Source organism: Lissotriton helveticus, chromosome 9, assembly GCF_964261635.1.
Source record: "Lissotriton helveticus chromosome 9, aLisHel1.1, whole genome shotgun sequence".
Lineage (NCBI taxonomy): Eukaryota > Metazoa > Chordata > Amphibia > Caudata > Salamandridae > Lissotriton > Lissotriton helveticus.
In genome coordinates this window covers 457,805,652-457,877,740 of record NC_136070.1, presented here as the reverse complement: position 1 = coordinate 457,877,740, position 72,089 = coordinate 457,805,652, and positions in this window count along the sequence as shown.

The following is a 72,089-nucleotide window of genomic DNA, read 5'->3' as shown; positions in this document are numbered from 1 at the left end:
GCCTGCTCAGCCATTTCCTCTTATTACGTTTTAAATGGAATGAGGACGTTTGTGTTGAAAGATGTGCGCCTGTGGGTTTTTAGTGTGTTGGTCATTTTAAAGCACTCATGATCCCAATAGGTAAAGAAAATGTCTCCTAGCGCGGTTCGATAATATTTTGTGCTCGTTGGGGCGGAGACTGTCAATAAGAGTGTTTTCAGTGCAGGTCTTTAAAAACGGTTTAAATAATGGCGCTGTAGTGTGCCTCTGAGAATTGGAAGAACAACTAAAGTCCCAGATTTTCGATAATTCTACTTATGACTCAATTGTCTCTAGTGCACATTTTCTAGTATCACGTTTGGCGACTCTCTCATACTAGAGTGAATAAGTTAATGTACAGGGAGCATTCTAAAAGAGGTAAGTGACTTCTTTGGGCCTTATTGACGAACGTATTATTATCCATGAAAGATACTTCTATATTACGTCCACCAGCCATCATCATAAAAGGTATATGTGCTGATCATAAATGTATTTACCACTGCAGATATCTCTCCCTTGAGTGCAGAAAAATAGACCGTCATAAATGCCACTTTAGTGGTGGGAAGAGTGCATTTCAAGGTGTAGTTTTCCTGGTAAGTTTAGGAACCACCAAGGGGAAGGGAATGCATCACACCTAGATTTGATGAGGGTGTAGGGGAAGGATTTCACTAATGGGGAAAAATATGTTTGCTGAGGGTAAAAACAATGTTCAATGTGCAGGAGGTTCCATTCCTAGTTTGCTGAATATTAGGTTCTGTACATTTCTGCATTGGAGGAATAGGTGCTGTATGGCATGACACATAACTTTCCAGGAAGGACATCTGGAAACCTGCCCTAGTGCATCTTTCAAGGCATACTACTGAGAAATCTGGTGAATAACAAAAAATTAGTATATCTGCATCTATACTTAGGCCTACTTCCATTGGTGTAGATTTATTATTTTTTGGTGTGCACTGCCCTATGACTCAGAAAGTCTTGAGGCAGGCTACTATAGTCTTTCTGTGACCGTGGTAGGCTCATCTGGTGAACATGATCCATTGCTAGACCAGTGCTAAAGTGTTTGTGCTGTCTCCTTAAATGTATTAGATTGGCTTAAACTAAAATTGCATATATAAGTTACTTGGAAGTCCCTACTAAAGTGCCTCTACCTGTGCCCAGGGCCTGTAAATTTAATGCTACTGGTGGGCCCGCGGTACTGATTGTTCCACCCACTTAAGTAGCCCATTGCAGCCAGTGTGTGTGCAGTTTTAAACTGCCATTTCGACTGCAGGGCAAACCGTTTGCCAGGCCTAAGCCTTCCTGTTTAATACTTATAAGTCACCCTTAGGGTAGGTGCTTGACAGCCCAGAGGGTAGGGTTCAGTGTATTCAAAAATAAGGAAATGTACCTTTAAGTTTTACATGTTCTGGTAGTGAAAAACTCTTACGTATGTTTTTCACTACAGCAAGGCTTACGTCTACCATAAAATAACATTGGAATGACCTTATTCATTTAATAAGCTATAATTTCCAACTGGGAACTGGTAACAAGCTCATGTTTGGTGTCTCTGGAATTAGAATTTAAAATCCTAAATTATGGTGAAGACAGATTTTAAATTGCAATTTTGAAAATGCCACTTTTAGAAAATTGGCATTTTCCTGCCTTAGCCTTTTAGGATATAGAGAAGAAATGCTTTGCATGCTATTACACATATGAGAACAAAGCATCTGGGTCTGAGTCAGATTATCGCTTACTCAAATTTGGAATCATCACTAGGGGTAAGGCATACACATACACTTTACATCACTAGGTGAACCTTTGGACTTCTGTATGTTATACTATGTGAGTCGCCATACTGGGGTCAATCATAATAATACACTAAGCTGGATTCTCCCCCCTTTTCAAAACATCTAAATGAGGACATATCAGGGAGAGGACATGAGCACAAATATTGACCATAGATATCATTTAACTTCTTGTCAGTATTATATCTCGCAATAATAGGCATGTCATACCTTCTTTAAAAAATAATAATGAGGGTTTCCTTTTTTCCCCGACTAAGCAATAAGAGGACGTGGTTTCCCATTTCATACTAGTAGGAGTGGGGCAATTAGATGGCCACAGATTTATTATAATTTAGACAAGCACACATTTCGCTTCACAGTGAACAGTGTCTCTGGTTTGACACATGCGCGGTTGTTTACAGTCGCGCTATGAGTCTAGCGATGCTATTCCCGATCTGCATACAAATGCCTTACTTAAATGCTAGAAGGCCAACAGTTACACAAAAAGAAGGAGGCATCAACAAGGTGACATGATGGTTACAATCACGTTGTCCAGGGAGTAATTCAACTTTTATTGTCATACCGTATCGGACACAGTGGCTTTCAACATTGCACATGCGCAATAGAGGAGAGACTATTGTTTGAGACCAGGGCATGCGCGATGGGTTTCTACATGAGGTCTTTCAGGCAGCTTTAAGGGGCATCTAATGCTCGCACCTGATACTACTCCATAATTAACCACACTATAAAGAGCGGGCCTGTCTGTACGTTCGGTACCTCCGGGGGCAGCTCGGTACCGACGGACAGGTAAGGCGATCCTGGCTATCTTGTATCCAGTTTGCTAAAGTCGCTCAGGGCTATGCCGCTCCTACTCAACGGGCTAATTTGTAAGGGTTTACATGGACAGGGTTGTGTCATGTTGACAAAAAAGTAAGGGCAATCTCTTGAATCTCTCCTTCCTTAGCCTACATATTGCAAGTATAGGGTATAGTCATTGTTTGACATAAGTGATAGAGTCCCTTTAGAAGAATCTTATTCTACAATACAAAGGCTCCTTTTAGATGGGAGACTAGACTAGTTTTAGAAGTACTATATGGCACATTGACTCCTGTGTCATGTGGGATTCTTTAGACCCCATAGTCTGAAATTTAACCAATGTATACGCGCTACTTCTTAGAAATCACCAGCCTTAGAGGCGACGCTACACCACCTTGTTGCCTTGAACACATCTTGAGCAATTGCTTTTAATACATAGTAATCACACCATGGAAATTTGAGTAGGTGTGATTAAGCATTTTTTTTCCCCCAGAGAGCGGGGCCTCCTCCCCTGAGCTGTTGCCAGGTAGAGGTGAGGTGACTTATCCTACATTAGAGGGTAAGTGTATCTGTGTGTATCTCCAGGCAATATTGATTGCGGCCTCATTGATGATATAATATATCACAATATGTCATTAGTCAAGCACAAATAATTGACGGTGTGCGACTTTGTTTTGTTCTCTCTCTCTCTTCACAGATTGTCCCAGTAAATCCAGACACAGCCTCGCAGGATTACTGGTGTTGTATTTATTTGTTATTATTATATTTTGAGCACTAGATTGTCATTAGCAGCAGCGAAATTTAATATCTTTGTGGTCCTGAAGAAAGCCACCGATACATAACATTGATCATCTGGCTGAAACATGTTGACCGTACTTAGTGAGCAGTTTTAAATCTATACTGTTCCATGCACTGCATTTTAATCCTGCCAGTGAGAGCAACCTAATAAAGAAAGAATTTCGGCATCTTCCTAGGCAGTTTTAGATCACTATTAGCTGCCTTTTCCTTTTGCGCTGCGCCCTCACTACATTATAATTTCACATATGGGATTTTAGCATCCTAGTTACACTAGGGAACATCATTTGAAAAACATCCCTGAGCTCCTCCCTCACAGTGAGGGAGTTGTAGCCCTCAGCAGGACTAGGATTTCCTGCTGGGAGGAGGAACCCATATAATGAAGCATGTCACCTACGGGTGAGTGAGGGTTCTAGTCCTTAAGGGATAATCGCCCTTAGTGATTACATCCACTACATCTCTTACACATCTTTTTGAGGGAACGCACATTTAAACCACACACAACTCACGTGCTAAATATATAGACCCGAGGTAGTATAGTGTCTTTGATTACTTATAGGGGAAGTTCTCCTCGCCGATCTCTAAACTTGATTCCCTAGGACCCTACCCCACCATTTTGTTTTTATAATGTTTTAGATATGCATGACACACATGAAGAACAGTAATCACAAGCACTTCAACACACGCATTCATGCGCCATATTCAATGGATATCAAAATCGTGGAAATGTGGCGGGTACTGCCAGCCCGGAATTCGTGTACCACCAGTGATTGGAACGCTAACAACCTTGATTAAATACTTGCATAGGCTAAGGTCATGAAAGAGACTAGAATAAACAGTATGTACCACCATTTGATGATGCATATTGACATTGGGAGATCATGTCACAGGCAATGTTTTAAATATGCTTGGCACACATGAAGAATTGTGATCACAAGCACTCCAACACAAGCATTCATGCGGCATAAGCAGTGGATATCAAAATCACGAAAATGCAGCAGGTGTTGCCAGCCGGGAATTTGCACACCAGAAATAGCGTCTATTCAAAGACAATAGCGATGGTCCCACTATGGATGTGCTGGTAATTAAAAAGTGGTGGTACACGTGGGGATGAGACCGGACGTGCCATTGGGCACCATGCGCACAATTGGGAACTCACCCCTTAGGTTTGGGTGTAGTGCTGACGGGGATGCAGAGCACGTTGTTGCTCTGATGCTGGGGAAGAGAGTACAAATCCCAATTACAATCAGAAGAGTTAAGTTCTTACCAGGGTCTTGACATGGCATTTCCACTGGCAGATAAATGTATTCATACTCATGCAGGGAGGCAGTGCAACTAGCATCCGTCCTACCCTGGCTCCGGGCCCCGTAATGCTTGCTTCCGGGTCTGCGGCTTATGAGGAGTCACATGCTGAGTTACTGAGTGGTAGACTAGACTCACAACTGAAGCGGCCATGTTGGATGCGCACTTTATTAGTTAAGAAGTGCACCTGAACACGGCAATATGCTATTCAGTGACCCATAACAGTGGTCCGCCTAAGTTTGGACAACATCAAGAATGCTTGAATTGGTGTTATGTCGTAAAGGACTGACCAATATTTTACAGTAGCCTGCTGGGGTCTACACAATTAAGAGATAGCTGAAATGAATGGCTGTGGCAATGGGAGATTATGAACAGCTGGTAAATTGGGGTTGGACACACACAAAAACAATCTCCCCATGACACACCATGGTGCAAGGGTGCCTGCACCGGCACATGGCAGTTGTTTGTGCGCCAGTGCAGGGGAGAGCACAGGAATGCGAAATAATATTCTAAATATGTTGCATTTCTGTGCAGTGAAAGTGCTGCAGCATGGTGCAGCCAAATGACTTGCGTTGCAGCGCTGCAGCACTTTTATGTAAATCTGGCCCCAAGTATTCAGGGCCAAAATCGGAAAGGAGAAAGCTTGAATTGACCCTAAAGAAAACGGAACAGAAATACTAGAATTTTAAAATTTAATTAAGTGCTACTCTAAGCTGGATTGACACAATTTTAACATTTTGATTGCCAACTCCGGGGCATTGCATGCACAAGAGTAGCTCTTTATGGCAAGGAACACTAATTAAATATTCACACGGAGCAGAAACTAAGAATTCTGTCAAGCTAGGACTGAAGAGAAAACAAAAGAAATAATAACAACCACTATAAAAGTTTTGGATTCTGTGTCTTTGAGAAATGACGAATGAACACACATGGACCTCAGTGACTATATTCAATCATAAAATCAGATCCAACCATATATATAAAAATATAATCTAGGCTAGGAGGCGTGCCCAAGGAAGGAGAAACTTTGCAGGACAAAACAGTGAAAGAATAGCAAGAACTGCATATCAGAACTTCAAAGAACAACCTTCTACACTTGTGATGGGAGTCCCTTATTCTCCACTCTCATAAACTAGCAATGAGAAACGTCTTTTATTTAACAAATGTGTTGGCTATTTGGCCCTGATTTCAAATTTTATTTTACTGACTTCAGCGCAAAACTCAGTGCTTAACTTTAAAAAGAATGAATGCTGGTGCCCTTGGCTTTGCTCAGGAACCTGCAGCCAGTGCAATTGAACGTCGGCGTGCCGAATACCAAGGCTGGTTAATCCTACATCGGCTGCATGCCTCTAGACCAGAGTTCTTCAATCTGTGGGTTGCGCCCCCCCTGGGGGGCATGACACCATCTCAGGGGGTGCGCGCACTCCACTCTAATCTGACCTTCGTTCCCTTGGAGTACTCGGGTATGGTTGGAGGGGGGAGCCCATGCTTTTGTCTTGCTAACTCTCCTAGGAGGGGGTTAATTCATAGAGCTGTAATGCTTCAGCTGCAGTGGGAGGCAGAATGTCTCCTCTGCTAAAACCGAAAGCAAACCAACAGACAGTCCTGTTCCTTCGCTTGATATAATAGCAGAGGAGACCCCTTGCATCATATTGCAGCTGATGCATTTCAGCTGTATGAATTAACCCCCTCCTGGGAGAGTTAGCTCTTCCCAGAGAGGAGACAAAGTTTCCAGGGACGTTTTAAGGCATGGGCGAGGTGGTCTCTGGTTCAGGGCCCCAGCCTTTCAAAGGGGGTGGGGGGACTGTCCGCAGGGGCAGCGGCGGTCCCTCCGTGCAAATTAGGATGTGACCGCCACCCTTGAAGCAGCACCCGCCGCAATGTTAAAACTGCATGTGTTACATTTACATGCACAAAGCGGCAGGCACTGCGCGGTGCCTGCCGCTTTGAGCATGTAAATATTGGGGGGTACCCCATGTGCACCCCCACCCCCCGACACCCTGGGGGCCCGCAACGGGCCCCCAAAAGCCAAAGTCCACATGCTTTTCCACGGCGGAAAAGCCGCCGCGGAAAAGCATGTGATTGTGCAATTCCTAATTTGCCCCCAAAATACTTTTGGCCCAGGGCACCCAAAATCCCTAACATGTCCATGCCATCACAAAGTCTCTCAGACAACATTGCTCTGAAGTAAAATAGACAACATCATTAATTTATTAGTAGTTCTATTTTTTTTTAAACATAAGCCTGTCCTAAACCCACTGCTTCAGGCAAGCAACTTATAGTACCACTAAGGAATTCTTAATTAGGTGTTCGTTCAGCGCCCTCTCTGCGGACTTTCAACTGTCTTCGGATCCATAACTTGTTGGTGGGCAATTATCCCATTATAATACTGCCTTTCTGTTTGGGCTCTAAAACTCTGAAAAGTGAGGCACCATACAAAATCTGCCAGATTTTACCAGACAAAATCGTCCTGGGAAAAAGTTTCATATTTCAGGACAATACCTTACACTCTAGCATGTAACCATGTATTTGTTTACAAGGCCCTCAAATCAACTGTTGGGCCTCATACGACTCCGCTCCTGCATTAAACAGGAATCCCTCATTAAATACTCTTGCTCTATAAGTAGCATTTGGATTTTCCAAATTCCTGTGTCTCACTGGTTAGCACCCCCCCTCTCAAACCTATTTCAGAGCCATTGGCTCTGAAGCAGCCTTAAGCACCTGAAAAGAATGAACTCTGGCTGGAGTCTATGAAAGATGAGGCGAGTAGTAACCATGCAAATGGGGAAATAGAAAGTCCTTTACTGCCGTAATGTCTTAATTTAATGGTAGCAGTCTCAGTAGTTTTTTAATGTAAATTCAAGTGTTTATTTCCCATCCATTCCCAGATGAAGCACATTATATTTTGAAAATCTTCTTGTGATGAAGCTTTACCATCCCAACATAGTAGGAACTGTGAGTCATCTTGATAGTCATATAGTGTGCAGCCTCACAATGTGAGTTTGTATACTAAAGTCCTGACATATATATTAAATACGTGAGGAGCATTAAGGTACTTTGCATATCATAGGCATGCTTCCTGCCAGCAAAGAAGAAACTTGTATAGCTTGTTCATGGGCCTCTAAAATGTAATTCGCCCAATTAAAAAAGGGAACCACTAAATCCTGCCCCCTCAACCCAGTCCATCAGAATATATTGGTCGACTGTGTTGAAGACAGCCGACAAGTCCAATGGTTCAAGTGCTGACACTAATCCCATGTCAATACAATTTCTTAGAACATACATAACTGACAGTAAGACAGACTCTGAATTATTTGATAGATGAAAACCAGTTTGAAAGAGATGAAGACAGTTGGAGGTCTGAAGATAAATACACAAATCATGTGGCGCATGGGCTTTAAATATTTTAGCAGTTTAAGGTAGAAAAGTGATGGGTCAATATTTTTTAGGAACTAAATGATTCCTCACTCTGTTTCTTTAACAATGGGATTACAATGTTTAAAAAAAAGATTTTGGTACTATGACCTATGTGAATAAGGTTTTGACGATGGTCATCAAGGGTTCCATGATTGCGGGTTCAGTCATTTTCATTACTACAGGGGACCATTGGTCGAGACGGAAGCCAGACTTAAATTATGACATAAATCTCTGCAGCATTGTCACACCTATCAGTTGAAATTTGGATAGTGATGTATTATTAATTTCATTTGGTTATTTGGTAAGGCATTCTATCTTGACAATAAAAATGGCTGTTTAACTACTAGCAAAGTTCTTGAGGGGTGTAAAGATAATTAGAACATTAGAATGTGGAGCACTCCGTCGAAGACAATGGAGTGCTCTGTGCTTCTACGGGCCGGTAAAGGCCCACAAAGCAACATTCCAATGTTGTTTTCACAAAGGTCTATAGGAGCCCGAGGGGATTTAAACCCCTCTGACTCTGGGAGGCGTTTGTTTTATTTGTTAGAACATTCTGCCCTCTAGTGGCAGAATGTTCCAATAGCCATATAGCCCTTCATAGCTGGGCTATATTGACTATTAAAGTTCTGCTTCCTTGTTTACATTGGAGCGGGCCTTTAATAGCCAGTATAGCCCGCTACGGAGGGCTATAAGGCTATAGTGAGGCTCTGTCTACTGAGGAAAGCTTTGAACTCAGTCTGAATCACGAGGTGCCTCTTTGTTCCAGGAGAGTCATATTTAATTAGAAAATAGTCTGACCAAATACATGGAGAAATATTCAAGTTAAGAGTTTTAAAATTAAATGTCTAAATTAAATCTATGATGTGTCCTTTACTGTGAGTAGGGCTATGATTGATTTGTGAGAGATTTAATGAAGTGATACATTTAATAAATTCACTGTGTTTGAGTCCTATTCTGGGTGATTGGCCCCATAGTTTAAATCACCAATTATCAACACTTGCAAATGATATCAATAGAGATCATATTAGTTTTCAAAACTAGTTCATAAAATCAGCCAAATAGATTGTTGGAGATATGTAAGTAAAATTGTGCCAGAGCTACTAATGAACTCTACCCTCAAAAGCAACATGTCTGTAACTGGAAGTGGTTCAGTTCACAATGCTGAGCTCTGTAGATGACATTTTATAATTGCAACAACTCCACCACCTTTTTTATTGGCGTCTCGGTTACAATTTATGATACAAAATTAATCTGGGAGGGCCGATAACATACCTGGTGTGGAATCCTCTGAAGGCCAAGTTTCAGGTAGTAATAAGATATCTAACTTGGCATAATTCAGAGTCAAAGATTTCGATTTTGTGTTTTACAAGGGAGCATGTGATTAGATAAGAAGTTTGTATAGATTTCTCTACCTCTACTCTGCTCTGGCTAAGCAGGTACTATTTTACTAAACCCTGCTTGTTTTTCAAATATATCTTTTTCAATGGAATGTTAATTAAACCTGGAGTTGTTGCAGTACTTACATCAAAGTTTTCAGTTGTCTGCTGAATATACTCAATCTCCAGCATCATCAGAGGCACTTGGTCCCCAATTGGTGAGCGAACATATTTGTCAAGATGATTTGAAGAAATGTGCAGCAGAAAAACCTGCACGCACGCACAAACACAAACACACACAAAAAATACCTATTATTATAAGGACCGGCCATTGACCACAATAAAGTGTGTATTTTCTATTCGAAATCCATGCATGCTTTGATAGTAGGGTAGGTTATAAATCGGACCGAGCAAATATAACTGCACTTTTAGTTTTTTGATACACTCACTCGGATGTAGCTCAACACATTATGGGGACCGGTCCTCCTGATACACTCGTTCTCACAAAGTTAATGTTTGCTTCTGTCAGAGTTTACCCATACTTTGAGGACTGATCTGATCCTCATAGCATTGGTTATACATGCCCAATCACACCCACTCACACACACACACCCCAACACATTCATACACTCACAAGCACCCAGATTGAACACCTACACATTCTGCTTTTCCATTCTCTTGTGTATCACCTCCACTGAGGAATAAGGGGTGCAGCTTCTGCAGAAATGGGTCAGACAGATAAGTCCACACTGATAATTTGAGGTAGCCCTTTCATAAGATAGGCCTCTTGTTATGTACAAGGGGATACTTTTTTATTGCATGCAGCAAAGCATTCCCTGTGCATACATCAGAAGGACCTGCACAACACTTTGCCAATTTTGAAAGGCTCTTGGAGAGAAATGTCAACTTCTTTGCATGTGTTTTAACTATTCTCCTCTGGACTTGCCTGGTTGCTAGACCTAGTGCATCAATATAGGAGATGCATTTATTTTTAGGAATACTCATTAGTCAAAATGTAATATGTTTTTTTTCATTCATTTCATAAGTCTTTATTGCGATTCTTCACAATAAAAAGACATTGATTAAAAAAGAGGAACATTATTACAAATAGCATCCATTAATCATAATCCAAAGTTATAAAGAGATATAAATTTACAATAATGCACCATCATATTAACAAACACATACATTCACAGAAAATGTAACATTATTAAGATCAGTTAAAATAAATATTACATTTAACCCAGCAAAAAGACTTAGGAAGTACATTAATATCATCACTATAAAATCTATTTAAAAAACACATTATAGTGTACAGTGTAAATGTGAGATCAGGGACCTTACATGGTTCTTATATTACCCACCCTTTTTTGCCCGCAAGACCCATGCCCAACTCAAAAACTTTGCAACTCCTATGACTACATAATGAGTGGTGTCAGATTTCAACAATCTCTTTGCCACCATAGCTGAGCCAGTACCCATAAGCTTGCACACAAATAGAAAGTGGTCTATATCTTCTATCTGCTCTTTACAATACTGGCACTTGTTACTAGTTGCAGTATCCCACTTACTTGTGAGCCACCGCTAGGGCAAGGTGCCAACCCTAAACTGATGGTATAATTTAAGAGCTAGTCGTTTCATTACAAGATCCCAATAGACCTCCAAATGCGGTTCGTCCCTAATACCGAGGTAATCGCTTGAGAATGACGAGGTAACATGGGTGGAGAGTCTCTTCACTTTGATCAACTCCCAGTATGCTGCTTTAAAAAGCTTTTTAGGGGGCGTGGCTAGCAGCCGACGGGAATGGTCGCTCACTAACGCGGCTCCCGATCCCCGCCTGCTCACCTGCCTACAACTATCCGTTTTATGACCTGTGCTCCCCCTAAACATCGGGGGTGCCATCTAGAAGACCCCAGTGCCTGCCTTGGTACTGGAGTGGCCCCGGTTCCTATTCTGCGAGGGGTGAACACGTCTTGAGTGGCGGAGGTCCTGAGGCCTGCAAGATGGCGCCGGCATCGGAGCTTGGACCCCGCTGCTGACTGTCCCTGCTGCTATTGCTTTGTCCGGGACCTGGATCGAGTGGCGGACCCTGCTGCGCCGCACCGGAGCCGCGCGGGTGACTTCCCTGACTACCAAAACTGCTCCGCCGGCTCTCTGCACAAGCTGTGTTCCACTGAGGAAACTGTATCCGGCTGCCTTACTGTCGGAGTGCCGCCCACGCGACGCCCAGGCTTTTGGGCCTGTGGTTACCTGCACCCCACTCGCACCTTTTCGCCGCTACTCTGCCGCAATAGACCTGTGGGGGTCGTCCGACTGTGGAGCCGGAGCGGTGCCATGCTGATCTTCTCTCCTGTCCGACGGACTTCGGGCCGCCTCGAACGCGGCCCGTTGCGGTCCACCCCCATCTGCAGAGGAGGCCGGATCATCACGTCCAGAGGGCCCAAGTCTATTTTAGAGGTGCGTTGGCTGCCGGGACGGCGCTGTACCTGCAGGACACTCTGGCGCTGCTGCAACGCCCATTTACCGTCCCAAATCAGATCTCGCCCACACAGTAGCTTCTGCTGATACTGTTCTTGACCTTCCACGCAACTCCTCGGCTTCTGGGCCCGTGCCAGCTGACACTCAGTGGCTTCCCCCGCCCGCTCCCCACCTTAGCCATGACTCTACTGCAGCGTGCCCGGGGAGACTGACTGCGGGGCCAACATTGAGCTGCTTCCATTTTCTGTCCCCTGCCGGCGGGCCCCCGGACCATCGCCACTTCGTCCCGCTGCGGCTCACCCTCACCACTGCCTTGAGGCCCAAGTTATCACCGGACCTGCACAGGATACAGGGACGGCACTGTAGATGTGGGCTGCATTCACGCTACTATAGCGCCTGCGTGGTTCAAGTACTGAATATCGCCCGCAGAGTGGTCCCTGCCTCTCCCCAATAAGAACACCAATTTCTCTCTGACCACCTTCCCTCCCATTAAAAGTGAAGAACTTGAAACACTAATGACCCATGTAAAATCTGGGTCTCCAGAAGATCTGATTCCTGCCAAAATTTTAGTCCCCCTGAGTCCCTTGCTGGGCCCCTATATTCAAGAGGTTATAAATCAGTCCCTAAAGAAGGGAAACGTGCCCACTGTGTGGAAGAGAGCGGTGGTGAACCCCATCCGCAAGAATGCTGTTCTCCCGTGGTCGGAACTTTCCAACCTCCGACCCATCTCCCTCTTACCCTATTTTGGTAAGCTTGCAGAGAAACACGTCAACGCACACCTGTCCATCTACATCGAGGCAGCGGGCGGCCTAGACCACTCTCAATCTGGTTTTAGGCCTAACCATAGCACAGAGTCAGCTCTCCTGTCAGTGACTGATACTATCAGGATGTCACTTGATGGGGGGAGCTCAGTGATTCTGGTGCTATTGGATTTGTCTGCTGCCTTCGACACGGTGTCGCATGACATCCTTCTCGGCCGGTTGAGGGAGGTGGGAATAAAAGGGGCTGCCATGGCATGGTTAGAAAGCTTTCTTGCGGACCGCCAACAAGGTGTCAAATTAGGCTCCTACAATTCCATCTGTAGGAAGCTGACCAAGGGTGTGCCACAGGGCTCTTGCTTGAGCCCCACGTTATTTAACGTATACGTGGCCCCCTTGGCAGACATCATAAGATCCTACGGGTTCACCCCAATCTCCTATGCTGATGACACCCAGCTGCTGTTTCCCTTCCAAACTCTTACACCAACGGTTATAAAATCTTTCCAAAATGGTATGCGAGCCGTGGCAGATTGGATGGCCCACAACTTCCTCCAATGCAACGTGACCAAGACTGAAGTCATGTTGTTTGGAGGGGCCACTCTGCTATGGTCTCCCGAATGGTGGCCATCTGAGCTAGGACCTGTTCCGGCACCAAAGCAGACCGTAAAAAATCTGGGAGTGCGTCTAGATCAAGCATTGATCTTAAAAGACCACGTCAATCAAGTCACGGGAACTTGTTTCCGAGTGATAGGGTTGCTTCGACGCATATTCCCCTTCCTACCTGACATCCATAGGAAGACGCTGGTACAAGCATTGGTCATCGGTCGGATGGACTATTGCAATGGACTGCTTATTTCTGCCAACCAAGAACAGCTGGGTAGGCTGCAGGTGGTACAGAATACCGCGGCAAGACTCATTTTGAATGCTTTGCCCCGTACTCCCTCACGCCCTCTCCTCTCTTCTCTTCACTGGCTACCGGTGAAACAGCGCATTGACTTCAAAGTATGTTGTATAATGCACAAATGTATCTACGGATCCGGCCCTCAATATCTAAGAGACATATTTGTCCCCTACTTACCAAGACGTGCTCTACGTTCCAGTAGCACTATGCTGCTTCAGGTCCCTAGGGTGACGAGAGCAAGACAGGGAGGGCGGGCCATCTCTCTTAAAGGCCCGATGCTTTGGAATTCTCTGCCCCCATTGCTGAGACACACCTCCAACCATTTGTCCTTTAGAAGGAAGTTAAAAACATACCTTTTTTCCCAAGACTAATGTTTTCCCCCGCAATCGCAGCAGTCTTATGTCCTTGGTAGTTCCATGATACCTGTTCAGAAGCTACGCGCGGAGATACCCCTTCGGGGCTGATTCAGGCGCGAAATAAGCATATAAATAAATAAATAAATAAATACTATTCCATCCGGAGCCCTGGCCGCGGCCTAGTCCTCCAGTACACCTCGAGAGCCCGCCGCTGCCCTTGCTGGCGTCGGGTCTGGCCTTCTGCTGCCGGACCTGTCTTGAACGTGGCGATCCTGGGCCATTGTTGACTCGCAGTAAGTCCTGGTGCTCACCTAGACCTCACATACGGTCCTTGCGCCTCTGTGACACTCCTAACTACCAAGATTCACCAACGCACGTTGTGTCCTCCACTATTTGCTGTCCCCTGAGTGCTGCTCTAACGGCTGGGTTTGGTTGGACCTGACGAGTCTATGCTGCCCGTTCCAACGACATAGGCCACTTCTGCTGTCACATTTCGCTTCCCCCTGAGCCCTGCACGTCTCCGCCCTCGCGGAACTGTTCCTCATGGCGTCGAACAAAGGGACCAGGCCCTCCAGCCAGAGACAGCTTAATAAGAACTCCTGGGGCACTAGAGGGGAAAATAAGACCATGGCCTCCCCTGATACCCCGAACCTTGCATCCCCCTCGACGGGAGCGAAGACCCCTACCCTGGAGGACGTCATGCAGGCGATAGCTGGGGTGAGATCCTCCCTAGAGACACGGATAGACTCAGTCAATATAGAGGTGACACTGCTGCGGGCAGACCTTAGAAAAATGGACTCCAAAGTCAAGGATGTAGAAGTTAAAACTGCGGCTCTCATTGATGACACCTCTACTCTCCAGCAGCAGGTGGCGCAGCTCCAGCAGCAACAAAAACAAATGAGCGACCTCCTGGACGACTATGAAGGGAGGGCACGACGCAACAACATTCGCATTTTGGGTGTTCCGGAGTGCATGGAGGAGCCGGCGGCGGACCTCTTTGTGGAAAAACTGATCACGACCCATCTCCAGCCGAAACAACTCTCAGGCTACTTTTCGATTAAGCGGGCGCACAGGGTCCCGGGAGGTAAACCCAAGCCGGGGGCTCCCCCCCCCGACCTATCATCACGAGGGTCTTCAACTTCCGGGACCGCAATGCCATCCTCCAAGCTGCCCGGGCGGGACAGCCTCTCCTCCTGGACAATGCTCGCATTACGCTGTTCCCAGACTTCACCATGAAGGTACAGGCCAGGAGACGCAGCTTCCTGGAGGTCAAGAAAGCCCTACGCGACCAACACATCAAATATTCAATGCTCTTCCCAGCGCAATTGCGCGTGGAACATGATGGCAAGGCTTGGTTCTTCCTGTCGCCTGATGAAGTGTGGGACTGGCTTGAGGGCTGGCGCCGGACTGAGAGATCTCCGGGGCGCCGCGAAGCCCGCGACGGCCAGGACGAATACCCGCGAGATGATCAACTGCCGGGCAGTCAGGAACTCTTTACAGGCCTCGACCCCGTAGGTGAATGAAGACCCTTTGCCGTTAGAAGTTCATCATTCACCGACCTCGGCCACTACTCTGCGGATCTGCTCCTCTTCTTGGGAGCTGTTTGTGAGGACAGCTCTGTATAGCGGATCTCCACGACTTGTTAAATTCCTGATCTCAGATGATGCACCCCTCGGTCCCAGCCTGGGCCACATTGACTGCCTACCAGGTACTTTTTCTACCATGAGGATATAGCACTGGGAACTGTTTTATATTTTACATACTGAGTAATCAAAAGGTAGGGAGGAGGAATAAATGTCCATTTACTTCCCCAGGTTTGGTATACAGGTTATCAAATGTGAAAATGGACACTAGTGACGAATCTAAACGATTGGGTAAAGATACTATGGTACCCTCAAAAAACTCAATGTTTTTCCGGTTTTGCCGTGTATATCTATTCTCCGCCCCACATTGTAGTTTGTGGCAGTTATCATTGGGTACCATAGTTTGTGATTTGTGCCCGCCTCATCCAGAGGCTCCTCTGGTCTAGTTTGCAGTGTCCAGAGATGGTTTTAAGGGTACCCCCACCAGGAAAGGGTAAGTGAAAAAATGGTGAAAAGGAGAATTTATAAATATAGAACTCTTTCCCAAACGAACTTTCATAGATGGTATGAGTCTATAGTAATAAAACATAGGAGGTACTTGCAAGAGATCAAGTTACTGGATCTCTAAGTATATTGGGAGTTTTGTCGACATGTTTCAGCCCCCCTTGGCTCAAACGAGTCTATGGGGCTTTCGTCAGGACTTACACATATACATACAAACATATAGCGGTGGCATGTACTCACACAAAACCAGAATAGGAGAACATAGGAGTAATATAAGACTCAAGAAAACAACGACAAAACTCTGTGCCCATTTCATTGAAACAAAACACTCTTGTGATGACCTTCGTTGGACAGTCCTAGAAATGCTTGAAGACAAAAGCCATGAAGCTGAAAAAGAACTATATGAGAAAGAACAAAGGTGGGTGAATCGTCTTGGAACCCAGATCTGGGGCCTCAACGATGCCATACCTTGGCATCAATTTGCAAAATAACATCTTGTAACAAGACAACATCGTCACTAACCCTCAGAGAATAAGCCCATAATAGCGTAAGGGTATCCCTTTGGATTAACATGACCTCAACAACTGTTAACCTGATTACCCAAACTACCCTTATCATATAGTATTTATTTATAAAATGAGCGTGCCCAGTGATAGGCCTATTACTCCAGAAAGATTTTGAAACCAGAATTCTGAATATCCTCACAAGTAAGGATAATGAAACGATCCAACACATAGCAAAAGAGAAAAATGTTTCAAGAAATGAAATGTTCTACATACAATTCAAGTGAAATGATCACATCCAGATTTAAGCACTATGATCTAACTTGCCGATGGTACGAACATTTAATGATTCAGATTCCATCGCTTTCTTGGATTTATTTAATCTCTATTTTTCCCGGAGTACCGAGTGTCTGTTTGTTCAGCCTGCACCAGAACAATAAAGCTACCTTTTAAAATTGAATTGATAGCCCTTTAAGATACGAACACACGAGACCCCTCCCTATCCAGGGGCAGAGTCAGCACAAGCGGCGAAATCGGAACCCACGCGGGTAATGGCGTCTAAGCGTTACAGACTCCAACACTTTAACAATGCGGTAAGACGGCATCAGTCTCCATCTAAATACAGTTCCGCTTTCCTTTAGCTCTGAGCTTCAAGGAAGCTGGAACCCCCTGATGATACAATTTTACAATCACTACAAGGTAAGATCATTTCTGTCCACAGGCATGAAAGTAAGCACTTGTCTGTCTGCCTGTCAGTTTTCTCGCAGCACGTTGAGGAAAATTTTTATAACCCCCTAGAACTACGGGGCTAGCGAGACACATTTACCGATTTTGTCCCCAGTCTAGAAAGCATGTGCACAGTTAAAGACGGAGCGCGCAGTTGAAATAGGTTGATCCTCTAACATTGCGTAAAAAATTATACACCTTTGATAACACTGTGCGCATAGTTTGCTCCTTACAGAAAAGATACCAGAGAGTTAATAATTTACTATGTGAATTAAAACACTCGCTATGACCTTTTATTAGACTACAAGTAACTTCACCATAACTATCTTACTAAAGACATACCGCTTTCTGCAACTTCAGTCCTCTGCCCCCAAACAACCTTCCACCCATTTGTTAGAAATAATCTTAATATAGAAATAGGCTATCCAAATAGAGATACCTAAAAATCGGAAGACACGATCTTTCTTTACCCCCCACATAATACAGCGAATAACTATGCAAAATGTATGGATGGTTTTTTCTTGTCTGTATTTTCCTTCTGTTTCTCCCTATTTACAGCGCAACAGAGGGTGATTGGGCAGTGCAAGCCTACAATAAGGCAATCAACCAAATAAGTCACTACACAAATTGTGTGAGTACATGCCACCGCTATATGTTTGTATGTATATGTGTAAGTCCTGACGAAAGCCCCATAGACTCGTTTGAGCCAAGGGGGGCTGAAACATGTCGACAAAACTCCCAATATACTTAGAGATCCAGTAACTTGATCTCTTGCAAGTACCTCCTATGTTTTATTACTATAGACTCATACCATCTATTAAAGTTCGTTTGGGGAAGAGTTCTATATTTTTTATTTCTCCTTTTCACCATTTTTTCACTTACCCTTTCCTGGCGGGGGTACCCTTAAAACCATCTCTGGACACTGCAAACTAGACCAGAAGAGCCTCTGGATGAGGCGGGCACAAATTACAAACTATGGAACCCAATGATAACTGCCACAAACTACAATGTGGGGCGGAGAATAGATATACACCGCAAAACCGGAAAAACATTGAGTTTTTTTAGGGTACCATAGTATCTTTACCCAATGGTTTAGATTTGTCACTAGTGTCCATTTTCACATTTGATAACCTGTATACCAAACCTGGGGAAGTAAATGGACATTTATTCCTCCTCCCTACCTTTTGATTACTCAGTCTATTAAGCAGCGCACAGCTGCGGGAGTTCTTTTGAACCAGAGAAATATTATTCTCATACATCTAATTTTTTGGAAAAAGAAGGACGATGGAAGGCAATGTTGGACTGAGCTTTGATGAAAGCGATATAGAAGAAATACTGGCAGCACAGCCACTCCTACAAAATACGGACCTAACCGAAGTTTTAGCACAGACAGATGACTGGGACACACTTTCAGACAAGAAAAGAGACCAAATTCGCACAGCGATTCATGGTATCATAATGACAGAATATTTACGTTTCAAAACAGCTCCGAGGGGCCTCTGGGTAAATAATGCCCCAAGAATTTTTCTACATGACTTGGCATTCCGCAGAGATTGGTCTTCCATCTCCTGGAAGTGCACTTTAGATTACCTTGTCCTCATAATAAAAACAGCAAAAAGACTCTCAGAGGCACTACTACAAGAGATCCAAGCTTGTGAAAATGAACTTAAAAAAGGCATGAATCCACAAATTTATAAAAGAAGACTGGATGAAATCAACAAGGAAATGGAAGAAACTAATGAATTCATTATGCAAACAAAGTTACAAAAACTGGGGAATGACTTGAAAAAATTCAGTCAAGAGAAAATGCACCCTTATTCAAAAGAAGATTATAATACCACTGATCAAGGCTCAGATAATGAATCCACAGGCAAGAATTCATCAAATAACTCAGTCAGCAGCTCTGAAGATCACGCTACAAAGAGAGGCAGAAATGCCAACCGTTACCAACGACCAAGAAGGGGCAACAGATGGCAAAGACCATACTATCCGAGTATGAACTTACCATACTTCCAGCCTTACATGCCACAATATGGAGGGTGGATGGACCCTTATAACTATGGAATGCCACCTATGCCACCAATGGGAGATCAACATCAACCAGGCCAACAGAATCAATACCAACAACAACTGCCTTTTTTAGCGAGAGGCCAGAATCAACCCAGAGGAAGAAAAAAGTCTCTAGGATGGCAAGATCAACAACGGAACATATTAACAAGAAGCATGTCCTCAGCTCAAGCAACAATGAGCAAGAACAATCACTAATAGTGAACCTTTCAAATGTAGAACTCACAGAAGATCAAAAGAATGTACTCAATAAGGGATTAGGATATGTCCCTACACCATCTATGGACAGTTTTAAACTCAAATGTGAATTAGCAGAATTCTGCTGTACCCTAAAATTGAAAGCATTCTTCACAGGGTCACCGACATCAATACAAGATGGAGACACAAGGTTAAGGAGAAAATCCACCTTCAACCCACCAACGGGAAGTGTTCCACCAGAATTCCAAACCTTTGAACAAGCACTATTGAAAGGAGTGGATGCGATGGAGAGAAACAAAAAGATCCCATTTCAAAATCTGAGCAGACGTGAACGACAAGCGCTCAAAACCCTTGAAGACAATGAAGATATAGTGATAAAACCCGCCGATAAGGGTGGTAGGATTGTGATTCTGACCAAAGAAGGCTATAATCAACAATGCCTTACTCTCCTGTCAGACACCAAGTTCTACAAAAAAATTGAAATAGATCCCTCAGAGAGACTTGTGAATACTATCAAAATGATGGTCTATGAGGGCGAAACACATAGATGGATATCAAACAAAGAGGCTGACTATCTTCTGGCAAAAGAACCCAAGACTCCTTACTTTTACTCACTCCCCAAAACACACAAGAATAAACTCCCACCTCCAGGACGACCTATAGTTGCAGGTATAGGATCGATCCTGGAACCACTTTCTAAATTTGCAGATGAATACTTAAAACCTTTGGTTCAGAAAACGCCCACCTACCTAAAAGATACTAGAGACCTGTTAACACAGATTTCTGATAAGACATTTGACCAAAAATCAATGCTCTTGGTAGGTCTGGACGTCGAATCACTGTATACGAGTCTACCTCAAGACGACACCCTCCAAATGCTCGAGGACGTCCTCTACAAAGAAAACTGGGAATACCAAACCCCACGACATTTTGTTCTACAATGCTGTAAATTGGCTCTAAAAGAAAACTTTTTTGAATATGAGGGAGAATTATACTTACAGAGCCATGGCACCTCCATGGGGAGTGCCTTTGCTCCTTCGGTGGCGGGACTCTATGTGAGCAATTTTGAGAGTCAACACATACTTAATGATTCAAACCCGTACTCTTCCAGTATTTCATACTGGAAGAGATACATAGATGATATTCTTGTCATATGGGACAAAAAACATGATTTGAAACAATTCATTGATTGGCTCAATGGCTGCGATCCATGGCTAAAGTTTACGTATACAGCAGATGACTCAACCATTGACTTTTTAGACCTTACCATATTTGTTGAGCACAACACTTTACATACCAAAACTTATACGAAACCGACTGCCAAAAACAGCCTCCTTTCATATAAGAGTTACCACCCTAAGCCTCTAAGAGACAACCTTCCTTACAGCCAGTTTTTAAGAATCAAAAGAAACTGCACTAAAGATGTTGATTATAAAAAACAGTCACAAGAACTGAGCAAGAAGTTAAAAGCAAGAGACTACACAACAGCCACCATCAACAAGTGTAGGAAACGTGCGAATAACCAACCCAGAGAATGTCTTTTACAGACATACCCGAAAGACCCTGTGCAAGATTTGACAACATGTGTAACCACATTTTGTCCCTCTACTTACGAGGTACAAAAGCTAGTGAACAAAAACTGGAGCATCCTAACCACAGGTAAATTCACTTGGCCAAAACCACGATTCGCAAATAAAAGAACGAAGAATTTGAGGGACAGTCTAGTCCATACACGTCCCAAGAAGAAAAAACCATCCAGAGTTAACACAAGAGACATAACGATGACACCTATAACAGGCCACCACCCGTGTGGTGACTGTACTGCCTGCAAATTTACGACGACTTCCAAACAATTGCAACTCACAGATACACTCCTATGGACGCAGAGACAGCATACTAACTGTAACTCTACCCATGTTATATACATGGCAAGCTGTCCCTGCCAAAAGAAATATATAGGGATGACTTGCAGAAAAGTCAAAACCAGAATAGGAGAACACAGGAGTAATATAAGACTCAAGAAAACAACGACAAAACTCTGTGCCCATTTCATTGAAACAAAACACTCTTGTGATGACCTTCGTTAGACAGTCCTAGAAATGCTTGAAGACAAAAGCCATGAAGCTGAAAAAGAACTATATGAGAAAGAACAAAGGTGGGTGAATCGTCTTGGAACCCAGATCTGGGGCCTCAACGATGCCATACCTTGGCATCAATTTGCAAAATAACATCTTGTAACAAGACAACATCGTCACTAACCCTCAGAGAATAAGCCCATAATAGCGTAAGGGTATCCCTTTGGATTAACATGACCTCAACAATTGTTAACCTGATTACCCAAACTACCCTTATTATATAGTATTTATTTATAAAATGAGCGTGCCCAGTGATAGGCCTATTACTCCAGAAAGATTTTGAAACCAGAATTCTGAATATCCTCACAAGTAAGGAGAATGAAACGATCCAACACATAGCAAAAGAGAAAAATGTTTCAAGAAATGAAATGTTCTACATACAATTCAAGTGAAATGATCACATCCAGATTTAAGCACTATAATCTAACTTGCCGATGGTACGAACATTTAATGATTCAGATTCCATCGCTTTCTTGGATTTATTTAATCTCTATTTTTCCCGGAGTACCGAGTGTCTGTTTGTTCAGCCTGCACCAGAACAATAAAGCTACCTTTTAAAATTGAATTGATAGCCCTTTAAGATACGAACACACGAGACCCCTCCCTATCCAGGGGCAGAGTCAGCACAAGCGGCGAAATCGGAACCCACGCGGGTAATTGCGTCTAGGCGTTACAGACTCCAACACTTTAACAATGCGGTAAGACGGCATCAGTCTCCATCTAAATACAGTTCCGCTTTCCTTTAGCTCTGAGCTTCAAGGAAGCTGGAACCCCCTGATGATACAATTTTACAATCACTACAAGGTAAGATAATTTCTGTCCACAGGCATGAAAGTAAGCACTTGTCTGTCTGCCTGTCAGTTTTCTCGCAGCACGTTGAGGAAAAATTTTATAACCCCCTAGAACTACGGGGCTAGCGAGACACATTTACCGATTTTGTCCCCAGTCTAGAAAGCATGTGCACAGTTAAAGACGGAGCGCGCAGTTGAAATAGGTTGATCCTCTAACATTGCGTAAAAAATTATACACCTTTGATAACACTGTGCGCATAGTTTGCTCCTTACAGAAAAGATACCAGAGAGTTAATAATTTACTATGTGAATTAAAACACTCGCTATGACCTTTTATTAGACTACAAGTAACTTCACCATAACTATCTTACTAAAGACATACCGCTTTCTGCAACTTCAGTCCTCTGCCCCCAAACAACCTTCCACCCATTTGTTAGAAATAATCTTAATATAGAAATAGGCTATCCAAATAGAGATACCTAAAAATCGGAAGACACGATCTTTCTTTACCCCCCACATAATACAGCGAATAACTATGCAAAATGTATGGATGGTTTTTTCTTGTCTGTATTTTCCTTCTGTTTCTCCCTATTTACAGCGCAACAGAGGGTGATTGGGCAGTGAAAGCCTACAATAAGGCAATCAACCAAATAAGTCACTACACAAATTGTGTGAGTACATGCCACCGCTATCTGTTTGTATGTATATGTGTAAGTCCTGACGAAAGCCCCATAGACTCGTTTGAGCCAAGGGGGGCTGAAAAATGTCGACAAAACTCCCAATATACTTAGAGATCCAGTAACTTGATCTCTTGCAAGTACCTCCTATGTTTTATTACTATAGACTCATACCATCTATTAAAGTTCGTTTGGGGAAGAGTTCTATATTTTTAAATTCTCCTTTTCACCATTTTTTCACTTACCCTTTCCTGGCGGGGGTACCCTTAAAACCATCTCTGGACACTGCAAACTAGACCAGAGGAGCCTCTGGATGAGGCGGGCACAAATCACAAACTATGGTACCCAATGATAACTGCCACAAACTACAATGTGGGGCGGAGAATTGATATACACCGCAAAACCGGAAAAACATTGAGTTTTTTGAGGGTACCATAGTATCTTTATATTTTACATATTCATATGCATGTTGGTCACTTCACTGCTAGTGACAGGCGGGGGGGGCGGCACTGGCTCACCGGGTACCCCTACCATGGTTGGGAGGGCAACAGGCACTCTGCCTAGTTGGGGTGTGGATAGTTTGAAGTCCGCGGGCAGGGAAGCAGGGAGGGTGGCTGGGATGGGGGGTGGGGAAATGTGGGTCTATTTTGTTGTCATTGCATTGTTCTTTTTGCTTATTTTTTTGCTTTCAAGCAGAGTCTTTTCTTGTCACAATGCCTATAGCTCTCGGCCCATTGTGGGTCCTATGCTGCCGAGCTGTTCACCCCAGAGTTTGCCTGGTCCCCTAGAGCTTGGTGGGCTTCCTGCTCCAGTTTGTTGTTCTGATCTGCTGTCCTGGCGCCTTGGCCGGTCTTACTTCCATTTCTCCTTCCACATACTCCACTTAGTTTATCACTATGACACGTCCTCTCTCTAGAACCCTCACAATCCTGTCTTGGAATGTAAATGGCCTGGGACACAAAATTAAGAGAAGTGTGATCCTCCAATATCCCCGGCGTCACTCCCCTGACATCGTCTTGTGACAGGAAACGAACCTAGTGGGTAACTCTTGTCGAGCTCTTCAACGCAGCGGCTATACACTCTTGGTGCACGCCGGTTTCACCTCTGGGTCCCGCGGCACCGGGATCCTGGTCAAAAAGAACCTCGCATTTATTCCCTCCAAGACATGGGCTGACCCCTTGGGCCGCTTTGCGCTTGTTGAGGCCTCCTGGGAGGGCCGCCCGCTAAACATACTCTCAGTGTACATTCCACCGGCATTAGTCCAAGACTCCCTTAAGGAGCTGGGCGCTCACATGTTGGGCCTCCCTGTTGGTACACTTCTGATTGGCAGAGACTTTAACAGCACAATGTGCGATGACTTAGATCGTAGTCCCAAGCGCAGCTCTCATCGGTCGCGCTCCGACCTCTCTGACTTTACGCACGCCATGGGGCTGCAAGACATCTGGCGCCGCCACTATCCGACCACGTCATATTTCACGCACTACTCAAACGCGCATAAAAGCATGTCCCGCATTGATTATTTATTCTGCCCCACTGCTGACCTCGGCTACTTCGTTCGCCCGTCGGGTCTTCCACGAGGCATTTCTGATCACTCGCTGCTCAGTGTGGACTTGACCTATCATCGTCCCTACACGCACGGCCCTATTGTTATTAGCCCCTGGCTCATGCAAATCCCTGATATCAAAGACGGCCTCCTCGAGCGCACCGAATATTACTTCACTGAAAACGCCGGGTCGGTTGCTTCGACGGTAACGCTCTGGGAGGCGTACCTAGCGGTCGTAAAGGGTGAGGCATTGACACTAAAAACAGGCTATTTGCGTGCCCATAGAGAACGGATCCTCCAGGCAGAAACAGACGTCATCCACCTCAAAACGGTACACAACACCGCCCCCACCGACAACACTGCTCACCGCCTCCGTACTCAGCAATTGATATACAAAGAGCTGACTCAGGAGAAAGCGCAGGCCTGAATGCTCCACACACGCCAACGTGTGTATGAATTCGGAGACGCTGCAGGCAAAATGCTTGCGTGGTTGGAGCAGCGTGACCAGGGATCCTGATGGGTTCCCTCCATCCTTAGACCGGACGGCTACTCAGTTGTGGACCCGCAAGATATTGCGGAGGCCTTTGCCAACCGTTTGGAGCGCGTGTACACCACTGGTTCCTGCTATACGCCTGAAGAATCTAGGCAACTCCTGGAGGAAATGCGCCTCCCTGTCATCTCAGACACTAATCGGGCGACCCTGGACGCTGACATCACAGCAGACGAGCTGACTACAGCACTTTTCGCCGTCAAATCTGGGAAAGCTATGGGCCCGGATGGAGTCCCTATTGAATTCCTCAAGGGCATGGCCAGAGAAATTGTCCCTCATCTACGAAATATGTTTATACAAAGCCGCGATGACGGTATACTCCTGCTTGCCCAGCGGCTGGCCTCCATTGCAGTAATCCTCAAGCCGACTAAACCACCCACTGATTGCGGCTCTTATCGGCCGATCTCCCTGATCAGTGCGGAGGCAAAGGTCCTGGCTAAACTGCTGGCCAACCGCCTTCTTCTCGTCCTCCCTTCCCTAATACATGACGACCAATCCGGTTTCCTTCCGGGCCGCAACACGGCTTTGAATTTTTGAAGGGTTCACAATGTCATGAGCCGCCAATCCACTATCCAGCGGGATGCAGCTATCCTATTTCTTGACGCTACGATGGCGTTTGATTCAATCGAATGGCCTTACCTCTTCGAGGTTCTGGCCCGTTTTGGCTTCGGACCCCAGTTCATTGGCTGGGTAAGACTCCTGTATACAGACCTCTTTGCCCAAGTCAGGGTCAACGACCACACATCCTGGTGGTTTTGCCTCCACCGGGGTACCAGACAGGGCTGCCCCCTGTCCCCGCTACTCTTCGCCCTAACCCTAGAGCCCCTCGCCCACTGGATCCGAACTGATGTCTCGATCAGGGGTCTCCAATGGAAGGAAGATGTGACAGATAAGATCTCCCTTTACGTCGACGACATCCTCATTTATGTCTCTTCCCCTCGGTCCCCCATTAACAGTTTGTTTCATGTCCTCACCAATTTCGGGAAATACTCGGGCTATTCGATCAATTGGACTAAATCTACGCTTTACATGTTGCACAGCCCCCCTCCCCGGCTGCCCCGCAGGTTCTCCATCACGACTGCTACTGATGGCTTCCAATACCTCGGTATCTATGTCACACCGGATGCAAAGACCTTTCACGACTGTAATTTATTGGGCCCCCTGCGCAGACTCCGTAGCGATGTCACCCACTGGCGCTCCCTCCCGCTCTCCCTTCTGGGCAGAGCAGCGCTCTTCAAAAGGCTAGCTCTTCCGCGCTTTCTATATGCTTTGCAAAACTGTCCCTTCTTAATCCCAGACTCCTACTTTCGAACGGTGGAGAGCGAGCTCCGTCTCCTATTGTGGGATGGAGGGCCCGCTCGGATTGCCCTGTGTAAGCTCTTTCAAGGCTGGTACGACGGAGGCATTGCTCTGCCCATCCTCCGCCTCTATTATTGGGCGTCGCAATTAGTGGCTGTTAACCACTGGATACATGGTTCGCCCCTTGACCCGGCCTTTCTCCTTGACAGAAGCCAGACCGGACGGGAGGGGTATCTGGGGGCCCTCTACCACACGCCCACTAAACACCGATACGTTGGTGCTATGGCTCACACGGTTACACTGTGGCACAGAGCCAACAAGAGTTTGGGATGGGCAGACAAGCTCACTAAAGCTACCCCCTGTGGTCATCACAACGCTTGGGCTCCCTCTGCTTCTCCCAGGGTTTCGACAAGTGGGACACGATCGGCATTTTGGAGTTGGGAGACCTAGTCCACAAGGGTGCTATTTTGACTTTCACTGTTCTTCAGGCTAAATATTCCCTTGCATCCACGGAATCCTTCCGCTACCTACAGATTGCACACACCATCCGAACCGCCATTCCAGACCTCTCCTCCATTCCTGCTATCTCCCCCCTAGAAGATAGATCACTTTCTGAGCCACTCCCTGAGAAGGCCATCTCCTAAACCTATCGTAAATTATGTAATAATCTTCCAAACTCCTTCAAGTCATTACGGACTAAATGGGAAGTAGACTTGGGCCCATTAGATGAGGAGGATTGGCGTTCGGCCCTCATGTCCCCTAGACAATCGGCCATCTGCCACAGATTCCGAATGATACAACTGAAGGTTTTACATAGGACGTATATGTCTGCTCTTACTCTGGTGAAAATTGGGCAACGCCCTGACGCACTGTGCTTACGAGGCTGTGGTTTACCAGGCACCTTTTTTCACATATTGTGGGACTGCCCGAATGTGCAACAGTTTTGGGGTAGCGTTGTTGGGAAAATGAGTGCCTCACTGGGTAAATCGCTCTCCTCCTTGCCCAAGCTGTGTATCCTTGACAAATGGGGTGCGAATGACCTTAATGATCACGAATTGCAATGGGCTGCACTTGGATTCCTGCTAGCCAAACGCTCCATTGCGATGAAATGGGGCTCCCAAGACAGACCCCTGGTGGTGGGCTGCGTGGCCGAGATGGACCAATGCATGATCACAGAAAAGACAGTGTATAAGGTGCGTAGCTGTCCTAGGGTGTGGTACAAAAAGTGGGGGCACTGGAATGTTTACAGGGGTGAACTTTGTGATTCTCCTACGGCTGAACTAGCTATGTCATAATGGTCCTGTAAGACGGCACCGGCGCTAACTTGTGTTTTCTTTGAACTGGACACTGACTCCTAAATGCAGCACTAAATGTGACTATTGTTTGACTCTGCTATCTTTTAGTTTTTATGTTCTTGTTCCTTTGTTTACAAAAACGGAAAAATACCAAACAGTCTGTGGTGTTGCCTTGTCATGTCTGGAATCGAGAACGTCACCGTGTTCTGGATTCCAGTCATGACAGTTATGACCCAGGCTTCAGATGAAGATTTATCTTCCTGCTGTTCCTAAAATAAACATTCAACAATACCTTATTCGGCTGGCACTTCGTAAGATATTTCACTGGCAACGATCGGGCGAACAAAGGAAGCCTGGAGTCCTGCTTTATTGCAGATTACGTTGCTGTCCAGGAGAGGTTACTGCTGATGCCTTAAGCAGTTCATCCGGTATGAGAATATTAGTCCTGGCGGTGTTTTCTGAAAACCGCGGGCTCCTGTGACACTCGGTGAGTGTTTTTGACAATTTTGAAGCTTTTCAGAATTTTAAAATTGAACAAGATAACGCTGCGAGGCGCTCGTGACTGCGGCCCGAGATTTGGCTCGAGACTATTCTCTACGTCATCACGCAATTCCTGTGCGTGTAAAGAAGCACTCAGGCATTGTTGTACGGTTGCCCAACAACGCAAGGCTCATTACATCAATCACTTTTAAAGGCACACAGCGCAAACAGCGATGCGCACGCTTCTTCATTAGTGCCTTTACTTAAAATTGAAGATTTCTTTCATTTGCTCCTCCATAAATATAAGGGGATAGTGTTCACTTGCACTGTGAATACAAATCGACAAGTTAGTTTATCTACATACATTAGTATACACTGACTGCAATTGACTGTAATATGAAATACATGCATAGGAAGTTAATTACAAGCGATGCATGAATAATATACTCATTTTACATACAGCGTGGTTATATTTACCACATTAATTGTTGTTTTACTCTTGTTTTATTTTATTTAATTTAAGTAAAATATGGAAAGTTTTTCTGCTCCGCACCATTTTTGCCTTCGCCTGGAGAACCCATTCTTGAATGGAAAAGGTGGAAAGAAGGATTTCTAGCCTACATTGAGGCAATAGGTGGCGAAGACTATACTGATAAGCGCAAATTGGCTATTTTAAAGCATTGTCTGGGTGCAGAGGAAAGACATGTCTTAAGCCATCTTCCTCCCAGTACAAATACTGTATCATCATCTGACGACGGAATGGATGTTTTTGACGAAGCTATCAAACAATTGGATAAACAGTACATAAAGAAGATCAATGAAGTGATCTCTTGTCACAAGTTTCTAAGTAGAGGTCAATTGCCCAATGAATCTATCGATTCTTTTATGAATGCATTTAGAATTCTTGCTTCCAAGTGTAATTATTCAACTTTTCATGATCAGATGTTGCGCGATCAAATGGTACACAAGGTTGCTGATGTCAAGCTGCAAGGAAAGTTGTTGGACACTGAGGATCTTACTTTGGCTAAAGCTTTAGATATTGCTCATCGGTTTGAAGACATGAAACTTGGCATAAAGGAACTCTCTGAGCAAAACGTTTCTGAGGTCAATGCTATTAGAAAAACTAACTTTGAAGAAAGTAGTTCCAACAAGGTTAAAAACAGGAATCAACTGTTTCAAGAAAAAAAAGAATACATATGTTTCAAATGTGGTATTCCAGGTCATTTGGCAAATGATAGGAAGTGTCCTGCTATAGGGCAAGTATGTAGATATTGTAAGTTGAAAGGTCACTTTACAAGAATGTGTAAAAATAAGAACAAATATAAAAGTAAAAGTTTTGATCGGAAAAAGGATTCTGATGAACGTGTTAATGAGATTAACGATGACAGTGATGATGAAGAATTTCTTTTTGCTGTTTATGATGTTAACTCATGTGTCAAGGATGCACCATATTGTACAGTTGTGATTGGGGGAAAAGATGTCAGTATTATGGCAGACTCAGGCGCAAGGCATACTCTCATTGGTGAAGAATGGGTAAAAGAGTTCCCGAATTTGAAATTGTCTCTTCCTGATTTAAGGCTAGTAGGGTACGGGAGGAAACCCATTGATATTCTGAGTTTTTACACCACGACCATAAGTTTTAAAGGAAAAACTATTACATCCAAAGTGTATGTAGCGAAAGATGGTTCTTGTCTTTTGGGTTGGCCTCAACAGAGGGATTTAATGATAACTTTAGATCCTAATCACCCGGAGCAAGTTCTTGACTATTCAGATCTAGTTCTGAATATTGAATCTGATCCTGGTTCTGAATGGGAAAATACATTTCCTTGTGTTTTTTCTACATCAAAGTTGGGGCTATTAAAGGAATTCGAGCACAAGATCATCCTTAGGCAAGATGCTGTACCCAAAGTGCATAAGGTCAGAAATGTCCCATTACATTTAAGAGAAGCAGTTAAGAGTGAACTCAAGAGATTATGTGATTTAGATGTTATTGAGGAAATAGAATCCTCAGAGTGGTTGTCTCCAGTCGTTGTCGCACACAAGCCCAATGGCAAGGTGAGACTTTGTGTGGATTTAGAGATCTCAATGGCAGTGTGTGGGTGGATAGGCATCCATTGCCAAATATTAATGAGATGTTTACAAAATTGAAGGGGGCATCCATATTTTCTACATTAGATTTGTCCAATGCCTACCACCAGATAGCTCTGCACGAGGACAGTAGACATCTAACGCCCTTCATCACCTCTGAGGGCGCATTCAGATACAAAAGAATGCCTTTTGGCCTTTTATCCGCATCCTCTGTCTTTCAGAGGGTGATGCATAATCTATTTAAAGATTTTGATAGGGTTCTTTATTTTCAGGACGACATTTTGATTATTGCATCCAATCCGACGGAACATACAGACATTCTGCATAAGGTATTATGTGTTTTGCAAGATAGTGGGCTCACACTCACAAGGGAAAAATGTAAATTTGGTGTGTCTTCTGTCGATTACTTAGGTCATTCAATAAGTAAAGAGGGGATTTCTCCAAAACTAAATTTGATCAGGGCCATTGAGATAGCTCCTGATCCTGGGAATAAAGATCAGCTCAGATCATTCTTGGGGCTTGCCGAATATTACGCTAAGTTTATTCCCTTATTTTCTGATAAAACTGTAAACATGAGATTGTTAATGAAAAAAAATGTATCGTTTTTGTGGGATGATAATTGTGCCAGAGAATTTAAGTTGTTGAAGAAAAGCATTGCGTCTGCTCCTGCATTGGCAACTTTTGACACAGCTTATAGCTCCATTATAGTCACTGATGCAAGCAATGTGGGTATAGGGGCAGTTTTAATGCAATGTCAGAGGGGTCAGCACGTTACCATAGGTTTTGCATCCAGACCTTTGAGGGGTGCTGAAAGTAAATATTCTACTTTGGAGAAGGAAACCCTCGCTTGTTGGTAGGGAATCGAATATTTTCGTAAGTATGTCTATGGAACTGTTTTTAATGACAGGTCAGACCATCGACCTTTAATTGATTTGTTTACTACAAAAGGGTGCAGAAAAGTAACTTCAAGAATTGCAAGGTGGCAATACAAATTGCAAGATTTTCATTTTAAAGTGGAGTATATCCCAGGTGTAAGGAACGTGTTAGCTGATTGCTTGTCAAGGTTGCCTGCACCTGATGACAATTTAGTGGAGGAAGATAATGATATGGAAAAAGTTGTCTCCATATGTGAAATATCAAAGGGTTGCATTCAAGAGGATGTTTGGAGAACAGCTTGTGAAAAAGATACAGTTTTGAGTGAAGTTTCTGCATTTATTAGGTCTCAGTGGCCTCGCAAGGTTTTATTGTCTGAAAAGGTTCTTCCTTATTTCCAGATTGCCCAAGAGTTATCTGTGAATGATGGTATGTTATTCAGAGGTTTGCAATTGGTTGTACCATGTGAGTTACAAGAATGTATGTTAGAAAAGGCTCATGAGGGACATCCCGGTATGACATCCATGAAGGGGAGAGTTAGAAGTGAGTTTTGGTGGCCAGGGATGGATAAGGCCATTGAGCGAAAAGTCAGAGACTGCATGGAATGTTGTTTGAGCGATAAGTCTCAAAAACATATTTCTTATGATCGATTGCCCATTTATAGACCCTCACGTGTGTGGGAGTGTGTTTCGTTAGATATTGCTGGGCCTTTGTCTTACAATAAGAATGTGATGTTTGCCATTATTTTGATAGATCAACTGTCTCAATGGCCCGAGGTGAAAATGGTATCGAGTGTAACTTCAGGTGTGGTAATAAAGTTCTTGAATGAAATTTTTGAAAGGGAAAGTTTTCCAGAATCAATAACAACTGATAATGGAGTACAATTTGTGTCCCTTGAGATGAAAGAGTTTATGGAGCGTCATGGTATAAGACATAAACGCGTATCAGTTTACTACCCCCAAAGTAATGGTATTGTTGAGAGATGGATTAAGGTGTTTAAAGAGGGTCTTCAGCTAGCTTTACTGAATGGCAAGGATTGTAAGCAAACTATTAGTGAGGTTTTGTGGTGCTATAGGAACACTCCTAGGAGCATGGGTGATCTGTCTCCTTTTGAAAAGATGAGAGGAAGGAGGTGTGTTTCAAATATGAGTCAAACATGGATGAGAACGGTTGGATCTCATAAGGATTTTGGTAAGAATGGTCAGAAGGTTAACACTACCCAACTGTGTGTCAATGATTGGGTCCGGGTTAAAAAAGGTAGATTTGTCAAATCTGGCGAATCTCGTTATTCTTGTCCAATAAAGGTTAAACGTGTGGGTAGACAGGTTGTTGAGCTTTCTGATGGGAATGTGTGGAGTATGTCCAAAGTAATTATGATTCCCAGGTGGTTGTGGCCAAAGGGGAAACACATAACTCAGGTGTTGGGCAAAAAGGAGAAACACGTGAGTCAGGTGTTTTGTCACGCTTCAAATCTGCCAATAGTGCGGGTAATTGGAGGAAATTTACTGATTCTTCTGATGACAATTTAGACGAGAGGAAGCTCATCATTTCCTCAGATAACAGTTTTGATTCTTCAATTAACCATCGTGTTCAAAGGAAACGTCAGGATCCTGTATGGTATAAGGACTACCAATTTAATTAATGAATTGCTTTGTACTAGTCCGAATGTGAATTCTGTATTTCATGTAGATGTCAAATTGAATGCCTTTTTAGTTGTTCCTATTTATATTGTTTATATGTCTCAAGTGAAATCTCTTGACATTTTATAACATGTATCATTTTTATTTTTTTTGATAAGTGCATTGTTTTTCTTTTGTTAATTGTGTTATTGTTTTTACGAAGGGAAATGTGTGGTGTTGCCTTGTCATGTCTGGAATCGAGAACGTCCCCGTGTTCTGGATTCCAGTCATGACAGTTATGACCCAGGCTTCAGATGAAGATTTATCTTCCTGCTGTTCCTAAAATAAACATTCAACAATACCTTATTCGGCTGGCACTTCGTAAGATATTTCACAGTCTGCTTGCATTTACCGTGATCAGATACCTGGTTATAGCACTGCATTATGATATGTAATCGCCGCCGAACCCCCAGGATGTCGGCATCTAGGCTGTGTACCATTTTCATATCTTACAACTGTTGAACGCTGCCAGCCTCAGGGTTGTAGGCACTGATCAACTGTGTATGCTAGACCACCTGCAATAAACTGTTTTATTAAAAAAAATAAAAAAAGCTTTTTAGATGGAAAGTCGGCAGTCTCGCGGTGATCCCAGAGATTCCTCATCCCCATGTCAATTAGCAGGGATTTGACACCTGAAAACCATGGGATCCTATAGGAACGACTTAGCCCCCTAACTTCCAACAGAGCCCTGGCATATATATGGAGCTCTGGAGTTGTCCAGAGGCGTCTCCAGAATGCCAATGGTCTGTATCGGGTAACGTCTTCCAATGCATAGCAACCAAGATCATATAACAGTGGGATTCTGGGGGAAGATTGGGGCAAACCCACTATGGATCTCATAAATTTGTTCTGGGCTGAGGAGAGAGGGGATGTGTTGGAAAAAAACCAAAGTTCGGCTCCATAAAGGATTGCTGGACAGATTTTAGCTGTGTAAATATTAACAATAGGAGCAATAGGTCTGGAGAGGGACAGACTATGTTCCTTGAGCAAGGCGCCAGCTATTTGTGCATGTTTTAAAGCCAAAATATCTATTTGGGGCTTCCAACTCAGTTTGTCATTGAAAGTAACACGCAAATAGGAAAAAACGTTGGTCTGCTCCAGGGGTTCACCGTCCATAAGGACGCGTGCTTTAACTGGCTTGGACCCGTGCAGCACCATGAACTTAGTTTTCCCTACATTGACGCGAAACTCATGCTCATGGCAGAACACCTCGAATCATGACAGGGTCGGTTGTAATCCCTGCTAGTTTTTGATAATATCAAGGTGTCATCTGCAAACATGAGGATGGGCACTTTCATGCCGGCCAATATCGGCGCATCCGTTGGGTAGTTGGTAAAGTACTGGACCACCCTGTTGATGAATATAGAAAACAGGGTTGGGGCCAGCACACACCCCTGGCGGACGCCTTTGTCCACCTCGAATTTTTCGGTGACTCGACCTGGTTTGCCCCATCGAACCTGTGCGTTTGTGTGCTCGTGCAATTTAACTAACATGGCAACCAACTCTTTAGGCATCCCAATTTTTACTAAAACCTCCTACAGCCTTACCCTTGGGACAAGATAAAAGGGGAATTTTAAGTCCACAAATGCAGCAAAGATCATACCCCGCCTAAAAAGACCTCCTTCCAGAAGATCAAAACAAATCTAAAGGCCTGGTCAAGGGTGCCTGTATGGGACCTAAATCCTGGCTGTACGGGTCACAAAATATCCTTGTCCAGCAACCATCCCTGTATCCTACCCAAGATCAATCATGCAGCAATCTTTTGCATGGCATCAATTAAGCTAATGGGCCTTTAATTGGCCGGAGCAGAGCGGTCTCCCTTCTTAAATATTGGTATAATCTCTGCTCCGTACCAAGATGGAGGGATCGGGGCACCTTGAGCAATAGCATTAGCTAAAAGCTTGATGTATGGGACCCATAACTCTAAATCCTGCTTGGATAAATGTGCAGGTATACAGTCAGGGCATGGTGCCTTTCCACTCGGAATTAATTTCAGGGCAGATTCCACCTCTCCATTTGTGAACTCTAATGGACTGTCAACTTGGAAAGACAGGGCAACTTCAGTGATGCAATGCGGTGCCCTAAACTGTGCTTCAAAGAAGGAGACCCAACGCTGGGGCTCAACATGATTATCCGGGGTTTTAGCCTGCGGGCTGTTCCCCCACCTAAGTAATTCCCAGAATTTAACCATGTTCCTCCCCTGGCATGCATTTAGCAAATCTCTGGTCCTCATCCCATTCTCTCTTAGCTTGTCTTAACACTGATTTATAGTTTGTTCTACACCGCTTAATTGTAGCTTGAGACCTTGATTTTATGGCATCAACCAGACCTTTATGGGCAGTTCTGCACTTATTATTGTACCATGATCTCGGTTTCGGCGGGTTAGTCTTTTTACGTAGATTATTTTTAATGAAGAACCCTTTCAGCCCACTAAATAAGTGTGAACTCCCAGAATAGTAGCATTAAGCACTTCCTGGGACTCACAGGCCACAAGTTTGTCCAGGGACTTTGTAACCATAGCCCTGATCTGTGTGACATCCCTGTAGTTGGCAGCTATCCGCGGCCATCAAACCCTTCTTAAATCATTAGAACTAGTTAGAATGTTAGGGCAGCCAACTTCTTCCATTGTGGGGGAACAAGAAAAGCTTTTAACATCTATTTTACAGACGCAGGGATTGTGATCACTTATTGGTCTGCTCTGTACAGCCATGTCTAGGAGTAGAGGCCACAGGTCCACGTTTACCAAAATATAATCAATGCAGCTTTTTGACCTACCGTTGTCAAAGGTCACGGCACCGTGTCCATCGGACTTTGTCCTGCCATTAACCGCCCTTGAGCCCCGTTCCAGGCACAGCCCCTTTAATTGAAGAGCGGCCTCGGACAATTTCCTTATGGGAATGAGGTTCAGAGGGGGGATCCCCCATACTGCATCGACGTCCTCACTAAGCCCTCCATCTTCAGTGCCAGTTGTTCGAAGGTGGTATTAAAGTCGTCAGCAATTATCTGTCTACTAATATTGACACCCTGGATCATGTGATTTTTTAGGGTTGTGATGACAGTCGATCTCCTGCCATCAGGTTGTCCCCTCGAATACACATTATAAATGGTTATGTCAAGGCCTTTTGTTGAGCTAACTCTTAGGGCCAAATCTGGGCTATCAATAAAAACCTCGTCTATCATTACACCCTCAGATTGACAAACCCAACAAGTCAGACCTCCGACGGGTCTTCCTCTTTCACCCCTTATAGCTGCTTTAAAGAAGTTTAAGTAGCCTACATGATATACTCCTTCTACAGCCCATGTCTCCTGAAATACCCAAACATCCGTGCCCTCTATGAACTTGCACCTTTCAGGTGACACGGTTTTTGCTTCAAGGCCTGCGATATTCCAAGAGGATATTGTCAAAACCTGCCGCGAGGGAATTGGGCCAGTATTCCCAGTGGGGGTCTGTATCACATTTGTGTTAGGTTCCATAATTGACGGATTAACTACTGGTGTACATGTAGATGTATGGGGTAGATTCTCAGGAATGATAAGGTCAGCCCGCCGTACCCTTCCTGTGCATGCACTCCCTACACCACTTATCAATGTTTTCCGGGGGGGGGGGGGAGCACCCGCTTCCCTGTAGACTAGCGATAGTGCTTAAAGAATTCTCCAATACCATCATATTAACCTCTCTATCTGTTGCCTGCTTTTCAGTAACACTCCCTCCCAGTCAGTCTATGTCCTCAAGAGTTGACAGCAATTCAAAGCGATTGCTAGTCTGGATGGGGAAATCTAACCTGTTAAAGGACCCTGGATGGGCCAGAGCCGCCCTGTTACTAGATATAGACCAACGATTATAGAAAACCCGAGTGGGGGTAGTCTAATTTCTTCTGCAATGGATGGCGAATACCCAGCCAACTCGAGGATATGCTGAACTAAAAGGGGGGACCTAAAGCTTACTACCACACAGTCCCCAACCAGCGCTTTATATGAATGGCCTAACACGGTGAACCATTTTAATTTCATCAAAAAGTTCTTGACGAATCCAAGTCTTCATACTTAGAAGATGTAGGGCCAGATGTAGGAGCCCTAATACCGGCCGTTACCTACCGGTATTAGGGTTTTCTGATGTAGGGGGCCTATATTTTACCGATTCTGTAAATTTACCGAATCGGTAAATTTACAGAATCGGTAAAATACCGAATCGGTATATTTACCGATTCGGTAAATCCATATGTAACTGACACTCCTAAGAGTGCCACAGGCGCTTAAGAGTTGGTTTTTTACCACCCAATCCTATTGGGTGGTAAAATACCGAATTCAGGTGTGCATGCACATCTGTGCATGCACACCTGTGCAATGTGACACACAGACATGCCCTTAGGGCATGTATGTGTGCCACATGTCACACAAGCCTGTACTTGGGGTGCTAGAGGGTGTCAAAGTGACACCCCCTGCACCCTTGTAGGATTCGGTATTTACCGATTAGGTAAATACCGATTCGGTATTGCCCATTGATTCCTATGGGCTTCAAGACCCATAGAAATCAATGGGCAATACCGATTCGGTAAATACTGAATGTTACAGATTCGGTAACTCTAAATAAAAAATTACCTACATCTCCCTCCTTCTAATTTACCGATTCATAAATACCGAATCGGTAAAATTCGGTATTTATGAGTCAGTAAATTAGAGTTACCTACATCTAGCCAGTAGTGCCTTATTTTTGAGTGTTGACCAATGCTCGTGTGTACCTAACGGGAGTGGAGGTACGCTCGCTAGAATGATCGTGTACGGGGTTGCTTCTGGCGGAAGATGGATGCTTGGTAACATGGCCAATTCCCCTTCTGAGCCTCGCTCAGCTTGTCGTCTATTGTCGTTGGCCGTTACCCCTCTCTGCTGTGTCCGTGGAGGTATATTACCCTTATTAAAACTAAGGGCTAAGCTCATCAATGGAACTACCCACTCAGCACTACATTGAGCATTTAGAAGGACTGTCCGCGGTGCATCGTGTACAACCCCAGATGGGCTGTGTTGTGCCTCCATGTTTGCATTTGCGGAGAGTTGCTCGCTATCCCTTTGGGCGCTACGGGCCAGACATTGCTCAATCTTAGATAGCCCGGCATCCACTGAGTCAAGACGCTTAAGTATAGGGTTAATAAGAGTAGCCAATTGCTTCCCCATTAAAGTGCATAGGTCCTCTTGATTGAAGATAGTTTTTGATTGCCCAGCGCAAATAGAACCCGAGGTAATTACCCCCGGGTTTCCAAACACAAAAGCCCCACTAGATTCCGTAATAGCAGACAGTGGGGTTTGTTTGGAAGTACCCCAGCCTTTCCTTTTTTTTGTAGGTGGTTCAGAGACTGTCTCCCCCATAGCTTTCCTTCCCCTGGTTGTTACCCTAGTGGGGCTATTTGAGCTGGACTGAATAAGCAAGGGCCCCGGGGAAATGGACGTGGGCGTAGCATTTGTTAAGTTGGGAGGAATTGTATCACTAGTATTTCCTAACTCTACAGTTGTCAGTGACGGGGGCAGCGGAGCGCTAGCCAAGGAGCCTCCCCTCGAAGGTAAGGGTTCGAGAGACAGCCTACGCTCTGTAGCCTGTATCTCGTGTATCAGGACAGGCTCAGCCCTATTAAGGAAAGCGTCTAAAGTGCCCACCACCGTGTCCCCCACCTTCCTTTTGCTCATAGTAATAACCTGAGTACCCCAGCTCAATCAAAACAGACTCCCCGATCGCCTATGAGCCCCAAGTACGGCAGTCCACAACTTACAGTAGTGGGCAGAAAAATGTCAGTAATATAGCCCTGCCCGGCCTCCTCCGGTCTCTGACGGGCACGGACGGGCCCGCCCTTGGTCCGGGCTTCGCCCTCGAGCGTCACGCGCAGCGGGAGGCGGCAAGATGCTTTAAGTACCTCCAGGCACCTAAAGATGACGTCAGCGGTTTTTATCTTTTTGTGATAAGAGTTTGAAAATATAACTTTATTTCAGCCATCAGAACTTATTTGCATTTTTCTGCTGAGGAGGGGGCTGAATATGCTCCCCTTGGGCCAGATGCACTATTATGTTTTAAAGTAATTTCTAAATATCGAATTTTATGAAATAAGAACTTATAAAATGCTATTTCGTATGTACTAATATATACTCATTCTAAATTGTAATTTGGCAAAAATTGTGGTACCGAATTGCTATTAACACTATCAATGCTACAGCAATTCCGCTTGGTGCTGAACGCCCTTGAATCCCTTTATTCATGACGAGCTCAGCTCGTCATGAGCACACAAGCAGTGTACTGCATGATGAGCTGAGCTCGTCATGAGCATGGAAGGGGTTAAGAAAATGGAAGTGCAAAATGTTGGATCCAAGCACTGGATGATGACCATGATACTGGCGAACGACCGCCGAGTCATTCTGCACCAACATTTACAGAGGAACTCATAGAGATTCAATTTGCCCCTGAGTCACTGTCAGGAGTGAGTGGCATAGATGCATTTGCACTGCTGTCAACACCTAGAGGTAAGTGGAAAATCCCCATTTCCTAACGACTTTAGTTTTAACAAACAATTGCATGTCGATTTGAGAAATGTCTTTTATTTAAAACATGTATGCATACATGTTTCACATATATAATGCTTCCTTAAGTGTGCAATTGCTTGAACATGAAATACCTTGAGAAAAGAAGAGACAAGAGGCATTTTGCAAACCAGGAACAGTTTGTTTAATTAAACAAAGCACCCAGGAGAACATTACACCACAGGGTCTGAGGACTGTCTCAATTTACAATGGGTCTGAGGCCTCTGTGTGTACAGTTTATCTTAGATAATGATGTATTTCTTGAGAACCATGAAAGGTAAGAAATGTAAGCTGCTGCCTTTAGAGTCATCAATTAATTATCTGATGGAAAGTACAGATGGGCCTCAACCTTGTGTCGACATGATGTAGCCAGTGGGTAACATGTCGAGATGTCCGGCATGGGGTGCACATGATCATTGCATGTGCTGTGAACTGATTGACTATATGCTTTAACAATGATGTTTTGGGAGTGCACATACTCCTCTGACCATGTGTACTGTATTAGGGAAAATCTCCATGGACCATTGTGGTATCGCTCTACCTATCTGTGGGATTGATCTAGGGTCTCCTATTCATGCATTTGTCCGTCAGCTATGTGCCACCCCATCTATGACCTATCATTCAGTGACCTTGGGCTAACTATACATTTGTGAGTCAGAGTCGATGTGGAGTTCACAACGGGTATCTACAACAAATTTACATTGTTTTTTCTAACATCCTGGGGATTGTAGACGTATCCAGGGTTTGTGGATTTCTCTAGAGGGTACCAAGAAAATAGAGGAAATAGAGATACATTTTGTGGTTTTTGGGGAAAAATAAGATAAAAGATTATCGGGCACATGCATCAACCTATTTAGGAAGTGCAAACGGTGCGAATCGGTAAATTAGGTCGTTTGCGCTTCCTAAATACGTTTTTGGGATGCATCGCCTGACTCTCCCCTGCCTTCCGCGGGAGCTCAGACCTCTGCAGCCTCATTTTTAAAACTTTAGTGCTTTACTTTGCTGCTCATTATTTTAAACTTTAAAAACTTACTTGTTTTCCCCCCAGGGACCCTGCTTTGTCCTGTGGCCCTCGCTCGCCGCCACCAGCGAGCCGCCCCTTAGCCATGCCCCCTTCATTAGGCCACGCCCTCTTTTCAATTTAAACAGGAGCTGATTGCTAGCTCGGGATCGCCTGCCTCTCCCCTGCCTTCCGCGGGAGCTCAGACCTCTGCAGCCTCATTTTTAAAACTTTAGTGCTTTACTTTGCTGCTCATTATTTTAAACTTTAAAAACTTACTTGTTCTCCCCCCAGGGACCCTGCTTTGTCCTGTGGCCCTCGCTCGCCGCCACCAGCGAGCCACCCCTTAGCCACGCCCCCTTCATTAGGCCACGCCCTCTTTTCAATTTAAACAGGAGCTGATTGCTAGCTTAGGATCGCCTGCCTCTCCCCTGCCTTCCGCGGGAGCTCAGACCTCTGCAGCCTCATTTTTAAAACTTTAGTGCTTTACTTTGCTGCTCATTATTTTAAACTTTAAAAACGTACTTGTTCTCCCCCCAGGGACCCTGCTTTGTCCTGTGGCCCTCGCTCGCCGTCACCAGCGAGCCGCCCCTTAGCCACGCCCCCTTCATTAGGCCACGCCCTCTTTTCAACTTAAACAGGAGCTGATTGCTAGCTCAGGATCGCCTGCCTCTCCCCTGCCTTCCGCGGGAGCTCAGACCTCTGCAGCCTCATTTTTAAAACTTTAGTGCTTTACTTTGCAGCTCATTATTTTAAACTTTAAAAACGTACTTGTTCTCCCCCCAGGGACCCTGCTTTGTCCTGTGGCCCTCGCTCGCCGCCACCAGCGAGCCGCCCCTTAGCCACGCCCCCTTCATTAGGCCACGCCCTCTTTTCAATTTAAACAGGAGCTGATTGCTAGCTCAGGATCGCCTGACTCTCCCCTGCCTTCCGCGGGAGCTCAGACCTCTGCAGCCTCATTTTTAAAACTTTAGTGCTTTACTTTGCAGCTCATTATTTTAAACTTTAAAAACTTACTTGTTCTTCCCCCAGGGACCCTGCTTTGTCCTGTGGCCCTCGCTCGCCGCCACCAGCGAGCCGCCCCTTAGCCACGCCCCATTCATTAGGCCACGCCCTCTTTTCAACTTAAACAGGAGCTGATTGCTAGCTCAGGATCGCCTGCCTCTCCCCTGCCTTACGCGGGAGCTCAGACCTCTGCAGCCTCATTTTTAAAACTTTAGTGCTTTACTTTGCTGCTCATTATTTTAAACTTTAAAAACTTACTTGTTCTCCCCCCAGGGACCCTGCTTTGTCCTGTGGCCCTCGCTCGCCGCCACCAGCGAGCCGCCCCTTAGCCACGCCCCCTTCATTAGGCCACGCCCTCTTTTCAATTTAAACAGGAGCTGATTGCTAGCTCAGGATCGCCTGCCTCACCCCTGCCTTCCGCGGGAGCTCAGACCTCTGCAGCCTCATTTTTAAAACTTTAGTGCTTTACTTTGCTGCTCATTATTTTAAACTTTAAAAACTTACTTGTTCTCCCCCCAGGGACCCTGCTTTGTCCTGTGGCCCTCGCTCGCCGCCACCAGCGAGCCGCCCCTTAGCCACGCCCCCTTCATTAGGCCACGCCCTCTTTTCAATTTAAACAGGAGCTGATTGCTAGCTCAGGATCGCCTGCCGCTCCCCTGCCTTCCGCGGGAGCTCAGACCTCTGCAGCCTCATTTTTAAAACTTTAGTGCTTTACTTTGCTGCTCATTATTTTAAACTTTAAAAACGTACTTGTTCTCCCCCCCAGGGACCCTGCTTTGTCCTGTGGCCCTCGCTCGCCGCCACCAGCGAGCCGCCCCTTAGCCACGCCCCCTTCATTAGGCCACGCCCTCTTTTCAACTTAAACAGGAGCTGATTGCTAGCTCAGGATCGCCTGCCTCTCCCCTGCCTTCCGCGGGAGCTCAGACCTCTGCAGCCTCATTTTTAAAACTTTAGTGCTTTACTTTGCTGCTCATTATTTTAAACTTTAAAAACGTACTTGTTCTCCCCCCAGGGACCCTGCTTTGTCCTGTGGCCCTCGCTCGCCGCCACCAGCGAGCTGCCCCTTAGCCATGCCCCCTTCATTAGGCCACGCCCTCTTTTCAATTTAAACAGGAGCTGATTGCTAGCTCAGGATCGCCTGCCTCTCCCCTGCCTTCCGCGGGAGCTCAGACCTCTGCAGCCTCATTTTTAAAACTTTAGTGCTTTACTTTGCTGCTCATTATTTTAAACTTTAAAAACGTACTTGTTGTCCCCCCAGGGACCCTGCTTTGTCCTGTGGCCCTCGCTCTCCGCCACCAGCGAGCCGCCCCTTAGCCACGCCCCCTTCATTAGGCCACGCCCTCTTTTCAACTTAAACAGGAGCTGATTGCTAGCTCAGGATCGCCTGCCTCTCCCCTGCCTTCCGCGGGAGCTCAGACCTCTGCAGCCTCATTTTTAAAACTTTAGTGCTTTACTTTGCTGCTCATTATTTTAAACTTTAAAAACTTACTTGTTCTCCCCCCAGGGACCCTGCTTTGTCCTGTGGCCCTCGCTCGCCGCCACCAGCGAGCCGCCCCTTAGCCACGCCCCCTTCATTAGGCCACGCCCTCTTTTCAATTTAAACAGGAGCTGATTGCTAGCTCAGGATCGCCTGCCTCTCCCCTGCCTTCCGCGGGAGCTCAGACCTCTGCAGCCTCATTTTTAAAACTTTAGTGCTTTACTTTGCTGCTCATTATTTTAAACTTTAAAAACTTACTTGTTCTCCCCCCAGGGACCCTGCTTTGTCCTGTGGCCCTCGCTCGCCGCCCCTTAGCCACGCCCCTTCATTAGGCCACGCCCCCAACCTCACTATAAATCATGTGTCTCCCCCGTACGCGCAGCGGACGGGCGCAGCGGGCGCGCCTAAGGCAAGCCCGTCTGCGCCCGTCCGCGACGGGCCGGGACCAGGGGCCACGCACCCTGCCCCTTCTCAGGTGTATACCTCAGCCCAACTCATGGCTCTCACTGCGGTCTCCCCTCCCTCACCTTCACTCTTGCAACACTTTGACACACTTGGTATTCTCGTTTCTCCCCCTGTTCACCCGACTCCGGTTTCTTCTAGTCCGATTCCTTCTGCTGCTGACTCCCTTCGCCCACCCTGCTTTCCCTTCATCCCTGCCCCCACTGCAGCTTCTGCCTTACTGCTTAACACCCGCTCTGCTGTCAAACACCAAACAGCTCTCTTCAACCTCCTAACCACTGATTCCCCTGTTTCCTTTTTCTGACTGAAACCTGGTTCACTGCTGATTCCCTTCCCGACCTCCTAGCCATTCTCCCTGACACCCATTACGCCCTCCGGGCTGATCGCCCGGATGGTAAGGTGGGGGGAGGGGTAGCGATGATCATTCGGTCGACCTTCAAATTTCAACTCCTCAACTACCCCCCATACCCAACGTGGACTACCTTGTGGCTCGCTCTCTTAATCTTTCTGCCCCCCTCACCGTTGTCCTTGTGTACCGCCCCCCTCAATCCATGCCTTCTTTTGTAGCCTCCTTTCAAGACCTTATGGCCAGTCTTGTGGTCAACAATTCCTCCGTCCTTCTGCTCGGCGATTTTAATTATTGGCCGGGCGACCCCATGGAAGACCCCCCCTCCAAAGATTTTTCGGGCACTCTTAAATGTCTAAACCTCACTTCTCACGTCTCAGTCCCTACTCACACCCAGGGTCATATCTTGGACCAAATTTAGTCCTCACGTCCCATTGTTTCACCCCCCTCATATCCCCATGCGTGTGGTCGGATCATTTTAACATCTCCTTCTCTATCCATCTGGGAGCGGTCGATAAGTCCCCCCGTCCGAAAAACATCTTAGCTCGCAATTGGAATCGGACCGACCTTGACTCCCTCTCGTTCACTTTGGCCTCTTCTGCCCCCAACCTCACTAATCTTCCTCTTGAATCCCAGGTTAACGCCATCGACACATGGCTCTCCTCTTCGTGCGATCTAGGCGCCCCGCTTAGAAAGATCAAGGCGGTCCGTCCATATGACGCGCACAAATGGTTCTCCCCAGAACTTAAAACACTTAAACTGGACCTTAGGCGGTCGGAACGCCACTGGAGACGGACCTACTGCCCCTCTTTGCGCGTCAAATACAAATCACTCCTCACTGAATATAAGAAAGCGATCCTAGCGGCTAAAACAGCATACTTCACCGAGAGAGTAGCTCTCGCGGCTAACAAACCCCGTGAAATCTTCCCCCTGGTCCACAATCTCGCCACCTCCGATCGCGCCACTCCTAGTTTAGTTCCCTCACAGTCCCTCTGTTCTTCACTTAGCGACTTTTTTATCGACAAGATCGTGAAGATTAAAGCCAACATTCCCACAGTGCCTCAACCCCGTCCAACCTGTTCCCCTATCTGTCCCTCTTCCCCTTTCGCCCTTTTCCCTCCCATCTCCACCGATTTATTTCTAAAACTTTTGGTCAAAATCAAGTCCGGTTCTCCTGCGGATTGCGTGCCAGCGCGCATTCTCAAAACTCTTTTCACCAACTGTCCTGCCCCCCCTCTTGCTCTTCTTAACTCCTCTTTGGCTCTTGGATCTGTCCCTTCTTCCTTCAAATCCGCTATAGTCCTTCCCATCCTAAAAAAAACTGGCCTAGATCCCTCTCTTCCCTCCAATTTCCGCCCCATTTCTCTTCTTCCCTACCTCGGCAAGATCCTTGAACCTCATGTCACTTCCTGTCTCTCCACCTACATAGAGGAGAACGGCCTCCTTGCATCCCACCAGGCGGTATTCCGCCCGGGCCATTCCACGGAGATGGTGGTCCTCGCAGTCTTGGACGAGCTCAAGGGGAAGGCCGATTCCAACCTCCCCCAAGCCCTGGTCCTTCTCGATCTGTCCGCTGCGTTTGACACGGTTGACCATTCCATCCTTCTCGACCGTGCCACCGCAGCGGGCATCCGGGGCACGGCCTTCTCCTGGCTGGCGTCCTTTCTGCGGGACAGGTCCCAGGCAGTCCATCTCCCCGGTTTTTCTGCTCCCCCCCGCCCTGTCACTTGCGTTGTTCCCCAAGGTTCCTCTCTCTCCCCCCTTCTTTTCAATCTTTACATTTACCCCCTCATCACCTCTCTCCTTGATCTGGGGGTCTCGGTGTACAACTACGCAGATGACCTCCAGCTCGTCTTTGATCTTTCCTCTTCCCCTTACTCTCTTCCCAAGTTCTGCTCCATTCTAGTTTTCATCTCTGACTGGATGAGCGCTAACCATCTGAAGCTCAATCCAGACAAGACGGAACTTGTTCTCACGGGTGGCCCCTCCAACCCTTGGTCCCCTGCACATTGGCCCCTTTCTTTTGCCCCCGCCCCGGTGCCCGCTTCTTCTGTTCGCACTCTTGGTATCAAAGTCAGCCATGACTTATCCATGCACAGTCAGATCAGCTCCGTCGTGTCTTCTTGCTTTCTCTCTCTTCGTTTAATCCGGAAAATGTCATGCTTTTTTTCTACCGATGCACTTAAATCCATAGTCATGGCCTTGGTCATCTCCCGCCTTGACTATGGGAATGGCCTGTACGTGGGCATACCGGCTTACGAATCCCGCCGCCTACAGTCCATTCAAAATCAAGCTGCTCGTCTTATCCTTTCCCTTCCCAAATCTTCTCACATCACCCCGGTTCTCAAATTACTTCATTGGCTTCCAGTTCACTTTAGATCCTTTTTCAAATTGGCCTGTTTAGCTTTTCGGGCTCATTTCCGTTCTGCGCCCCTGTTCATCACTTCTCTTGTTTCTTCTCATGCCCCGGTCCGCACTCTCCGCTCTTCCTCTCTTTCTCTTCTCCACATCCCTCGCTTCCGTAAATCCAGAACGAGGGGCACTCGGTTCTCAGTCTTGGCCCCCCAGTTCTGGAACATTCTCCCTCTCTCTATCCGTTCCATTCTTATCTACACTCACTTCTGAAAAGCTCTTAAAACTTTTCTTTTCTCTCAGGCATTCCCCTCCTAAACCTCCTTGGGTTCCCTCTGCTGAGCTCTGATCAGGCCCCCAGCGCCAGGAAGCCGTTCGGCCATCGTGCGCTTTATTAAATACTTTATTCATTCATTCATTCATGAAACAATGTTTCAAAATTCGCTTTTTTTTGCATTTCCTAAAAATGCAAATGCATTTAAGGAATCGCATTTGTGCGATTCCTTAAATGCAATGCATCAATTTTTAAAAAAATGCAAATTTTGAAATAGGAAGTGCAAATTAACACGAGGTTGACCCTCGTGTTAATTTGCGAAAATCTTTAAAAAAGCAAAAAAATTCATTTTTTAAACTTTCATGTTACAGACACACATGTCCTTAGGACATGTGTGTGTGAAACATGCACTTTAAAATAAATTTCAGGGGTGCAGGGGGGGGTCCTTTGGACCCCCCTCTGCACCCTTGCAATGCATCAACAAATTCCGAGTTCAAAAGAAAAGAAATGCAAAACGGCATTGATTCCTATGGGCCTCTAGGCCCATAGGAATCAATGTAATGCCATTCCTTAATTGCGATTCGCAATTAAGGAATCGCAATTTCCGAAAATTAAGAAATCCTAAAAACTTTTAGGATTTCTTGATGCATAGGATTTTGCAATTCCTAAATTGCGATTATTTAATTTTCGCAATTTAGGATGTGCAAAATCCTACAATGATGCATGTGGCCGAAAATGTTCTTTTTTTTCCTAAAAATTGCATCAATTAACGGTTTGCTGTGCTAAAGTCACAATCTTCACAGCTTTCAGAAACATGCAGAGCTGAATGAAAAAACTGCATTTTTAACAAAGAAACAAAGGGGCGGACTTTGTCCGCCCACCATCCTGTCGGAATTCGGGATCGCCCGCCATAAGGGCGGGGTTCCCGTGGGGGGTATTAGGATCTGCCGCCACAGTGGCGGGCACATCCTGCATTTTTAGCATTTGCACAAAAAAAACGGCAGGCACCACGCGGTGCCTGCCGCTTTGTTAATGGAAATGAAGGGGGGTTCCACGGGTACCCCCCGTGTGCACCCCCCACCTATACTTCACTCTGGGGGCCCGCAGGGGGCCCCCAGAGTGAAGAGCGCATGCCTTTCCGTGGCGTCCTCACCGCCGCGGAAAGGCACCTAAAGACGCCCATCATAATATGGCTAGCGGTGTCTGATAGACACCGCCACCATATTATTCCTTTTCCGCCCCGGCCGCAAGACGACCGGGGCGGAAAAGCGGTGGACGGTCTTTCCGTCCGCCGAGGTCCCCCCCGCCATATTAATGTGGCGGGGGGGGGGAAACGAGTGTGGATGTTGGGCGGATTGCCCCCGCCATGCTGGCGGTGGCTACCGCCAGCCTTGCGGGGGCAATCCACCCGACATCATAATGGGCCCCTAACTGTTCAAATGAAGAAAAATTGAAAATGGAAAGAAAATATTGCCATTTTGGATGTTTGCATTTGTAACTTTTCGTCACAAAGGCTGATTTACAGTGACCGATTGGCCATTACGTCTGCTAGACCCATATGGCTGCGTAGATATATAGGAATTGTCGGTTCTCCAAGAACCCAAGGTAATCAGCACCAACAATTAAGCTTCACAGTACAATGGTTTTTCATTATGCACCAATTCATATGGCGAAAGACGAAGAGAGAAAAATGGGTATCAAGGAACCCTATGTATTTCTGAAATGGGCACAAGATGTGGAGTTTAGGATCAGTGGTTATTTGTACATCTCTTAATTTGTGGGTAGGCGTACTAACATGATTTAGAGAGTATTTTTCAAATTGTCTTCTTTTTTACACACTAATTTACATTTGGAAGGCACTAATGCAGCAAAATCCAAAAGGTAATAACAAATGTTATACTATTTTAAGCTCCTACATGTCTTCCAATAAAAATGGTACCTTGCTTTTCTGGGTAGGCCTTTTGCCCACAATCGGAAATGGGTCAAACCACAACATGGAAGCATCCACATTTTTCAACTGAACACCAACCCTTTTTTCCAATGTGGGCTTCTGTGGTTTTTGGACCCTCACTCAGTCGGCACCAAGGTAAACCTAGCAAACTTGCACATTTTTGAAAACTAATCACCTGTGGGAATCCAAGGTGGGGTGATTTCATTGGCTGTCACTGTTTTGTTTTGTACCCAGATACCATGGCAAACATCAAACTTTGACTACAAAAACACTTTTCCTCATATTATTGTGATGGAATGTTCTGGAATCTGCAGAAAGCCACAGCCTTCTGTCTACCAACGATTTTCCCAAGTCTCCCGATGAAAATGACACCGCAGTTTTTTGCGTAGGCAGAGTGCCTGTGACAGGAAATGGCCCAAAACGCAACATGGATACATCATATTTTTCCACTCAAAACTGCACCTTTTTTAGCAAAGTGGGTATCTGTGGAATTGGGCCTAACTCAACCAGCACCTAGGGTATTCTATAAAACTTTGAAAACTAGACAGCTAAAGAAATCTATGGTGGGGTGACTTGCATGGCTGTTACCAGGTTTCTATTTACCCAGAATCCCTTGCAAACCTCAAACTTTGACTATAAAACCAGATAAAGGAATTCTGTCACATATTCTAAACATGCCAGAAGAAAAACCTGTATTGTCCCCGAGAGGCCCCACTTAAAATATGCCCATCATAGGAACCCCCGTTGAAGGTGCAGGGATAGATGTGGTAGGACATTTAACTACCTCTACTAAAGAATGAAAATAAATGTTAGTTCTGGTTGACTATGCTACTCAATACCCACAGGCTGTTCCGACTAAAGAGATTGTATCCAGAACTATCACTAACAGTATGATAGGGATATTTTTGATAATAGGATTACATAAAGAAATTCAAACTGACCAGGGTACCCCATTTGTTTCTAAATTAACACAAAGGGTCATCGAAATCTGAGCATTAGGCATTCATGCACTTCAGTATATTGTTCCAAGCAGACAGGCTAGTTGGAACGTATCATGGAAACATAAAATTAACTTTAACGAAAATTATGAGAGGAGAAATTAGGAACGGGGACCAGCTGATTACTGACACAACATCGAACTAAAAAATATCCATGTAAAAATGATTGATGTTAAGATATAGAATACAAAAATATCAACTCCCTATACATAAACTGATAAGTACAAAAATATTGAGAAAAAAATACTGATGTAAAAAATATTGATATATTTACACACACATATATATAATAAGATAATAAATATTAAAATAATACAATTAATTTTAACAACATAAATTAGATTTAATGTACATTTTGACAAATATAACAAATAAACTTAATTACAAAAATCAAACCCACATACATAATAATTAATATATATATTTACTTTAAAACTATTAATAAACTATTAATTGTAATTCATTTTATAATAAATATAATTTACAAAACCTTCTATCATAAATTAAAACATTAAACTATTTAAACTTAAATTTTTCACTACAGTCAGTGCAACAGTAGGGAAAGTGTAGGATAGCAGAGGGGTAAAAATTATTATTCCCACTCCAATGAGTGCAACAGTAGAGAAAGTGTTGTATATCGAAGGGGTAAATTATATTACTTCAACTCCAGTGAGTGCAACAGTAGGGAAAGTGTTGAATATTGAAGGGGTAACTCTTACTATTACAACTCCAGTGAGTGCAACAGAAGGGAAAGGTTGGATAGCAGAGGGATTAAGTTTACTATTCCTACTTCAGTCATTGCAACAGAAGGGAAAGTGTTAGATAGCGAGGGGTGAAATGTAATATTCCAATTCCAGTCAGTGTGACAGTAGGGAAAGTGTAATACTATTCCCACTCCAGTGAGTGCAATAGTAGGGAAAGTGTTGGATAGCGGATGGGTAAACATTACTAGTCCTTCTCTAGTGAGTGTAACAGTAGCGAAAGTGTTGGATAGCGGAGGGGTAAAATTACTATTCCTACTCCAATGAGTGCAACAGTAGGCAAAGTGTTTGATAGCGGAGATGTAAAAATTACTATTCACCCATCAAAGAGTGCAACATTATTGAAAGTGTTGGATAGCGGATGGGTAAACATTACTATTCCCAGTCCAATGAGTGCAACAGTAGGGAAAGTGTTGGATGGAGCAGGGATTACATTTACTATTCCCACTTCAGTCAGTGCAATACTAGGGAAAACGTTAGATAATTGAGGGGTAAAATTTAATATTCCAACTCCAGTGAGTGTAACAGTGGGGAAACTGTTGGATCGCATAGGGGTAAAAATTACTATTCCCACTCCAGGGAGTGTAACAGTAGGGAAAGTGTTGCAAAGCAAAGGAGTAAACATTACTATTTCCACTCCAATGAGTGCAACAGTAGGGCAAGTGTTGGATAGTGGAGATGTAAAAATCACTATTCCTGCTCCAATAAGTGCAACAGTAATTACACTGTTGGATAAAGGAGGGGTAAAAATGACTATTCCCACTCCAGTGATGGTAACAGTAGGGACAGTGTTGGATAGTGGAGCGGTAAAAATTATTATTTCCATTCCAATGAGTACAACAGTAATGAAAGTGTTGGATAGCGGGTGGGTAAAAATTACTATTCCCACTCCAGTGAGTGTAACAGTAGGGAAAGTGTTGGATAGCGGAGGGATACAAATGACCATTCCCACTCCAGAGAGTGCAACAGTAAGGAAAGTGTTGGATAGCTGAGCGGTAAAAATTATTATTTCCATTCCAATGAGTACAACAGTAATGAAAGTGTTGGATAGCGGGTGGGTAAAAATTACTATTCCCACTCCAGTGAGTGTAACAGTAGGGAAAGTGTTGGATAGCGGAGGGATACAAATGACCATTCCCACTCCAGAGAGTGCAACAGTAGAGAAAGTGTTGGATAGCAGAGGGATACAATTGAGCATTCCCACTCCAGTTAGTTCAAAATTGAAAACAAACAAATTTATAAAAAATTAAAAAAAAAATAAAAAAGAAAATTAATGCATAAATATATAAATATGTTAAAAATCAAAAGCCGTTATTATTTAATGTTACAAATAAAATTACAATAAAAACATATTATAATGTTAATTACAAATGAAAAACACCTACAAATAATATTATAAATTAAAGAAAAAATAATCACATCCCAAATCTAAATGTAAACAAAAAATGTACTTCCATATTTAACACAATTAATTACCACTTAAAGAAATATTATTAATTAAAAAACATATTAAAAATGGATTAACTTCCCACACTTTACACCTATAATACCCACAACCCACAGTTAAAATTAAACTCTAAAAAAATGAATCGCACAATTAAAACATATTTTCAATAAAAAAAACTATTACCATTAAACAACTAATTCTAAGCCTTTACCTCTACAAAAGTATAACCTGCACAAAAATAAACAGTTACCCTAATTAAATATCAACTAATTAATTAATATTAATTAACAACTAATTATTAATTAATTAAACACAAATTACTCCCCACCCTTCACCCCTATTCTCCCCACAACCCGCACCTAAAATTATTTACGCAATTCCTGTAAATAATTTTCAATTAATTGATTAATATCAATTAGCAACTAATTATTAATCAAAGCAGTTTAGGATGCTCCTCTTTCGAAATCTTATGGGTACAAACCAAGGACTCTATTGGAAATGACTCAAGAAATCTGAAAGGAAACCTCTTGAGAAAACAAAACACTCCTTGTATATCCTTCTCAAATTAAAACTTGTTTGGGAAAGTTAAAGGAGCTGGTGAGGACCCAATTAGACAAAACGCAACAGGGACAGCAGTACTTTTATAATGGAGGGACTAAATGGAGAGAATTAAAAGTAGATGTTTAGGTCCTGGTGCTTTTCTCACCAGTGATAACAAGCTCCAATCCGAGTGGCAAGGAGCCTACCTTATAATTCAACAAGTAGGGAGTCTCACATGTACATTCCAGATGCCCAAAATAAGAAGACAAAACTCTCCCATCATTCTGCTTTAAAACGGTTAGGCCTCGTCCCCCAGAGATTAAATAGGGGAACCCACCCTGTACACACAAACACCACAGAAGATGTTATATCTATACGAGATAAGCTTAATGAAGAAAATAAAAAGGTCTTGAATCAAACTATATTACTTTTCACTAAAATCACTTCTCAGAACTCCTTTGACATCCCACTCTATCATAACCGAGCCAGGGGTAACTAAAAAAAGTGACTGCACAGGATACTGGAAGCCAGGAAGGAGGTCATTCAAAATGAAGTCACCCAAATATTGACATGACAAGTGATAGAACCCTCCTCTGGTGAATGGTTCTCTGCCAAGGATTAAGTCCCCAAATCTGATGGCAGTATTCGCTTTTGTGTTGACTTTAGACCAGTCAACAGAATTTCTAAATTTGAAAAATATCCTCTACCTAGGATCGATTAAATACTTTAACAACTGGGATAAGTAAAGTATTTATCCACGCTAGACCTCCCGAAGGGATATTGTCAGAATCCACCAAGAACAGAGGGTAGGGAGAAAAAAGCGTTTGTCACAATTCATGGACTCAGATTACTTGGTGCTCCTGAGACCTTTCAGAGACCCATGAACCAGATTCTAGAATGACATATCAATCAATTAGGGAATTTTAATGCACACTACTCACCTGTGAGGATCTCAAGGCGCTGGGGGAGCAGCTCCAGTCAGTCGAAGAGCCAGGTCTTGAGGGTCTTCCTGAAGATGTGCAGGGTGGGGGCGCTTCTGATGTCGATCAGGAGTTCATTGCAGAACTTGGCCACAATGTAGGAGAAGGTTCTTTCACCCTTCCTTGCTCTGCAGATGTGCGGGTTTGCGGTGAAGGTAAGGTCTGTGGATCGGAGGTTTCTCTTTGGTACGTGGAGGGAGATTCTATTATTGAGATATTGTGGTCTGGTGTTGGGGAGACATTTGTAGGCGTTGGTGAGTATCTTGAAATTTACTCTCTTCTCGACGGGGATCCAGTGGAGATTTTGCAGGTGTTGGTTGATGTGTTTGTGTTGAGGGATGTTGAGGACGAGTATGGCTGCAGTGTTCTGAATGGTCTGGAGTTTGCAGAGCAGAGAGTTGTTGATCCTGGCATAGAGGGCATTTCCGTAGTCCAGTCTGCTGGTTATGAGTGCATGGGTGATGGTCTTCCTTGATTTAGGGGGATCCATTTGAAGGTCTTCCAGATGATACGAAAGGTGTTGAAGCAGGTAGAGCCATGGCTATGACCTGTCGGATCATGGAGAGGGAGGAGTTGAGAGACGAGATACCCTACAGCGATACCACAATCAATGCCAAAGCACTGCTTGGAATGTAGGTCTATCACACAATAATGACCTGGACCTAAGTGGCATGCCTGGTGGAAAGGAAGGGAGAGGGGGAGTTAGGGAACCCGTGTTTGCAGCTGGAGCTGCCCACAAATACATATGCAGTACTGAGAGTTTTTATCCTGCTAATCCAACATTTTGACTGAACTGTTCATCTCTAAGTTATGTGATGTCTTACTTATATTCCTAGTAGCTTGATTGTAAATTGGCTGATTGCCAGGGACGTGGCGTAATGGCCCTATACACTTTGTATGAAAATCAATAACATTTGTTTAAAAAAAATTTGAGAGGGAGGAGTTGAGTATGATGCTGATGTCCCGGGCGTGGTCTGTGGGGGTGGGGTGGTTGCCGAGGGCGGTGGTCCACCAGGTGTTGTCCGATGCAGGATGGGAGGGTCCGAGTTGAGCTTTAGACAGCTACTGCTCATCCAGGATGCGACGTCCTTGATTCCTTCCTAGAAGTTAAGTCTGGCAGTGATGGGGTCCTTGGTGAGGAAAAGGATGAGCTGGGTGTCATTGTCGTAGGATACTATGATGAGTCTGTGACGTCTGACGATGGCGGCAAGGGGGACCATGTAGATGTTGAAGAGTGTGGGGATGAGCGATGATCCTTGGGGTACTCCACAGTTGATCTCTGTGGGTTTGTAGTGGAAGGGTGGAAATGTGATTCTTTGGGTTCTGCCGGTGAGGAAGGCACAGAGCCAGTCAAGGGCGGTTCCTGAACGCTGGTGTTGTGGAGTCTGGTGGTGAGCGTGTGGTGGGAGATGGTGTCGAAGGCTGCAGAGAGGTCGAGTAGGATCAGAGCCGCGGTGTGTCCTTGGTCAAGGAAGTTGCGGATGTGGTCTGTAGCGCCAAATAGAGTAGTCTCAGTACTGTGGTTGCTGTGGAATCCAGATTGTGAAGTGTCAAGGGTGGAGATAGTATGCTGCCCATCTGGATGATATTAATATATCTAGTAAGGATTGGCATGATCATTTACAAATTGTAACAGCCATCTGTGTTATGTTTCAACAGGCTGTCCTCCATATTAATGTACAACATCGAAACTTCTGGGTGATGAGTTAATTGAGTTCCAGGAAGAGATAGTAAAAGCTATTACAGAGGTCTTCTTCCTCAAAGGCAAATGTGAAATGTTGGCTTTTTTGGGCCTTTGCGAGCAGTAACGTATCAATCAATCAGAGGTTCATAAAGTGCGACTACTCACCCGTGAGGGTCTGGAGGGATGGGGGGCTGCTGGTCCTTCTGGATGTGGAGGATCATTCAAAGAGCCAGGTCCTACTTTAATTGGGTCAGTGAAGCGATCCTGAGGTGGAGGGTCAGGGTGTTTCAGATCTTGATATGCTGGTCCTATGGTGTGGAGAGCTTTTTAGGCATGTGTGAAGAGCATAAAGGTGATTCTCTTGTTGACCGGGAGCCCGTGGAGTTGTTGGAAGTGTTACATGATGAGGCTGCTGTGTGGGATGTTGAGGACCAGTGTGACGGTGGCATTTTGACCTTTCTACAGTTTCTTGAGTTGTTTCTGTGTACCTGAAGCAGGTAGCCCCTATCATCGGCGGCCCAGTGACGGACCTCATAAACCTGTCTCTCACCCAAGGAGTGGTGCCCTCCAGTTGGAAAGGAGCGGTTGTCAAGGCCCTCCTGAAGAAGCCTAACCTGGACCCAGCCGATCTTGCCAACTTTAGACCCATTTCCCTACTCCCCGGCTTTAGCAAGGTGGCGGAGAAGTTGGTGAATGGGTGCTTATCGGGCTTCCTGGAGACCAATTCTCTTTTGGGCGATTCCCAAACAGGCTTTCGCCCCGGTCAGGGGACCGATACTGCCCTGCTGGCAGTCGTGGAGAATGCCAGGAGCATTTTGGATTCAGGGGGATCGGTGGCAGTGATCCTCCTGGACCTCAGTACGGCATTCGACACCGTAGACCATCAGGTGCTTCTCCATCGGCTGTCGGGGGTGGGGGTCTCTGGGATGGCCCTCAAATGGTTTGCTTCTTTTTTGGAGGGTCGGACATTTGAGGTGTGGGAAGGCCATGAGAAATCATCCTCGGTACCTCTCCAGTGTGGTGTGCCACAGGGCTCATCGTTGAGCCCTACTTTATTTAACATTTACATGGCCCCTCTGGAGAGTGTGGTACTGCCTCTGGGTATTAAGATCATCAGCTACGCTGATGATACTCAGTTGGTAGTAGGGCTTTCCCAGTCGGCTTACCATCCCGACCGGCTGCACACGTGTCTGGATAAGATCTTCACATGGATGTGTAGCTCAGCACTTAAGCTTAACGGCTCCAAGACTGAGCTGATGTTACTGGGGAATTCCCCTCCCTCCTTACCACCTGGCAGTTGGCCTAGCTGCCTGGGAGCTGCACCCACCCCCAAGCAGGAGATCAAGAGCCTGGGGGTGTGGTTGGAGCAGGACCTTTCCTTTAAGACGCACGCTAAAAAGACCGCAGGCGTGTGCTTTGGTCTACTCCGATCAGCTCGGAAGATTTTACCTCTCCTCCCAGTTGCCTCTAGGAGGTTACTTATCCAGGGGCTTATCATCTCGCGGCTGGATTTCAACAACGCGTTGTTTTTGGGTGCTCCAGAGTCCACCCTAAACAAATTGCAGCATGTGCAGAATGCGGCCGCCAGGCTCCTGACAGGCCTTCCCAGGCGTCAGTCAGGTTACGAGGGTAAGGAAGGCAAGAACTGGTGGTAGAAGGTTCTCTATAAATGTGGCCACTCTGTGGAACTCTCTCCCTCTGTACTTGCGTTCGGAACCGAGTTTTTTACGCTTCCGTAAACTTTTAAAAACGTATCTGTTTCCTGCCTAAATTTCTGTGCTTAGTAGGGTGGCGTTACTTCTCTGGATAAGCGCGGGGATGCCCAAGGGTAACCAGGCGCTATATAAAACTCATTAATAATAATAATATTAATAATAATAATAATGCTGGCATAGAGTGTGTTGCCGTAGTCGTGTCTGCTGAAGATGAGTGCATGGGTGACAATCTTTATGGATTCTGTGGGGGTCCATCTGAATGCCTTTCGGAGCAGGCTGAGGAAACTGAGTTGATTTGGTGGTTCGTTGAGAGCGATGAATCCAGTATGATGTCAAGGTTGTGTGCATCATCTAGAGGGGTGGGAGGGGAGCCCAGATTGACTGCCACAAGGATCCATCGCAGGCTGAACTGGTGAAACCCTTATGAAACCCAGGATGAGTACTTCTGTCTTGTCTGAGTTGATCCTGAGGCAGCTGTTGTTCATCCAGGTGGCCACGGCCTTCATTCCACTGTGGAAGTTGGTTCTGGTGGTTTCATTCGAGAGGAACAGCTGGGTGTCATTGGTGTTGAGTCTGTGGCTCCTGACGATGTCTGCCAGCGGGGCCATGTAGATGCTGAAGGGGGTGAGGCTCAGGGAGGAACCCTGGGGCACTCCGCAGCTGATCTCTGTAGATTCTGAGAGGAATGGGAGAAGTCTGACTTGCTGTGTCCGGCCAGTGAGAAAGGACTGGATCAAGTCCAGTGCCATAGTCGCGGATGCCTGCATTGTTGAATCTCGTGATTAGTATGCGGTGGGAGACGGTGCCGAAAGCCAAGGAGGGAGTGGATGTCATCAGTGACGACAAGGAGAGCGGTCTCTATGCTGTGGTTGCTTCGGAAGCTGGATTGGGAGGAGTCCAGGACGTGATTTCCTTTGATGAACTCGGAAGGTTGGTGTTAATGGCCTTCTAGGTTGACTTTGGCTGAGAAGGGGAGGAGGGAGATGGGTCTGAAGTTCTTGAGGTCTATCGAGTCTTAGGATAGCTTCTTCAGCAGGGGGTTGATCTAGGCATTGGTTCCAGTCGTCGGTGAAGCTGACAGTTTTGATGGAGCAGTTGATAGTGCAGCAAATCTGGGGGTAGACGGCGGTGGCTGCTCTGTGGAATATTAGGTACGGGAAAGGATCAGACGGGGCTTCTGAGTGGATGTTCTTCATGGTCTTGAGAGTGTCCGGTGGTGGCCAGCATGACGGCAGGGTCTAGGGCATCGAAGCCTGATCTTGTGGTGGAAAAAAGTGGCGAGCTTGCAGTAGAGGTCCTGGGAGGGTGGAATGTCTGCGGTTTGCTGTTGGGCCTGGCAAACTCCTTGACGATGGCAAAAAGTTATTTGCTGTTGTGTGTGTTGGTGTTCATTCTGTCTTGGAAGGCCGTTTTCTTTGTGGTTTTTAGGAGCAGGTGGTGTGTGATGACTGCAGATTTGAAAATTGCGTGGGTTTCTGGGGTTTTGTTGTACCTCCATCTCTTCTTAAGTCATCGGCAGGTACGTCTGGACTCATGGAGGGTGGGAGTGAACCAGCTGGATTTCTTGCTGTATTTCTTGCCTAGACTCTTCTTGAGGGTGCCAGAGTGTCGGCTGAGTCAGAGATCCATCAGTGGAGTTAGCGTCCTGTATTGTTTGCATCAGTTGGCAGTGGCGGAGGGGCTGTGCTGAGGGGGTAAATGAGAAGTTCTTCGGCGGGCTTGCCCCAACTGTGACAGGGTGGAGCAATGAGGGTGATGGTGTTCTGTGGGCATGGCGAAGGCGAGATTCACGCACTGGTGTTTGGTCCTGAAGAGTTCAGTGGTGTGCCTGTAGATGATGTACCTGCTAGCTGATAAAATAGGTTGAGCATATGACCAGCTGTGCGTGTCAATGTGGTGGCCAGCTGCTTGAGACTGATGTTGGTGATGCTCTCCAGTAGGTAGGCAGTGTTCTGGTTGCTGGGGTTGCCTATTTGGAAGTTGAGGTCTCTGAGTAGGATGTAGTCAGGGGATGCAATAGCTTGAGGTGCGATGAGGTCTACGATGGCATCGGTGAGGGGCAGTCGGGCTCCGGCGGCCTGTAGATGAGGGTCCCACAGAGGGTAGTGTTGGGGTTGTTCTAGATCTGGAAGTGGAAGTATTCCATAGTCATCGTTGGGTCGTTAGAGTGCATGGTTATCCGGAGGTTGTTCTTTTGAGCGATGGTGATGCCTCCTCCTGGGTGGTCAGTGCTGTCTTTGCAGGTGATTTTGTAGCCGTTGAGTAAGGCAATGGCGATGTCTGGTCCAGAGTATGGGTTGGTCCAGGTTTACATGAAGAAAGCAATGTCAGGAGAGGTGTTATCGAGGAGTTCCTACTTTTCCGTGATGTATTTGTGGAGGGATCACACGTTGAGAAGTATGCAGTTGATTTGGTTGGGTGTGCGCTGTTGGTCAACTGCTCAGCAAGAGGAGCTGGTGTGTTGGCCTGGTTGCAGTTCTGACAGGCGAAGGCTTCAAAGGTTGTCATCGGTGCCGCTAGGTGGCAGGCACTGCGGAATCCACAGTTGAGGGCAAGGAGGGTGCTGGCGTATTGGTTGACCTTCTGAGAACCATGGTCCCTGGCACTGAGCATGGTCCAAGCTCGGATGGGTGCAGGCGGGCTTACCTTTGGCATGACTCCGGTGTGCCAGCAGCACAGCCATGCAGCAGCTGGCATTAAGTAATGCTGCAGGAGAGCTGGACAGCTGGGAGGTAGGGAACAAACAAATGAGGAGGATGGAGAAGTTTTTAAAAACAAGTTGAATTACATTATTCTGTGGTCTGGAACAAGCTGTTCCAGCCTCTATGGAAAATATTTCTAAAAATATCGCAAATTCTGTGGTGAATATTATGTCCAAGACTTTACTGGCATATTCTGCAGGGGAAAGCAGAAAACACAAAAACACCACTTTATATTTATTATCAAAGAAGGTGCAATTATCTACCCCCTATTTCTGACTCTTCAATTTTGGTTACTGAGGTTACCTCACACATGGTTTGGGACGTTGTTTCTCGTAAGCCTCCTAAAAGGAGGGCATTTCTAAGACACCCCCTAAGTGGAAAACAAAGTCTGAAAACATCCAGGAACAGTCATTAAAAATAGTTATCTCTCATATCATTGATACTGATGACGAAATGGCAGATCCAGATGTGGATGATGACATGAATAATTTTGGTTTTCCTGATCCTTTTTCTTCTCCTCCTCCTAAAAAGTAAAAAGTATTATCACCCACTCATGACCAGTATATGGCAAAAACAGTTCTTGATGTGTCTGGCATGCCTACATTTGACCCCAGTCTCACTCATCATCCCAACTCAACCAAATTGTTTCCTACTGACCATGTGGGAAATTACATTGCATCCAGGTTTTGTTTGTCTTTGGATAAACAGACTAGTGCTAAGTTGAATTCAGAATGCCCTAAACCACCATTGTCCTCTAACATCACTTTCACCCCAACCATTGATCCATCTTTTCTTACTTTCTTTTCTAACTTTGGCAAGGGTCCGCGCAAAGGCGTAGTTAATGCCCAGGACCACTTACCAGGACAAGTTGCTTGACATTATTGGACCCCTGACCTGTATTTATATGATATGGCAGAAGCATTGAGATTGGACAACAACACCATTGATCCAGAAGATCTGTCATTATGAATCTAAAGGGCCTTCTGCTTACTTGGTAACGCACATTCTACCATCACCCATGAGCAGAGGAAAGGATTATCCCTGAATTTAGACCCCAAGCTTTCAGGTCTAGCCACCTTGGTTCCCAGTATCAAGGCTGTGGGACTGTTAGTTGGAGGTTCCTGTTTCAAGGAGCTTAGTGGATATGTCACGACTTTACTTCTATTGATAAGACACAGCAATCACTTAAGAAGGAGTGTTTCCCAGCAGGTTTGTGCAAGGCGGTATAGGCAGGATCAGCTTTACCGGTAGTAATTATCGCAACCTAGGATACAGAGGCTCCTTCAATGTAAACTATTCCAGATACCAAGAATACAAGCCACAGGTATACCTCCAGGGATCCAGAAGGTATTGAGGACGTGGAAAGAAGAACTTCAGATACAGTTTCCAGCCAGGAGAGACTACGTTCTTGCCAACCTCCTACAGGCAGCCGTCTTCAGTATTTTCTCACTAAGTGGCAAACAATAACTTAAATCAATCAATCAGTCAGGGTTTATAAAGTGTAGATACTCAACCGTGAGGGTCTCAAGGTGGTTCTAAAATCCTTGGGTTCTAAATTCAATACAAGGTTATGTTATAGAGCTTTACGCAAAGTCTTCCCAAACTGTGTTTCCAACTCCTCCAAAGTTTTCCTCCAAAATGTCCAGTCTGATTTCACAAGACATTCAATCTCTTCTACAAAAGCAAACACGCCAACCTTCTTTTACATATCCTTCAGGTTTCGTCAGCTCTATCTTTCTTTGCAAAAGAACAACAACAAAATCAGTCTCAAGCTCTTCTATCATTCCACACCTCAGGGACTTGCTACTCCAACATGATTGGATGGCCAGGTTAGACCTGCAAGATGCATATTTTACAATCCCTATTCATCAAAGTCACAGAACATGTCCTCAGTTTCAATGGCAGGGTCAAAAATATTGTTTCTCCTCTCTTTCATTTGGCCTTTTCTCAGCACCATGGGGCTTCATGAAAAAACGAAGCCAGTGGTTGCCCACCTATGGTCTCAGGGTCTCAGCGTCAACATTTACTATATGATGTATTTATTTTTATTTAGGAGTTTTATATAGCGCTAGCCAGACCCGAAGGTATCGGAGCGCTTTACAAAATTGGCCAAGTAGCAATCAAGTGCAAAGAGTAGCAATGGCAACCACAATGATTCGTGACGGGTCGTTGTTCAGCCTTTGTCAAGCATTGGTTGAGTACACAGAGTAGGAATAGTAGTCATAAAAAAACGTGATAGGACTTCTTCAAAAGGGGGGACATAGGAGCGAGTCAAGAGGTAGATGCTGTAAGAAGTTGTCCTATCACAGTGAGTGGATGTTCTTGTGGGCGTGATTCCATCTTGTGTGTCCGCTGTCACTTCATAGGAGTTCGAGTGAGGAAGAGGACTTTAAGTTGGCTTTTGAATTTTTTGATGGAAGGGTTAGTCCTGATATGGACAGGGATGGTTTTCCAAATTTTGGGCGCATTACCAGAGAAGGAGCGTGATAAGGTTTTCGGAGGGATGAGAAGTAGAGTGTTAGTGCTTCTGACATTTCTTGTCTGCCCCACTTTGTTGAGTTTGAAGGCCAGATAGGTTGATTTGCCAGTTTGCAGAGCTTTGTGGGTGAGGCAGGCAGTTCTGAAGTTGGCACGCGTTTCTATTGGGAGCCAATTAAGCTCTCTAAGAGAGGGGGAGATGTGTGCAAATTTCTTTACTCCAGTCACCTGTCTGGCAGCTGCATTTAGGGTTGATCTGAGAGGAGCAAGGTGTGACTTTGCCATGCCTGTGAGGGTGGCATTGCCGTACTCCAGTCTGGGCAGCACGAGGGATTGTGTGGCTTGCTTAAGGTCATTTGGAGGGATGAAGGGTTTGATTTTGTTGAGTAGTTTTAAGTTGAAGAAAGCACTCCTTGTGGTGTTCTTGATGTGTTTGACCATGTTTAGGTTAGGGTCCAGGGTGATTCCCAGTGACTTCACAGAGTCGGCCGCGACGAGGGTGCAGTTGAAAGCAGTAATAGATTTTAGCCATTCTGTGATTCGGGGGTCTGCTATTTGTTGGCTATGAGGAGGATTTCAGTTGTATCCTGGTTGAGTTTCAGATGGTTTTGGGTAAGCCATTGTTGGACTTCTATTAGGGTGTCTTTGAGTCTTTGCATGTCCTCCATGGTTGAGGTTTCCAGGTAAATTTGGGTGTCGTCGGCATAGAGGTGGAAGGGTATTTTGTTTTTTTTTAGTATGGTCGTGAGGGGCTCCAGGTAGATGTTGAACAGTGTGGGTGAACTCCCCTGTTTACGGGGTATAAGTCAGAAGTGAAGTTTCTGATTTTCAGCAGGAAGGAGGTGAACCACTGTAGGACCACCTCATCTGCTCCTACACTTTCACGGAGTATGTTGATGAGCAGTTTGTTGTCAACCGTGTCGAAGACCGCCGAAAGGTCCAGGAGTATGAGTAGATAGCAGCGGTCATTGTTGCGTTATTTGTAGACGTCATCAATGACATTCAGGATAGCTGTCACTGTGCTGCAACCTTTTCTGAAGCCCAATTGGTGAGGGCCTAGAAATTCATTGTTGTCCATGTGATGGGTAAGTTGTCGGAAAAAACACGTTTTTCTAGCAATTTGGCTAAAAATGGGAGAAAGGAGTCAGGCCTAAAGTTATTGAGATCGTTTGGTTCAGCGCCCACTTTTTTCACTAAAGGTGTTACTTGGCCGATTTTGAGGCATTCAGGCATGATTCCTGTTTTCAGGGAGCAATTTATAATCTTTGTCCAGAGTGGGGCTAGGAAGAGTTTTAGCTTTTTGGCCAGTTGGGCAGGGAGGGGGTCCTCAATGTGTGACGAGGGATTGGTTACAGTAGCCAATTCCACGATTTCTGTTTCAGAGATGGCTTTGAATGATTTCCAGTTGTTTGGGGGTTGCCTGGGTGGGTTGTTGATTTCTTTGTAGGTGGGCGGGCTTTTGTTGGATGGTCAGAGGTGATCCTCCAGTGCAAGCTCAATCTTTGAGATTTTTTCATTAAAGAAATTAGCAAATTTGTCACATAGGTCTTTGGAGGCCCGAATTGCAGAAGGAGTTTTTGGGATGTTTGCTGACTAATGAGATTAAAGAGTTCTCTGGGGCGATTTTTAGCATTCTTTAGTGCACCGCAGAAGAAGGAGGATTTTTCTTTTTTGATGTGCTTTTTTTTATTTCATATGTACCGTTTTGAGTTCATCAAGGTGGATTGTAGAGGGGTTGTTACGCCAGAGTCTTTCTGCAGCTCTTAGTTGCCTTCGTTCCGAGTTTAGGTATGTGTTAAACCATGGTCTTGTTGCAATGTTCTTGACTTTTTTTTGTTTCAGGGGAGCTATTTGGTGAAGTATTGTGGTCATTGCTGAATTATAATGTGAGGTAAGTTCTGTCTTGGAACTTTCGCATGCGGTGGAGGGGAGGAGTGCACTTATCTTTTCTTCTAGATCTGCGAAAGGGATCTGGCTTAAGTTTCTCTTCCATTGAAAGGGTTCATTTGTGCGAGGAAGTCGTTGGTTCTTTTGATTGATGTCAAATATAATGATATAGTGGTCTGACCAGTCGACAGGGAGGGTAAGGTCGATGGTGATTGAGTCTTCGTGGGCTATGATGGCATCCAGGATTGATCCTTTATTGTGGGTTTGCTCAGTGCAGTGTTGAGTTAAATTATTATTGTGGAGCAGCTCATTGAAGGATTGGATCGGAGGGTTGTTTTCATCATTCCACTGTAGATTTAGGTCGCCTAGTAATAAGTTGTTTACATCCGAGAGTGAGCAGTGTGTTATCAGGTCGGATAGGTGCTCTCCAAATGCGGGGGTGTTGCCTGGCGAATTGTAGAGGTAGCAATAAAGCATTCTGTTGTCTGTCGTCTTAATGGTGGCGGTTAGGTATTCAAAGGTGTTATATTTGAAGGAATCCATTTCCGTTATAGAGATGTTGCTTTTGTGGATGATTGCAGTCCCCCGCCTCTCTGGTTCTTTCTGTCTTTATTGATGATTGAGAACCCTGGAGGTACAAACGTGTCGATGATGGCGGGGTGAAGATTCATTCAGCCAGGTTTCTGTGATGAACGTGATGTCTATGTCATGCGTTAGGATGGTTTCTGCCAGTTCAGTTGCGTGTTTGGTTACAAATCTGCAGTTATAAGCAAGCAGTTTGTCACCCTCTTAGTGTTGAGGTTCTCATTTGGGGCGAGCAAAGGGGCTATTGATGAGGTAGGCTGGAGGTCTCAACGTTCTTCGTACAGTCTGTTCTCTTCCAAATCCAGTGATTACCTGGATCACAGAGCTGGGGAAGACAGCTGAGTTTGCTTTGTAGGATTCTGCGAGATCCTCGCCTCTTTCATGGACATAGCAGAACTTGTTGTTTTGGGTCTATGCGGGAGGATCCTGAAAGGGGTTGTGCTCCATCTGAGTCATTGGGCCTTGTGGGGATTCTGTGTTCATTGAAAATGCCTGTGTGTTTGGGGGGTGGGCATCTGGTAGGCTCTGTAGGCATGGTGTGGTTTAATAAGTTGTTATTAATACCCTGTATTATGATTTCAAGCTGGTATTCCAGCCCTGTCAGTTTTTGGGTTGTATTCATAGAAGAGGGTTAGGGGGAGTTTGTTAACAGCAAGTCCTGAGCAGAGCAGTCAGTGCATCCGTGGAGCTTTTTTGAGGAGGAGTGGCTCAACGTGTTTCTTTTTTTTTAAGTTCAGAACTTAATTTATTGATAATCATATAAATCATTTATACAAAAGAGAAGCATCAATGCAAGGATAAAGTATACAATAAAGTAAATAAAAGAGACATATCGAAGGAAATAGACTGCAAAAGTAACCAGCTATAATAAAATATGCAACCGATATTGATGCGTGGTGAAAATTATAAAGAATAGTACAATGCTAGTTAATAAAAAGTAGAAAAAACAATGAGGGGAACTCAAGGAGGTTTAGCGACTTCCTGTTGGAATGGGGTTAGACGCAGAGAGCGGAGGGCACATGAATCAAAAAATGAAGTGACTGGGTCCCATAATTGTTTACGTTTTGGAGCCAAAACAAGTGGATAAACAAACGTTGTGTCTAGCTTATGATTATAGCATACAGCATACCACCAAGCCTGATACGAGAGTTTAGTGAGGTCCTTCCAAGCCTTGGTAATCTGCTGAGAAGCTACTGCAATAAGCCGGTCAATTATTTTTATGCTGAAAGTACAGTGATCCCAAATGGGGGAAATACTAACTAAAAAAATATGAGATATATGGAATGGATGCGGGGTAGAAAATATGTTATTAATTTGAGACCACACCTTAACCCAAAACGTATGAACCGGAGTGCAATTGAAAAGCAAGTGTAGCAAATCTGCAGAGGGTGTAGAGCACGTCCAACATGTATGTGACAAGTCAGGGTATCTTTTACTAAGAAAAAGTGGAGAAAGTAAGAGTCGATTGTAAATAAAAAATAACGTTTGAACAATATTCGCAGCCCTGGAAGATTTTCGTAACCTCACCCACAGCTTATCCCATAATTGAACAGACCATGAGATACCCAAATCCCCCTCCCATGCCTGTTCCACTGTAGTCTTTGTGCGTGGTGATGCCGGTGCAAGTAGCAGAGAATAAATCTTGGACGCCCTAGTCCCCTTGGTAAGCAAGGTGCGTAGTTGAGAAATGGAAGGGGATTCCTGAGGTGACGTGGAGGGCAATGCGGTGTGCGATTCATAAGCTGATTGAATTGCTTGTGTTAATTTGAGATATTTAGCGCGAAGAGAAAGAGGAAGACAAAAAGGCTCAACGTGTTTCTAATGCCTGTGGGTGGAGAGAGTGTATCACTGTAGGTGTGGCTCACAGTGTTTCTGATGCCTATGTGGTACATGGGAAAAGTTGTGGGGGTGTTTTGTGACAGATTGCTTCGGGCATTGGGTGCTGGCTTAACTGTTTTTGGTGCATGTAGATAGTTCTGTGCTATTGTCTGTGGGTCAGTTTCCTTTTTTGCTTGCTGGGAGTATTGTCGAGTGGGGGGAGAGGAGGAGGCTGGGAGAGAACTGTAGTGTCTCATCCTGGGCGTGTCTCATGTTTAAAGTGGCTGAGAGGGATGTGTTGTGCGAATTTGAAGAGGAGTTGAAGGCAGAGGGGAGGGAGGGACTGTTTTGAGAGTTTTCCATTAGGGTCTGTCGGTTCGAGGATAAGGTTTTGATCGAGTGGGAGTGATGTAGGAGAGTGAAGGTGTTATGCAGTGTGGGAAGAGAGAGTCAAATGCTTCCAGATTGTCATTGTTAGCTTGGATCAGGACTGTGCCATTGCTGTAGATGGTCGCAAAGGTGTTGCCATTGTGTGTATGGTGGTTTGCGATTAGGAACGTTAGTTTGCAGCTCAGAGGGGTGCTGGTTGTTTTAGAGATGTGGAGGTGGGGGTCTAAGAATGGTGTTCCATTCTGCAGGGCTTTGAGTGTGGAAAATGAAATCCATGTTCTGATTGCCTTTAGAGGAGCAGTGATATATGTCTGCGAATAGTGTTTGCTGGTGTTGCCTTATCAGCCTATGTTTAAAATGTCTTTTCGCTTTAAGTGAGAGGTTTGGAGGGAAGTTGATGGAGAAGGAGTTTGGGCCATGGGGTTTTAAGCCATTCACTGTGTGGGTTCAGGGGGAAGTTAGACTGGCCGGTGTCATTTTGACTCTGTTGTGTGGGAATTGAGAGATCGAGGTTCTGCTCTCCCCTGTTCATTCCGCCGTTTAGCCTGACCTCAGGGCGACGTTATTTTGTAGTCAGGCACCAATGATATTATTTATAAATATTTAAGGTGTTAATACTTTCCAATTGTATCTCTGTATCTAGATATGCACTGGTGCCTTAAGTGGCCACTGCCTGTGTTTAACTGATTAGGCTGCATCTCTCCAATGTTTATGTCTATTAATGTGCCAAAACCTTCAGACTCTACTTTCTAATCTGCATTTTATGGGCTCTATTCTTTCAGAGTTGAGTTTTCTAGTCAACACAGAGACATTGGTGCTCATTCCATCAACCCAAATAGAGTTCCTAGATTTTCTCATAAATTCTTCCAGCACCATCCTTCATCTTCCTTCGATAAAAGTCAGAGCGATCAAATCAGAGATTCTCCAAACCCTTCAGAGCTCCTTCATTTCCTTCAGATCTCTAGCACAAATTAGGAATCGCCTGTCTTTCTCAAAACAGGCCATCTTTCTAGGTCCTCCCCACTATGGAGCTTTTCAAAGACTTAAGATCCATCATTTACGCAAGTGTCTCACCTACTCTAACTCCATCCACATAGACCCAGAATCTCAGCAGGAGCTTCAATGTTGTATTGACCATGTAGATGCCTGGAACAGTAGGACTATCTTCGCATCAGTCCAAGATCGTGTTAGAATCCAATGCGGGTCAAACAGGTTGGGGCTCCCGATGTGGACCAATCTTGACTGGGTTACATGGTTCCAGGAGGAGTCCAGATTGCATATCAACTGTTTGGATATGCTGGCATGCTCCTTTGCAATCAAAAGCCCCACAAAAATCAGAGTACAATGCCCTATTCTCCTACGGATGGACAATATCACCATACTTCATTACATCAATCACCTTGGCGGTAGAAGATCCAGACCCCAGAGGAACTAGCTAAAAGTTCTGGGAATTTTGTCTTCGCAACAAGATTTCAGTATGGCAGAATATTTACCAGGAGAACTCAATACCATTGCAGACTGGCACTCCAGTTACTACCACAATTTAAGTGACTGGAAATTTCATACTTCGATATTCAGGTCGCTTCTACTCAATTGGGGTCCTTTTGACAAAGATCTATTTGCCACCAGACATATTGCCCAACTTCTTCTATTCTTCAGTTGGCGTCCAGATCCTCTAGCTTTAGCTACAGACACTTTCTTACAAGACTGATACCAGTTCACCAATTATGCCTTTCTGCCTTTTGTGATGATCAATAGGGTTTTAGGACAGGCAAGATGCCAACATGCAATGTTAGTGGGAGTAGTCCCTTTATGGCAGACACAAGTATGGTTTCCTCCTCTTCTGGAATAGCGATCGGCTTCCCAGTTCTCCTCCCATCCTTACCCAACGTTTGCTTGTATCCGTTGGGCCTTCCTCACAACCTAGTTCTTCACAACTGCCTCACTGCCTGGAAAACAGTGGGATCTCCCAGCCTTGTGCTTTAATTTCACCAGAAGCTTCAGACTATATCAAGAAATTCTAAGCCCCAAGTACCATCAAGGCCTAAAAATCAGCTTGGTCTTTTTGGGCAAGATGGTGTTTAGGAAAATCTGTCAAATCCCCTTTCAGTGGATATAGTCTGCATTGCTAATTTCCTTGCAGTCGAGGCTAGTAGTGAAAAAGACTTATCATACCATGAATCTGTACAGATCAGCTATTTCAATGAATCATCAATACATCAACGGAAAATCGGTGGGAGAAGACCCACTCATTTGTTGACTTAAATGGAGTAAAAGTGTGTTGTCCTCCTATCCCAAAAACCACTGTAAATTATGGAATGCGAATATAATACTAAAATTGTTTATTCCTTGGCCCAATTATGATGATCTTCAATTGAAAATGTTATCTGCAAAATTGATTGTGTTGTTAAGCCTTATTTCAATAAAACGGCTATCTGATGTTAAAGCGTTGGATGTTACCTCTTCCATATGTAATCCCACAGGTGTTTTTTTCTCAGTTCAGCGACCCACAAAGACAATTTTGACCACCGTGTGTTACCCTTATTTTCCTACTTAACCTAAACTTTTTGTTGGACAATGCCTTAAAGTGTATGAACACAAAATAGCTGATCTCAGAACGTCTTAACATTCCTAACTAATCATATCTTTTAGAAATCCCCACAGACCGGTTTATTCCCCTGTGGTAAATAAATAATTAATTACCGGTTCTATTTTTCAGGATACTCATATAAACAGATAGCTCAATAAATAAGAGTCAGGATTCGAGGTATCTTGAGTCACAGGCTTTAATCAGACATAAAGGACAGGAACAGGACAGCCTGCATGGGAATAGGATGGCAGCTGCCGGGGGCAGGATCTGGGAATTGGCTAGCTTTTAATAACAGTGCACAATATTTATAGTTAAACAAATACATTACATTCAATACAGGGGGCGTAGCAGTAGGCGGAGTTTGTAGCAGTCGCGAAAGATAAGGCATAAAGTGGGTGTAACAAGAGGTGTGTACAGGGCGTATACATAGACATGTGATGCAAACGTAACAGAATAAGTCATAAATGGGGCGGAAACATGGAGGGGGCTACCTGAGCAGCTGGGACCTCTAACCTAGTGGTGCGCGTAAACTGGCAATGACGTGTTACCAGGGAGAACTGGGGGCTACGACTTCTGCACTAGAAGAGGAGACGAAAGTCTGGAGAGTCAGAGCGACATGTACCCAGGCATATCTAGTATCTGTTGTTTAGAGTACATGTTGATAGAATCCAAAAGTTATCAGGGCAAAGGCTAACAGACACTAAGACTGGTGCATGCATTATTCTACATGTAATGCTTGTGCGAGGAATATTTTATGAATATCAATACAGTATTTCTCTTACATGGAGACATAAAGGCTAGACCATGACGGAAACTATTGATGCGATTCAGTAGCTTAGGAATGCAGAGAAGGAGGGCTGGACTGATAACTAGAATCATAACATACTCTTGGCAGACTGGGAGGCAGAGCCAGGCCGAGCCGGGCACTGCGTGGCAAGAAGTAAGCTAAGGGTCAGGGATGCAGGTGGGGGCTGTATCGCTCCTCGGAGAGGGTTCAGGAGACAGGAGCTGAATCTGAGTCCGGGCCCTTTTGAGGCCTAGAAACGGGGATAATTCAATGAATTAACGTGCACACTGTAAAATGTGGCAACGTAGGTTTACATAGGCCTGATATTCGTTATATTCACGAAAACTGGAAACTGGCATACTAGAGATGGACACAACTGAAATTGCGTCTTTAATCGATCATAGGGGAATACATGCATATCGATCATGCACATATAACATAACATGGGGAACACGTAGGCACATATAACATGGCAACATTTACTTTTCCACATTCCCTCCTTGTGCCCTACGTTTCCATCAGGAAACATCTATATTCATGATACCATCTATCATTTCATACAGCATCATTTGCTCGTCTCGAATTGTCTTGGAACGGGACTTAGGACTAGGAATACAAGAGGTAGCACAAATGCCGCAAATCGCAGGGCCACATTGTATACAGAGGCAGCAACTGAATATGATCATTACTGCAATACCTAGGAATGACAATACTTTCCATCCCCAGGCAGATATAATACTCCAGAGCCAACTGGACCATGTCCAGGTGCCTGGATTCTGGTGTAACTGATGGGCAATTTTATGAAGTCTGGTTATAGCTGAATAAACAGACGGCGCGTTATTAGGAATGAAAATGCAGCAACTAGATCCGATGACTCTACATGCTCCTCCTCTATCGGCCACTATGACGTCAAGAACGAGACGATTTTGGAGCACGACAAATCTCATAGCAGATTGCTCTTCGGTTAAGTTACCTAGAGCAGAAGTAGTCTCATTCACTACTGCTTCGAGGGTTCTGGTTAACCTACGTATTAACTTACTATTCTGGACAGGGCCTATAAAGAAGAAGAAACCTTTATTAAAGTCTTGATACTGTTCTAGAGTAGTTTCAGTTTGATCGACAATTGGGGACTCAATCTCCCTTCTATGTCTGACGTGTACTAGATGTGTGTTTCTGTGATAATCAGATGGGGCTAGAAAAACTGGTGGCAGTAGGAAGGCAACGTAACATGTTCCATCCCAATCGAGGGGCAGACGAACATATGCGGTCTGACCACAAACAAAATAAGAATGACGTGAAGCTTTGAAAATAGATTTCCCACTGTCACTGTACTCGACAGTAGTAGTACAATCACTATGTCCTACATGTGCGGAACCATTCTTTCTGACACATAATTCGCCTTTGACTGGTAGTACTGAAATAGCAGGTAAATCTGGAGTAGTCTCAGACTGAACATTCAGGACCATAAAATTCGAAGAATAATTACCTAAATTATATACTTCATTTTCTAGATCTAACCCTGTTCTATGGGGGAAACCTTGCTTGTCTGGAAAACATGTTTTATTTAGAAGTGACATATCATTGGAGGATGACGTTAACGTGGACCATGCTCCACACGAACCATTATGTGAAAATGGATAAGGAAAGAGTGGCAGAACTCCCTTCGGTGTCTGGAAAGGGGGGAGTCGACCACACACCCAACAATTAGTGGCATTGCTGGTCTGGTGTGAATAGTGTAACATTCTGATGAATGTGTTATTTCTCATAGCAAGACGATAGGATAACTCGTGAGGAGGCAGATCACTAAATGTGTGCTCTACTGTAGCATTAGCAAACTTATTTACATGAGAAATTGGAAAACATAAATGCAATGCATAACTTGTGCAGGTAACCATCAAACTTAGAAACAATAAGAAACTTAGAAAAACGATACATCTTATGGAGTTTTGACTAACTCTCTCACTATGGGGTCTATCTCATACATGTCAGATACCTGTCTAACCGTTTCACCCGAGAGGGACTTAGACAATTAAACTGGCTGACTTATTTTGCTAGACCGGAGTTTCTTTTTATACTCCTGTTGCGGAGTTTCCTCTAGCAGGGAGGGCTTGAGTTCAGTGTCTGTTTTTAGGCAGTCCTTAGAAATGGAACAGTCTTTAGAAGTGTCCTTTAAAAATGTCTTTTTCCGGGCTCCATGGAATTTCTTTACATGGGACAGATGGACCCACCCCTTGCGGCCTTCCAACTTCACGGCCGTGCGGGTGGTCAGGAGGACAAGTCTCGGCTCCTTCCAACGGGGCTCCAGTGGACTTGAACGATCAAAGTTCCTTA